The sequence below is a fragment of the Terrapene carolina genome, unplaced genomic scaffold (genome assembly GCF_002925995.2).
Source record: "Terrapene carolina triunguis isolate 2854851 unplaced genomic scaffold, T_m_triunguis-2.0 Scaffold67, whole genome shotgun sequence".
Taxonomy (NCBI): Eukaryota; Metazoa; Chordata; order Testudines; family Emydidae; genus Terrapene; species Terrapene triunguis.
The window spans coordinates 30574874-30646962 of record NW_020664418.1 but is presented as its reverse complement, the minus strand read 5'-3'; the positions used below and the strand labels follow the sequence as shown (position 1 = coordinate 30646962).

At 42.3% G+C, this 72089-nt stretch overlaps 1 protein-coding gene across 1 annotated transcript; it reads left to right on the top strand.

Moving 5' to 3' along the window:
* Window positions 1-21454: 21454 nt before the first annotated feature.
* On the top strand, window positions 21455-46757 carry LOC112106415 (aromatase). The gene is made up of 9 exons (XM_024199642.1): window positions 21455-21599; window positions 23332-23482; window positions 27973-28127; window positions 31899-32075; window positions 32963-33077; window positions 38176-38290; window positions 38975-39137; window positions 43939-44180; window positions 46506-46757. Exons 1-9 carry the CDS (start codon window positions 21455-21457, stop codon window positions 46755-46757), a joined length of 1515 nt encoding a protein of 504 aa, XP_024055410.1.
* Window positions 46758-72089: the final 25332 nt, after the last annotated feature.

Here is a 72089-nt window from a genome sequence, read left to right as displayed (position 1 = left end):
GTCAGAAACAGGATAGATCTCTAAAAGACCCATTAGTCATCCAGCTGCCATTTCAGGATTGCTCCATACAACACATTTTATATTGTTTTGTCCATTCCAGTTTTAAATATCCAAAGTACTGCAGCTTCCATTTCTTCGCATTTATGCTGGAAATTATTTGATTGCTTAATACATCTCAGTGTAAGGAAGTTTTGTTTCTAAAACTCTCCTGTTTTCAAGGAATTAACGTCATCCCATTATTCCTCGTTATGCTACCCTTTTTAACACCCTTCCTTCCGCAACCTATTGCAAAACACACACAAAAACCAAAAAACCTTCATCTCTAAGCAACTGATCTCTTAGCAACAAGAAGCGCCTTCATAAGAGATGCCATATAGAGTGGTCATCAGAAAACCTGTTCTGATCTTTAAAAGGAGTGCACCCGTTAACACAGGTAGCTCTCGTCAGGAACTGAACGAAATAATAACAAAAGGACACAGGTAACTTATTTAACATTCATATTTTAGCATTTTTTCTTAAAAAATGAACCTAGAACAACTGTGAAAGAGAAATAGATTCTTTTTGATGAATTTTAGAGTTGCTTTGATCTTAGTTTACTCTGGCTAACTTTCTGTAAATGATATAATGTCTGACTAGCTCTTTACATGTTTTCTGACTCACAGCATAAAGCATTCTTACTCAAACGTGTCTTGCAATTTAAAACAAAATAATAGAAACTCATTTTGTAAGTATTTTTTATGGGATATTTCACTTTTTTTTTAAAAAAAAGGAGCACATTTTGGCAGAACTATTGCAGTATGAAATTGTTCATTTCATTCAACTTTTCAAACCATTTAGACAGTATGAAAAGTATTTAATTACAACTTCTTGCATTTTTGGTGCAAATTCCATGGGCAAGAAATATGCTCTCTGTCTAATGTTTCAGTGCCTTCTGGGTTCCTTCTACCTAGAATAACCTTTTCTCTGTCCATATGCACTGCTCGAGAGAAAGATTTGCTCCATAACTAGAAATGGGAGAGAATGGATATTGTCAACTGTTAGCTGGATTCTCAAAGTAAAGCTAAGCACAAAATAACTGGAATTGGGCAAAGTATGGTTTCCAAGTAACACAGCCATAGCAGGGAGAAATCAACTCTCAGAATTATGAAAATTGAGGTGAAAAAGAAGGCATTGGGTAGAACACTACACATCTAAAACTGATCTGGAGCGTTGGTTAATTGTCTCATGGCTACTGGTGTTTTCTGTGGTAAGGATCTGTCTTTACTTAAACGGCTAGAATTTCCTCCTTATCCACTTCTGATACATACAGTTGTTGGAACAGAAAATTATGTCTGGAAAAACTGTATTCTAAATGAGTTTTGTTAATTCCAAACCAAAGTTGTTTTTGCTTCTCTAAACTTTATTAACATACTCATTCGAATATATGCAGCGGTTTTCATATTCTAGGTAATATTTGGTGAAGTTACAGACAGAAAAGTCACTATGTGAAAAGTGATGCCACTTAATAAAATAGCTCCCTCTATCTCTATAAGTCATATCTGTTTACCAACAAAAACAGGTTTCTACTACTATTAGCATTGCCATGGTAGACATATAATCATGACAAAGAGATCTGGATTCTGTTCTCTCTATATATGATAAACTAAATTGTCTGCTCAGTTATAATTGCATAATCTATATTACTAGAGATGAAGAGGCAAAAAGAACACAGCTGGATTGTCAGATAACAGGGAGAGTTTTCAGGGCTGCTGGCAGTTAAGAAAAACAGTTGTTGATGTGTAAACTGACTAAATTTGATATAGAAATTAGAGAGATAAATACTGACCATCCATTCTCCACTAATTTTTCTGTCACTTTTGAAGGTATAATTGACTTTAAGTTATCCTAAAAGTTTCTTTTGGACAAGACATAGGAATAATATTGTTTACAAGACTCTCAAACCAGGAATAAAAAAAAACAACTTTGCAAATGTCCCTACAAATTAGACCATTGTTAGTATATGTGTTTGAATCTGCTTTGTCTGTTAGTATATCTGTCTCAATCTGATGGCTAGCATGAATTGATATACTCTCATTCTGCATCAGCCAGTGTTTGGGATTAAAAGGTACAATGCAAAAATCATCATCTATCTTCTATTGGGGATGCTACTTTTCGTGAACACTACTTTGGTCTCTAAGCAACAAAAAGTCCTATTGTAAAAGCGACACAATTGGCAAGGTATTTTTCAAATCATACGTCAGAATGTAATTAAAATCTCAGAAAGGGCCATTTCCAAATTCTAATTTCAGAACCTTCTTATTTTTCATGGAAATTGTAATTTAATCAATCACAGATCATTGTGGAAATGAAGAGCCCTATTGTGCAGTCACTGGGACACCATGTAGTGTTCCTTCCCTCGTATTTTCATCTAATGTAAATAACAGCCCCCAAGGTACCATGATGATTGGCATGAAAGAAAGGTGGATGCAATGCTCACTATAAAGTTACACAAAGCAGGCGTGTTTTCTAGTCTCGTTTACTATGGGCAACTAACATCACTCTATAACTGGGCAGGTCTATTAATACACTAGGGCAAAATTTGCAGAAGTTACTAGTGATTTTGGGTGCCTCTGGTTTTGGGTGCCCAACTTGGGTCCTGATTTTCAGAAACCACTGAGCAACCACACTCTGAAAAATGAAGTTAGCCACCCAAGAATTGAGGCATCCAAAATCACGGGTGACTTTTGAAAGTCTTGGCTTAAGTTCATACTGGTATAATACTGAGCCTGCCATTTTACAGCACCACAACTAAACAAGACATCCACACTGTCCTCTAGGTCAGTGTTTCCCGAAACTTGTGACGCTGCTTGTGTAGGGAAACCCTGGCGGGCCGGGCCAGTTTGTTTACCTGCCGCGTCCGCAAGTCCAGCTGATCGTGGCTCCCACTGGCGGCAGCCAGTACATCCCTCGGCCCGCGCCACTTCCAGCAGCTCCCATTAGCCTGGAGCAGCGAACCGCAGCCAGTGGGAGCCGTGATCGGCCAGACCTGTGGATGGGGCAGGTAAACAAACTGGCCCAGCCCGCCAGGGGCTTTCCCTACACAAGTGGCGTCCCAAGTTTGGGAAACACTGCTCTAGTGATTGTGTTGTAATGTTAAGAGATTCTATTATCCTGTTGTGTCATCCCGAAAGATATTTGGGACCATTTTAATACCTTGCAGGGTACAGGACTGCCCTGTCAAAGTGAGACTGCTCTTTCACGGGGTGGGGAATGGATGAGTGACAATTTGCACAGTATTCCAAGAGAAAACACACAAAAAGTATCATGACAAAATGTCCTTGAAATAATATAGCAACAGAGCATTCTGCAAAAATATGCCTGTTCTGGGGAAATCATTGTATAAGTTTGTACCCGTCCAAAAGGTAGAATATATATCGACTCGGGTACAGGAAACATTGCATGTAGTATTCTACCTCAAAGGGGTATTGTGAGGATAAAATATATTAAAGATTGTGAAGTGCTCAGATACTACAGAAAGGGGGTCACATAAATGCATTAGATAAACCTGTATTACCTAAGAAAATATATCATAGACATAAAAAATGATAAGAATTGTGAGGAAGGAGGGAGCATTGCTGTGTTTGGGGACACTGATTAATTGGAATATGGTGACCTGCCATGACCAAAGATGCATACTAACTACATACACTAAATAGAGCAGGGTAGCATGCTGAAGCTCTGTCAGGTAAACATGAAGGAGGGGTGATGCACCCAAACAGAGATTACAATTATCCCCCCTACAAGGGCAGTTTTCTTGCTCTTTTTTAGTGTCGTTTGTAACCTAACGGTCTTATTGGCGTTTCCATAATCCGACAAGAAGCCAGGTATAAGCAGTGGCCAAAAGTACAACCTTTCCTCTTGGAAGTGGACCTCCTTGTAGACAATCCCACTGCTGTCACCCAAGCCTAGATTTTGGTAATGCTCTCAACATGGGGCTACACCAACAGACCATTTGGAAACTTCAGGTGGTACAGTGACCACATTACTCCAATACTCTAATCTGTACTGGCCTCCAATTAGTTTCTGGATGCATTTAGAGGTGTGGGGTTTGATTGGTAAGTAGCTTGAGGACTCTGTGTGACACAGATGCAGCAATAGCTCAAGCAGCTTTGCTGATCACAAACCGCCATTTGGTATAAACAGGAAAGGGATGGCAGCAGAACATTTTCCCCAAGAGGTCCTCAGTTATGGAACTCTCGCCTTGCTCCTACCGCTTTCATCTATCAGAGACCTAATGTGCTGATCTCCAGGTCACATTGCAATGCATAGCCAATTTCTCAGATTTTCACTGACATAGGAATAGAGGGGCTGATTGTGAAGACTGGGGTTGAAGGTTTCATTTTTCTGTGGGGTATTTCTTTTTTCTATATTGATATTCGTACTATAATTACTGTACTGGTACCTAGCGTTTTAGATAGGCGCCATTCAGAAATCTAACTAAATAATGCAAGTTTGATGTATAGCTACAAATCAACAAGATGCACCATCAAAGTAGCAATCCCAATGACCCAGGAACAACTGGTAACCTTTAATAGGCTGCACATGGCCCCTGCAACGATCAGTGGAGACCAAGATGGGATACAATTGTGGATCTTGCTCTTTCCCAGGCTGTAAGTAAAGCTTTATATTATTTCAGGTTTGATAATCAGTATCTTGTTTGATCATTAGTCATGGTGTCGAGGAGTTTTGCTAAGGTGTGCTATGGTAGAATTTGCCTGCAAAGCATCTGTGTACTGTAGGTAGGCTTTTTATCTAGCTGTTCTTTATGTGCGCAGACAATGCCCTTACTTTATGAACAATAAAATAACCATAACTGTTGAGTCAACGTCCAACTGTCACACCAGCATGGCATGACCTTCCCTTCTCTTTCAGATATGCAGTGTTCCCATACACACTCATGTTGCAAAGATAGAAGAAGGAAGAGCTGAGGGGCAACAGGCAAGCTGAAGTGCTGTACCAGGATATTACTACATAATTTCAAGGATAGAAAGGGACACTGCTTCCCAGTCTAACAGACCTGCATCCTGGAATGTGATTGAAATCTTGGAGATGGGAGAAATTGCATGGTGGAGGGTGAATGAGTAGTTTGGAAAAAGACTGGAGGACACAGAAGTACTGAGTCAAATTCTGTCCTGGAAGTGGAGAGAGTGTAGCCTGTTATTTTCCTTGTGCCGATTGTTTATTCATAGTTTTCCATTCTGATTGTATTTCATAGTGTTCTTTTGTTTAACTTTTCCTTATGTTTCTAATGTTTATTGGTGTTTGATAGTAACCACTTATATTCAAATTCTTTTTTTTCATAGATTTCAAATGTGCATGTGGTGGGGGAGCAATGACTAACATGATATTTTATTTTAAACGAAGGGTTTCAAAATGCTCATGCAAATAAAGTAAAATTAACAGATGGCTTTTGGTTTGTTCATGTATTTATTTCTATGGGTTTGGAAGGGTGCTTGTATCTCTGTGTTTGTGGTATATAGGCAGGGTACCGATAATAAACTTAATCATACAGTGAAATTAAAGCCAGATCTCTCGTCTTCTGTTTTCTAGATATCCTCTGAAAAAAAAGATTTACTACTAATAGTGCTGTATTGGGTGTATATTTATAAGGCTGTGAATAAGAATTCTTTGACTCTATGGCTTCAGCTGGTGAAATATTTTTAATAGACTTGTATTGTTCACCTATAATTCTCTGCATGCATGAACAATAAGACTTTTTAAATTATCCAGTATAATGAAAATGAACCTAACATTGGGAAAAAAGACACTTCCCAATCCACTACTCAGAAATGGCCTGAGTTAGTTGATAAGACTTGTTGACTACTTGGAAGGTCAATAAAATTGAGCTCCAGTGGGAGGTGAGAGGGAAGTGACTTCACTGGAAAAGCCTACCCCCTACCCTTTGATGTGTAAATCTAGAGATTGTTAGTGATACTAATTATTATGAGCAAAATCTTGCAGGGCACAGCAGCTCAAAACTAGCATTGTTAATATCATGCAGAGGCAAATCGGAAGCCAGCACATCTCTGGGACATGGATATAATGCATTCCCTAAATGACAAGTGGCAACTGCATTTTGCTTTAAAGTTTCTGAAAGGTCTTCTGGTGTAACCTAATGTACATGACAGTAATCAAAACAGGAGATGACAAAATCACGGATAATAATGGCAAGGTCACAACCACCCTGCTAAGCAAAGATGGAAAATATATTGTTATCTACAGCTTTTATCTGGACATATAAAAGACCCAAGAATCCAATAAGACTTCTACATTACCTGTCACAAAAGGGTGGATCCACTCAAATGAAAGGGCAGAATGCTTCCTTTTGCTTTGGTTGTCCCCCAATCCCAACATCACCCCACTCTTATTAATTAACTAACTAGTTCAGCACAGTGCCCCAATCTTAGTCCAACACTCAAAGGTAAGTGATCAAATGAAAAACATGTCACCATGAGGGACAGTACCGAAACCCAAACTGCCTCCCCATCTCCAGCACCACCTTCTAGTATACTTTGAACAGAAGTGACAACAGATCCTTGCTTGTCCCAATACTGCTTTCTGGGTCCTATCAGAAGAGAGAATAGACCCATTCAAGTGCAATTCTCTCTCTCTCAGGATTGACAGACATGGTGGTTGATTATAGTACTGGATTGGGATTTAGGAGTCCTGGGTTCAATTGCTAGGTATGCCACAGACTTCCTGTGTGACCTTGGTCAAGTCACTTAAAACCTACCGTGTGTGTCTGCTCCTCATCTGTAAAGTGGGGATAATCTTTTTCGCATTACAGTTTCTTCAAGGCAGGGGTTGTCTCTTGCTAGATCTTTGTGCAGTGCTTGCCACAATGGGGCCCTGATCTCGACTAGGGCCTCTAGCTTCTACTGTCTATGCTGACACATACCCCCACATTCTACTTCACCTGCCCCAAAACACAATAAATTGCCAAACTCCTCCCCCTTTCATCATTAAACACGAGTAGTGCTGAATTCCTGTCAGACTGCAAAGAGGTTCAATGTAAAGTCCCCCGCTCCATCTCAGCCCCTCAATGAAGGCCATGCTGTCTTGGTTACTTCACCCACTTTGCCTCTACTCCCTCCAAAAATCTTTTCAAAGAACAAAAGAAAGTTTAAAGGAATTGCTGGGGGGGACTTTGGTTGAGCTCATACTCTGCTAAATACTGCAAGATTAACTACAAGACACCAAACCTGCAACATCTTTAAGCTTTTGGAATATAACCTAATGATTTTATGTAAAATTGATTAAAAAGTCAGATCTATGTGACTGACCTAGTTTTAGATGTGCTGACTATAGCTCTAGAAATCATTGGGGAAGAGCTAACTGTAAGCATTGGGTATTAATTATGGTTAAATGTGCAGATTAGGGAACTGTGTTTCTTTTTCTGATGTGGAATGAAGCCTTTTTAAAAAGAACACTATATGGACCAAAATAAAAGTCTTTATTCTGGAGTAGAAAAATGTAAACAAGTAACTCTTGGAAGGCAGTACTGCACATCCTATTACAAAATGCAAGAAAATGCAGATGGCATCATTTATGGCAAGGTATATGCTTTGTCATAATAGAGTCACAATTAAGCAAGTAAAAAGGGAAATAAGAAATCATGGAACTCCTGAAAACAAAAAAAATATCAGGAAGGAGTGACAGACAGATATCAGGTGTATGGTACATCCTGAAGGAACTCTTTTAGTACTATTCCTTCAGATCTTGTAAGAATTACAGCATTAGAGAAAAACTATGCATATAGCACCAGAGGAATTTCTGATAGACCCAGGTCACTTGGGTACAGCAGAGTCGCCGGATGCCAAGCTACTGACCTGTGGAGAAGCGGGTTTCTGTTCCCTGACTGACCACAGCAGGAACTGCTCCAGGATAGGGTGGACACATGACTCCAATTAGCCTGCAAAGAGTCAGTTGAAGCCGTTAGGCTGAGAACACCTGACTCCAATTAACCTGGAAAGTGTCAGGTGAGGCTGTTAAGCTAATGTGAACATCTGACTCTAATTAAGGCCCCTCTGATACTATAAAATGCTCACTCCAGGCAGGCTGAGGAGAGCCAAGGAACTAGAGAAGAGGAAGTGTGGTTGGGTAAGGAAGACATCCTCAAGCCCCTGGTAAGGATGAAGAAGAGAGAAGTGGGAGAGCTGTGGGGAAGTGCCCCAGGGAAATGTAGCAACTCTGGCAGTGAAAGGTCAGCTGCTGCCATTAGGATACCTGGGCTGGAACCTGGAGTAGAGGGTGGACCTGGGTTTTCCCCAAACTGTCACTACAGAAACACCACTTGGGAGGGGAAGATAGGCCCCTGTCAGTACAGGAGGCTAAGCTGTTCTGGAATAAGCCTGTAGGGACAACAGACTGTGGGAGTTCTTTTACCGACCTCCTTGCTGGCTTATGATGGAAAAGGGCTCAGTAGACTGTAACCCTGGCCCTAGAGAGAGAGAGAGAAAAGGGCTACGTGGAGGGTTGCAGTGAGCCTCTGAGGCTAGCATAAACCACCTGGAAGCATGGGGCCCATGGGGACAAGGTTGGAGCTCTGCCACACCATATTCAATATCCTTTTGCAGTCCGAAGGGGAAAGCTATAGGGCTTGATCCTGCAAGGTTCTGAGCACTCTGTCAATCTAGCAAAACACTTAAGCACATGCTTAAACTTTGAGCATGTGAAGAGTCCCACTGACTTCGGTGGGATTATTCATGTGCTTAGTTTTCAGTGTGATTGTTTTTCTGGTTTTGGCTATAATGCTCAGCACCTGGCAAGATCATGCCCATAACAAGCTAAATTATAGTCATATTGTTCACATCAGAGCACCAAGGCTGAAGGAGTTCTGCACAAGTCTTGTAGGCAAACTATAATCTTAGGGCTGGTCTACACCGAGCCGCTAGTTTGGCGGCTGGGGATCGAAGTTCTGGGTTCGACTTATCGTGTCTGGTCTGGACGCGATAAGTCGAACCAGGAAGTGCTCGCCGTCGACTGCGGTACTCCAGCTCGGCGAGAGGAGTACCGCGGAGTCGACGGGGAGCCTGCCTGCCACGTGTGGACCGCGTCTGAACCGCGGTAAGTTTGAACTAAGGTATGTCGACTTCAGCTACGTTATTCACGTAGCTGAAGTTGCGTACCTTAGTTCGACTTGGGGGGTTAGTGTAGACCAGGCCTAAGTAAATACTTTCTTCAAGCTATGGATTTTATTGCCAGAAAAACACATCACAGCCTTCTTATTAAAAAGCATGTTTAGAATATTCATAGAGTTCACTGCAACTGTGTGGAATCTGCTGCTACAGCAATCAAAAAAAATCTTCTTTGTGTGAATAGTCACATTCCTTATGAATATCCTGCACTGGACTATTATTGGTTAGAGTACAACAGAAGTTGAGTTGGAAACATTTTATATGGGGACTGTCTATCCACTTCCCAATGTATGAAATTAACTCCTTTTTTTCCCCATCAAGGTGTACTCCATTTTCCCTGGTTCCTCTCCACTTTAGTTCTTTCTTTATATCACATTTAAGCAGCATCCACAGAATAAATATAATGTAACTTGATATGCAACACACAGCTTTTGGCAGGTGTCTATTCACAAGTGCATGGCTGAGCCTTTGCCATTTGAATGAGACGTTCAACCTTAAACTAGCAATGAAAGCAGGCAATAGGTAGGATTTACCCCTAGACTAAGGAAAGGAAGGTACTATACAACTAACACCTGACGGTCCCCTCACTTACACCAAGATAAATCAGCAGTGAAGTCAGTGGAGTTACACTTTTGTAAAACCTGTGTACCGTTAAATAAACATATCTGAATTTTTTATCCTCAGTTGTTCAGAGAAAATACTCTGTCCTGAGCTAAGCCAGAGTCATTTGTGAGGATGATGTTACTCTGCAAAACTCTTGATGATTTATAATTGTAATTAGGTAGCTATACTTCCTCAAGGAGGCTTTAAACCTTTCCTGGAGTAAAGGATGGAACGTTCCCCTCCCCTGAACCATTCATTCTGCTGTTAGGAGTGGAAGAAAATTCTTACAGGTAAGACCGATTCTGTAAAGAACCTTCTGGGATCAGTTACCCTATATCTCAATGGGGAATCATAAACTCCTCCATACTTAGTGTACCACATTGAGCTCTGATCTCATGGCCTGTGCCATCAGGCATTCTGTGAGCCAAGTGAGAAGGATTATTGTTCACTACTTTTATTTTAAAACTTATACAGTTTTAAAATAAAAGTATAAGTTATACAGATAACCTGAGAGGAAAAAACCAAAAATCATTAAAATGTGGACATTCTTATGCTTGACTGCAGCCCATCTAATCACTGACAGCAACATCTATTTTAAGGAATTCAGCTCAGTCTAGAAGTTTCCTAATATACTTTGATTGCAGACCTTTTAGATTTATAATCTACAGCAGCCTCTGGTGGCAAATACTTTAGCAGCAATTGAAACTTGCAGTAAATACTCATAGCTCCGCAATGATAGAAACATTCTGTCTCACATAACCCTCTCTCTTGAATAGAGATGGGCTTCCCCCCAGAATTTGACTTTTACAATTTATCCTTACTAGGCTTTCTCCTACTCAGGATATGGGCAAAGTGAATTAACATGTTTGAAGCATCTTCTAATCAAGATGTGAAAACTCACTTTTTTTGTTAATTTCACCATTGCTTCCCCTTTCACTTCACTAATTATTTGATCTACAATATACCACGTGCCTCCCTGAAAATATAAAATCTATTAATTTTCTCAAAGTAAGTAAAGTAAAGATACAGTCCATTAGCAAGAATCTAACCAAATGCACAAATCAGCCTGCTTATTCATGGAAGGAATAATACACACAAGGTACATTCCAGGAAGAAATTAGTAGGAATAGCTAAGCCTCTGTCACTAATTCAGTTGTCATTCCTGGTTTTAAGTTTCTAAGTCTTTTATCAAAAGATTCAAAGGATATATAATAGAAATTCAAGAAAATAAGAGTCTTTGCAGCAAGATCTATTATCTAGGCAAGTTTGTCTGTCAAACTCTTGTGCATCAGATCCATATTTCCTAGAATAACATTGAAGTGGGGCCACGTATGGCTGTTATCAGGAGAGGCAGATACATGAAGGCGTATAAGCAATTTGGTAAGCAGGATGGCTCAGCTGAAGTGATTCTCTGTGGGGAAAATGTTCTCCCACTCCCTCCTCACAACAAGATTTTTTTTTTTCTTTAAAGTAAATAGAAATAAAAAAAGAAACCTGCAAATTTGGGCACTTAACACTCACTGAAACTAAGACCAACAGTTTTTCTGTGCAAGAGAAAATATATTTAAGAAATGTAAGTGAAATCTGTTCTCTTTATGAAAGCGTTTGAGGCCAATTGTTACCTACACTGAGGATGTCTTTTCCCTGCAAAGAACAGGTGTGCTTTTAACTCAGGTTAGCAACTTAGGTTAAAATAGCAGTGAAGACCAAGCAATTTGGGTTTTAACTCAGATTAGCAGCTCAAATTCAACCCAAGGCTCCCTTATAAACTATAACTCAAGCTGTTAGCAGTGAAGATGAGGTAACTCAGGTTATTTTAATCCAAGTTAGCTAACCTGAGTTAAGAACACACCGTTGTTGTTGTTGTTGTTGCTTTTTGGTTTTTGTTTTGTGTTTACAGTGAAGACGTACCCTAAGACTCCTTTACACCACTCTGATAGTATAAAGGGGGCCATAAGTGTAAGGCAGAATAATGTAAAAAGGTCTTAGTGTAAACTACAATTGGGCCAAGTATGTTTGTTACATTTATTCATAAATATTTACATTCAACAGGTTTTATTATCTAGAAATATGATGACTCATGGAAAAAGGGAGGTGAACTACAGTTAAAAGTAGAAAGTGGAGAGTCATGGCAAATAGGCTGAATTACAAGAAATTAAACATATTCATGTGTTTAATCAGTGATGATTGGTGGTTTATACGTTACACCTTTAAACACTGAAGCACATATTGTGAAGTGTGACTGCATAGACCAGGGGTCGGCAACCTTTCAGAAGTGGTGTGCCGAGTCTTCATTTATTCACTTTAATTTAAGGTTTCGCGTGTCGGTAATACATTTTATCGTTTTTTAGAAGGTCTCTCTAAGTCTATATATAATATAAACTACTGTTGTATGTAAAGTAAACAAGGTTTTCAAAATGTTTAAGAAGCTTCATTTAAAATTAAATTAAAATGCTGATCTTAAGCTGCCGGCCTGCTCAGCTCACTGCCAGCCTGGGGTTCTGTTAACCTAGGCCGGCAGCAGGCTGAGCAGGGCCTGCGGCCGGAACCCCTGCTGGCAAGGGGCCAGCAGCCAGAACCCCAGGTTGGCAGCGGGCTGAGCAGAGCCGGCAGCTGGGACCCCAGCTGGCAAGGGGCCAGCAGCCAGAACCCCAGGTTGGCAGCGGGCTGAGCGGAGCCAGCGGCTGGGACCCCAGCTGGCAAGGGGCCGGCAGCCAGAACCCCAAGCCGGCAGCTGGGACCCCAGACCGGGAGCGGGCTGAGCGGGGCCGGCACCCCAGACCGGTGGTGGGCCAAGCAGCTCAGCCCGCTGCTGGTCTGGGGTTCCGTCCGCTGGCTCATGCCAGCCAGGGTCCCGGCTGCCGGCCCCTCTCAGCCCACTGCCAGTCTGGGGTTCTGGCTTCTGGCACCTTGCCAGCTGGGGTCCCAGCCACCAGCCCCACTCAGCCTGCTGCCAACCTGGTGCTCAGGGTGGGGATGTGGGGGGTGCAAGAGTCAGGGCACGGGGTGTGGGGGGGGCTGGGTATGTGTGGAGGGTGCAGGAGTCAGGGATGGGGTCATGGGGGAGATGCTGGGGTGCAAGGGAGGTGCAGGGGTCAGGGCACAGGGCTGGGGGTGTGGAGGGGGAGCAGGAGTCAAGGCATGGGGTCATGGGGGGGATGCAGGGGGCTGGGTGCAAGGGGGGTGCAGGGGTCAGGGCAGAGGGCTGGAGGGGGTGGACTGGGATCAGGGGGGTGCTCCCTGCCCTGAGCGGCTCATGGCAGGGGGCTGGAGGGATATGCCCCGCTCCTACCTTCCCCAAGACCCCGCTCCTGCCTCCCTTCCCCGCCTCCTTACCGGTCTGAGCAGCGAGGGCACTGGGGCTGCTCTTCTCCCCTCCCTTGCAAGGGCCATTGGCAGCAGGGAGGGAGAGGAGGCGGGGCTCCACACAGCACGCTGGGGGAAGAGGCGGGGGAGGGGGAAGCTTGGCTGCCAGCGGAGCCTGCTGTACAGCAGCAGCCGGCAGGAGCAAGCTTGCTTCTGCCCCCTGCCCCCGCCAGAGAGAGCGGTAGGCGGGGGGTGGAGAAGAGCGGGCTGGGTCGGGCAGGATTTTTAATGGCATGCTGCTGACTGCTGGGGTCCCGCTCAGCCTGCTGCCGGGGTGAGCGGGACCCTGGCAGGCAGCAGCGTGCCATTAAAAATTGGCTCGCGTGCCGTCTTTGGCACGTTTGCCATAGGTTGCCGACCCCTGGCATAGACTGTCGGTCCTTCATCAGTTAACACTGAGCCAATCACAACACGTCTTCGAATCTTCTCTCGCTTTGGCCATCCTTCGCCATGCTTGTCCATAGCTTCTTGTTAGGAAATCATCCCACCTCTTTGGCGGCCGACCGCGTGGCCATTTCAGTTCTCGCGGATACCACTCAGATATAGCTGCAGTCCATCTGTTGTCACTGAGTCAGGCCACATGTCCCACCCACTGCATTTTGCTGAGCCTGCTTTCAACAACAACATCTTGCACTCCAGACTGCTGCCTAATTACTTCATTGGGGATGTGATCGCGGAGCAAAATGCCCAAAAATGTTCATTCCATCGCCTTCTGTGTGACAGACAGTTGATGTTCTACAGTCTTCATCAGCGACCATGTTTCGCTGCCATATAGCATTGCTGGATCTGCTCTCCTCCAAGAGTTAGTTGGGTTCTTGGCAGAACATCTGATCTCATATTTCGTTTTCAACTGGTTCATTTTTAATCCGACTTGACTACTTTTCACGTTCAGTTCTTTAAGCATTTTCTCAAGCTGGTCTGTATTTTCAGCTATCAGCACTATATGATCTGCGAACCTGAGATGGTTTAGCCGCTTGCCGTTGATATTAATCCCGCCTTTCAGGGCTGCTTGTCGAAAGACCAATTCAAGACAGGCTGTGAATAATTTTGGTGAAACTGTATCTCCTTGTTTCACACCTTTCTCCATGGTGATTCGGAGGGGAGTATCGAACAGCAATATATCTGTGCTGCAGCCAGAGTTCGCTTCCTTTAATAATGTGATCTATTTTGCGCTGATGCCCTGTTCTGAAAGAGCTTCAAGAATGGAGTTAGTCTCCACACTATCAAACGCCTTCTTGTAGTCCACAAAGGCAATGCACAAAGGGAACTTGTATTCCCTTGAACGCTATAGTAGTTGGTTTAGAGTGAAGATGTGGTCTATCATGCTGTAATTTCTTCGAAAACTGGCCTGCTCTTTAGGTTGCTGTTCATCCAGGTTTCATGACAGTCTTTGTTATTATTTTGGTGCACAACTTATAGACATGCGAAAGCAGGCAGATTGGGCGATAGTTCTTTAGATTTTCTCGATTGCCTTTCTTATGCAGCAAGATGATATTGGACTCTTTCCAACTGGATGGTATCTTCTGGATTTCCAGGTAACGGCTGAACCTTTGGGCGAGAGCTTTCCAGAGGTCCTGATCTCCCGCCTTAAGCACTTCTGCTGTCAGACCATCCTTGCCTGGAGCCTTCCTGAAGCATAACACTTAAAAGAAAAGATGTAATTTTTCATTTTATTCCTCAAGCCACTCTGAAATACATTGTCTTAGTAAAGTAAAAAAAAATATCAATGCTCACCCATCCAAAATAAGTTAATCCTCAGAGTGAAACTCAAACTAATGACAAGGTATAACGGAGTTGGTTTCATGCTACAGCACAAAGTATCAGAGGAGCAATTTGTCTTTTGACAGAAGAATAAGTGTTAAAATTAGAAGTAGTCTGACCTTAAACCCCCATAATCCTTGAATTTGAGGGGTTTGAAGTCTGCATCCATTTCTTGGTCTGAATTTTGCAGCTGGCCCATAACTTTATAATGGGACACAATCCCAGCTGTGAACACCCCTAGAAATGAACATGTTCAAAATCTAGGACTGCCTAGAAGATACTTTGGGGTTCAACTTTGCAAGATGTTGAGTATCTCCTGCTAGGTGCTCAGAACCCTCCCATGGCATTTGACCCTGCAGGTGAAATATTTGTTATGTATGGGCCTTTGCACAGCTGTTATTCCATGCTGTAACATCCAAATATGCTGTCATTTATTTCTGTTTGTCTTTAATAATCCATGGCAATAAAGGCAGCAGAGGCAAAGAATGAACCCACCACAAGACCAAAAACAATGGAATGTTTAGCATTGCTAAGGGAATGTAGCATATTAATTGCCACTGGCAGGTTAACAAAGAATCTGCAGTTCACTGGCTGCCGAAGGTCAGAAGGAGAGACCAACAGCCCTTGAAAAGCAGGGTCGCAGAGCTTGAATTTGTAATGAATATATGGCCTATATGTGGCTAAAATTTTGGCACTTCTGAAAAGAAACGCCTTCATTTCCTCCCTCTCTCATCCACGAAGAGGTGCTATTTTTGTTTTGGTACATACCACCATCTAGGGGCTGTAGGCTCATGAAGTGATTTGGCATGTGGAAAGGGATGGAGACTAGGTGAAAAATGGGAGAAACTCCTCCATTTGTACACTATACATTCAAGCATGCTTGCATCCAGATATTGTGGCAACACACACAAAGGATCCAAGCTTGTTTCTAATTAATCTTTCAATTTCAAGTAAGAGTGCTAGATGTTTCTATTTGTTTTTAGTTGGAGTGAAAGTGAGCCCAGGGTAGATCTATTGTTTGGTAGCACACAAAATTGCCTCTAGGCCATTGAACTGGTCCCATATTTTGTTTTCTAAACAATAGATCTACTACAAGGAAACATTTAGATACTTGTTATCTCACTGTCTGGATGGTGGCTGTGGGCAATGGTGTTTCTAGGACTTAGTATTTGGGGTAGCAGATAGGTTGGGAAAACATACATCTGTGGATGCAGAAATTGAACAAAGTCATTCTCCTATGCAGGGGACTTTTAACTGAAAAGTACAGTAACTCCTTACTTAGTCATCCTGGTTAACATTGTTTCATTATTAGGTTGCTGATCTATTACAGTACATACTCATTTAAAGACACACACCATATTTCATTATAAAGTTGTTTGGCTTTCCCTGCTCCGCCCACCTGATCGGTGCTCCTGCCGGGGAGTGGAGTGGGGTTGAGGCACAGGGGCTTGCCCCGTTCCACTCGTCCGGCATTCCAGCCGGGGAGCAGGCAAGCCCCTGACCCCACTCCCCAGCAGGAGTGCTGGGTGGGTGGAATGGGGCAAGCCCCCGCATCCTGACCCCGCTATGCCCCCTGCCTCAACCAAGCTTCACAATCATCATTGGTGAGTACAGTATAAAATTGTTTTAAAATTATTTAACTTGTACTGTATACATGTGTCTTTTGTCTGGCCGAAAAAAAAAACCACCCTGGAACCTAACCCCCCCAATTACATTAATTCTTATGGGGAAATTGGATTCGCTTTACATCGTTTCACTTAAAGTAGGATTTTTCAGGAACATAACTACAATGTTAAGCAAGGAGTTACTGTACTAAAGATGATACAATTGAGTACCCCATAGAGCTGCATATTACTGAAGCACCTAACAAATTCTATGGCATTCCAGAAATAGAAAGCCAGCAATGGTAACTCAATGCATTTATCTTCTGTGATTTTAAGAATGGGAAATGAGGGAAAGAAACTGCATTGAGGGAAAACCCACACTGCAGCCTTTCTCGTGGCCCAGTACCCAAATCTTTACTCACACCAAGTGGAACTTATTAATCTATTTGCACACAAGGGTGAGTAAGGGCTGCTAAATTCGGTCTTTAACAGCACTGCCTACCTACTTGGCTTGAGACTAGCCACTGCCTCAGATTCCCTTCACTCAAGTAGGGTTGCCAACTTTCTAACTGAACAAAACCGAACACCTTTGCCCTGGCCCTTTTCTGAGGCCCCACCCCTCTCACTCCATCCCCACTCCCTCCGTCACTCGCTCTCTTCCACCCTCACTCATTCATTTTCACCAGGCTGGGGAGGGTCCCTTTTTGACCAGGTGTTGGGTTTCTCAAACTTCCCACATGGTTTGTGTGCCACAGTAACTTGGCCCTCCAGCTAAGTTATAAACGAAAAAGTCCACCCTTTCCATGATATCAAACTCCAAACCAACATAAAACCTAAGAGGGTCTTTCACCCCAGTCTCAAGCTTGACATAGTTCTTCCTTCCTGAGGGTCTATCTCCTCTTTGAAAAGGGTCATCTGCCCTTCCTGGGATCTACTCAGTTTCTTTCATGCTTTTATAGAGCCCTGACTCTCTAGACAGCTGCCCCCATAGTCCCTCCTCAATCTGGCTCTCCATAGACCGGGTTCTCTCCAGTTCTCTCCCAGGCCATCTGCCTGGGAGTCACCTTGTCCAGGGCCTACCACAGAAGCCTATCCTGCTTCCGATAGTTCCCACCCTGTTCTCTTCAACTGAGCTCTCACTGACTTTTACAGGGGCAAGATGTTCTTCATCAAGCCCTACAGCTTCACTTGGGAGTCAGCTAATCAGTCACAGATGGGGCTGGGCCCATCTCTTCTTAGCAGGGCCAATCACCCTATGATGGGCCTACCATCAAAGATACAGGGATGTAAATGAAGTTTCCAGTTTTGATTCTCAGAGAAACTGACACCCTAACATTCTTGCTGAATTGTGTACCCCTTTAATTAACATGATATATGAGCCAAATCCTGAACTTCATATTCAGGTAAAACTCCCACTGGAGTCAGCATTTGGGCCTAGGCTTTGGTAATAAGATAAGCCCACTGCAAATCTTTGCATTAAATTCTCTTCTAGAGAGCTACTGCTATTGATTTCTCAGCTGATCTGGGACTGGGCTGCTCTATGGCACTCAACTGGCATCAAACCTGGGTCTGGGGGCATTGACCACCAGTGACCTTTCTGATTCCTGTTAAACTTAACATATAAACTGCAATTAAAACACTCATTTAATACTAATCAATGTAATACAAGGGTCACCAGAACAAACAAGCCTCTATGGATGGCCAGATTTTCAAAAGCGCTCAGCATCCCATTGCATCCCTTCGTGCTGAGCGCTTTTGAAAATCTAGTCCCTAGAATTAGGTTCTGGGAAGGTGATAGTAACAGTCATGGGATTCATCTTAATCCAGGATTTAATCTATCCCATCCCATATATGTACTGGACACATATTGGAGACTGAATGTCTTCCACAGTAGGGATTGGATTTTAGGAGATGAAGGTTCCAGACGAGAGGACTTGGGAATCAGAAAGGACACTAGGGACTACTTTGGACCTTCATCCTCTGTTTCTGCATCTCCATTGTATTCTTAAACTTCAGTTGCTGTCTTCATCTTCTGCAGCAGATATATGGGTATGTCAATGGTACTTACTTTAAATCACAGTCCATTAAATTCTTCAGAGAACAAAGATACACAGCGATGATACGCACACCCTGGACTCAGGGTATATTTTCTTGAATTGTAGAAGAAAGTAAACTTTTCCGTAGGCAGCACTTTCTATGCTTATCTTTTACTGTCATATAAAAGCAGACATCTCCATTACCATATATGAAATCCATAATCTTTAAGGCAGTCACCTTCATGCTACTATGGGGCGACATATTGTTAACATCAGAATAATTGTTGAAGTCAGAACAACAATTATACTACTATTTCTATGGCATACCATCTCAGGGATCTTAAAACACTTTACAGACATTTATTAATTAGGTTTCATAGTATCTTGTGGATAATCATAGTATAATTACCTGCATTTTGCAGAGGTGAAGTGACTTGGCCAGACTCATCTGGTAAGGCTGTGACAAAGCAGCGAATACAGCTCTGATCTCCTGGGCTTTTATCCACAAAGCCTTCCCAGCATGCAAGAGGACAACAGTAAAGCAACATAAGATACAGGAGCATCCATGGGGTAGAAAAGACATCCAGGGATCCAACTACTTATCAGTGTAGTACACACTTCCAAAGGGTCATTTGACATTTTGTTTTACAGTAAGACCTTTTCTTTAAAAAGTGCTACAAGTATTTCAAAGTAATGCTCCAAAACACTATGGCAACACTTGAATTCATAAGGTTCTGAATCATTACTTTCCTGCCCCATCCTTTTTGTATTCTGTACATGTTCTACTTAGACTGTAAGCTCATCTTGTTTTCTGTAAAGCAGTGAGCACATTCTGTGCACTCCATAAATATAATAATAATACTATTACTGCTAACTGAGTATGGTAGTACATTCTTCTACAGTACGAGACAAAAACACACAATAAACAAAATCACAATATGAGAGAAAGTTTCAAGATAAACATTTTGAAAACCCAAAATATTGGGGAAGAAATAGCTACACCAGCTGTACCTGGACATGCTGAGTACCTATCCCCTGGAACTTAGATATTAAGTGATTAGAGAACAACGCAAATACACATCTAGTTATTGTAAGAGCAGAGTTAAAAGTGTTTTACTCATCTAATCTGATGTATTGCACAGTAACAAGCTGTAAAACATCTCTTGTCTGGCTATACCAAAAGGAGGGCAGGAGACACTTGATATGGTTTTAATCAGACCTCGACTTTATTATTAGATGTCTGGGACTACCCAGCAGATAAAAGTGTACAGTGCAGGTAACTCCATGTTCATTCAATATCTACCCAGCAGGTTTCACCAGGTCCCCTTTATTTTTCCATCCAGGTCCCCCAGCCAACCCATTGCTGGGACCTTACCACCCCCGCCCCTCCCACAAACGAGGGTTAAGGTGGGCTATAAGAAAGAGGGGTTGGCTTCCTGCCGTACTAGTCATAGGAGCCCTGAATTCCCCCATTCCACTCCTTTAACCAACACCTCCTTTTTAAGTCCTTTTACAAAACCATTTATCAGGTCACTGTATCCCTGCACTGCACATCCACCCCCACACTTACATAATGAGTTGCAACATCATAGCCTAACTCCCTTCCCTACTTGCTGTAAAAGATCTCTCCCTGAACCCATTGTGGGGAAGATGAACCCCAGCCCCCCACTCCACCTAGGCTAATCTGGTGGTCAGGGAAAAATGATTTCCCAGTGCCCCTAGGAAGGAGCAGCTAGCATGATGCCCACAGCAGGTCCTGACCAAACCTAGTATTTCACCACCTCAAGGGGACGGCGAGTCGGTGGGTGCTACACCACCTGGCCCAGGGAAAAAAGGGCTTCTCTTGCCGTGCTTGTCCCTTTTCAACTCCCCAACCCTTCTGGTCCCTGGGGATGAGTCAGTGTCACCACGCTGACCCACTCCCCCTTTCTGCAGTGCGCACACACCCCCCCCCCCCACCATACACACACGTAAAGCACTAGTCCCTCTTCCCCGGCAAGTTGGACAATGCTCCCCCACCCCACCGTGTGGTCATCCTCATACAGATAACAGTATCTGCCTCCACAGGGAAAAACAAATCCCATGGTTTATGGCATAACTTAACATCTGCAGGGACCAGCAAGGAACCCTTCTCCCTCTTTTACAGCACGGTTGTCTGTTATGTTTTTGCCTTCCTTTAAGAGTCAAGCATTGGTCATTGTCAAAGAGAAAAGATGGCGCTAGGCCTGATGAATCTATGGTCTGGTCTGACAAGTACTATGCTCTTCTGCTAAATATTTTGAAAAAAAAGTAAAGAAATGCAAAGCATTACAACACTAAGTGTCAGATAAAAATAAAGCACAATATAATTTTTACCAGATGCCTGAGGCAAGCTACATTTGTGTACTAGGAAATATACTTGGTTATTTTGGAAATCCAAGGACATTCACAAATGCTAGTGACATGGAGGGAAAAAAAGGTAGGTATCTTAGATAAAAGACTACAAGTGAGTTCATTCAACCCTTCCACATGTGTTGAGAGTTTAATTTCCTTTATTATGGTTAGAAATTTGGCACGCTGTCTGGAGTTAACGTCATTGTTGGCCAGCCAAGGGCAATATCAAAGATAAAAGGTCTATTGGCCAAAGCATCCAAAGGAACCTGAGCTTCAATACCAAGGTCAGAAATGCTTTGTTATTTCTGGGCAAAAAGTAAATCTGCTGTACGTCTGTTTTGACTTGTAGTTTAGCTTGTCTTGTCTAAGCAGCCAGTCTCATTATAAAACAAAGCTACTCCTGGTATGAATTTGCTCAGTTACAGGACCTGCAAAGGGGTTGCAAGGTACCGATTAAAGGTGTCTTAGCATTTTGAAACTTTCTGTCTCTTTCCATATTTTTCCCCTAAAGGCAAAGTAGACTCTCTTAGAAAAGATGATACTGGAAACCCTGAATCTGATGCATTACAATATCACCAGCGTGGTGCCAGAAGTGATGCCAACTGCCACCGTGCCCATACTCCTCCTCATGTGCTTTCTTTTCCTAATCTGGAATTATGAAGAAACATCATCAATACCAGGTAAATTGATTTGACATGGTATCCCCCAAAACGCTACAAAGGGGTTCTTTTGTTGTTCACACTATGGTAAAAAGGGGAACGATGGGTAATAAGTACATATCTAGGAAACACAGAAGGAATATGTTGTATAAAATATAGTAGGGATATAATGATAGGAAAAACAAAAATCTGAAGTGCCTTATTTGCCCCTAAACTTTGTGCATTCAAGTTTGTTTGGTCAGCTAAAAGTATCACATTATTTACTTTCTTCAGATCTCTCCTTGTGTGCATATGATAGTATGTAATTTTAAGCATGGTATCTAGATATTTATAGTCTGGATTATTTTCATGGATGTTTTAGAGCTTTCCTTTTGTTACTGTTGCAAACGGAGCTTTGGAAGATGATTTCTGCTCAAAACAAATCTAATCTAGAAGAGGGTCATTTTGGAGCTCTTTGGTTACCCACCTTTTCCCATGTATCTGACACTAAAGAACCACCCCTTATGGACCAACATCAAAAGGTCTCCCATTCAGATGACCCTTTTTGCTAGGTTTTCAGGAACATATGTAGATGTCACTTCAGTTTATTCTCCATTAGGATAATAAATTTCCATAAACTGGAACATAGTGCACATAAGGAAGTTAATGGGATTACACCTGAGTAAAGCTAATTGAGAGGAGACCCAGGCAAACTATCTTTGAATAACCCTTATTCGTGGAGAGTTCAGAGAATACTGGAAAGGCATTTGCAGAAGGTTATGTAGTGCAGCCTGAACGCTTTATGGGATTAACCGGGAAAGAGAACAGCATTCATTTGCCTTAAATTTACAGTTAAATAGTCCTGGCTTCTGATTCCTGTTCATAAAGGCTGGTGTCTTGAGGTATTTGTATATCTTGTGAACATAATGTGTGAAACTTTTCTCTAAGTACTTTACTTTCTTTCATATGTCTGAACAAATCCCAAGACATTACAGCAGGCAAGCCAGACTGACCATATAGAACAGAGGGAGTTCCTTTAGCCATTCTAAGACTCTTTCCCCACTCTTTCCCCCCCCCCCCCTAGGGGGACAAATTTTGCTCTGTTACACTAGTGCATCTCTGGAATCACTCTACTGAAGTCAGCTGAGGTACACCGGTGTAACTCAGTTCAGAATCTTAACCATTGACTAAATTTAGATTCCGTTCTGAGCTCTTACATTAGAATGTTGCTTTCCAGAAACTCGTTGAGTAGAATGCTCTTATACAAACTCATCCTCTAAAACTGTATTTTCCTCATTTACTATTCTTTATATTAAAAGACAGCTAGGAAGTTGACTTTTGTAGGTGATATTACAGTCTAACAAAGGCCCTTGTCACTAAAACTATTTGTTAAATTTGCAAGTGGATAAACAATAGGATGTCATTGTTCTTTGAACTATTTCTTACTCCTTTGCCTTGATACCTACCCACTATACCTCTAAATGAAAACCACCCCCATAGTCATCTGCTTGAAGTATCAGAAAAAGGTTCAGAGTGTAGTTTATTACATGCACATAGACTGTACATCAGACTCAGGATCAAGCTGCTGTCGATATAAAACTATCAACTCTGCAGATAGATGTTCCTATGTCAGGTTTGCATAAGCCAATTTTACGTGAAATCAAGTGTCCAATAGGCTCTGTGACTTGGGTGTTAAAGATCCTTTGCAAAGAGTGATACTGATATATTTTCTAATCCATTGTTAAAATTCATATTGTTTTAACCTTTTCCTTAGGGCCTGGTTTCTGTATGGGAATTGGTCCCCTCATTTCACATGGGAGATTCCTTTGGATGGGAGTGGGCAATGCCTGCAACTATTACAATAAGATGTATGGAGAATTTATGAGAGTCTGGATCAGTGGAGAGGAAACACTCATTATTAGCAAGTAAATCTTTGTTCTCTCTCGCTCTAATAATATAACAAGTATTTTGCAACTTTTTGCCAGGCACTTTGTTATATTAGAATTATTTCATGATTTTCAAAATTGTTTCTCACTAACAGGAATCTTATGTCTTCTGCTACTTGCTGACCTCTCTTTTTTGTGTGCAGCTTCTAAATGTCAATACTTATATACTACAGGCTTGACCCTGTACCACTGAAGTACATGGGAGTTTTGCCATGTATTTCAATGGAACAAGGATCAAACCCTAAGGCCCAATCCTGTAAGTACTTACACTCACTTGTCCTGCATTTATTATAATAGGACTACTGAGTATAAGACACTATATAAGAACTTGATTGATAGCTTGCAGGATCAAACCAAAAATTAATGGCAAAAAGCCTCATAGAGATCTTTCTCAAAATGGGAGTAAAAACTGAAAATTATGGACCCAATTCAGCAAGGTACTTAAACACATGCAAAACTTCAGGAATATGAGTAATCCCATTGGAATCAATGGGACTACTCATGTGCTTAAATTAAACATTCTTAAATATGTTGCTGAATTGGAGCATGTAGTTTTACTAGCTGCAATAGAGGTGGGGGTTTTGTTTTGGGCGGGGGGTGTGATTTTTTTTTATTGGACATTCTGGGAACTCATAATAAGGATAAGGATTTGTCCATAAATAAACTCTAATAAAGTCTTCCACACATAAAGAACAACAAAAACAACTGTTGGATTAGCCGTTCTAACTACTCTGGATCCAGATATGTCAATCATGTAAAAGTCAGAGCCAGCTTGTTGAAAGACATTGTAGTCCAGGGAAATGAGCTCTAATCCTGGTGCTATCACTGACTTTGTTCAGATCTGGGCAAGTCATTTCACTTTTCTGTCTCTGTCATTACCAATTAGGTAGAAACTATGAGAATACTACCTACCCTCTTGACCAATATAGGAGTAGTAAGGATTAATTACTTAATGTCCATACAATGCTTAAAACATGTCAGACTGTGTAAATGCAAAGTGTTCGTATTACTCTCACTATTTGATTCAAGTCTATAAGAAATAATCAGATATACAAATCAATGCAGTAGATGAATCAGACTGCACAGTCATTACCTCAGCTTTGGTCAGGATTGCCTCTCACTTAAAAACCTTAACAAGACATGGAAAACTAATACTTAAAAATCCTTTACAATGTCAATGGAGCATTCGCAGTGCTTCTTACGGCCTGTCACAGTTAAACAGCAAGATCTGAGCTCTGTAAAACAGGTACAGTCCTGTTCCCTTTAAGGCAATTGAACTTTTGCCATCAACTCCACTTAGATTAAGAGCAGATGCACAGAGATTTGCAGAGTCTGCAATACAATTTACATTGTCTCCTCCAGGCCTTGACTGCATAATTTTGTAATGAAATATGATTTTATAGCTTCCATCAGCAAAATCCAGCCCAATTTTAATAGCTACCTTTTAGTCTATCTCTCTGCTCAGATGGGCAAATCCTGAAATCCTCACTTAGGGCCGCTCTGTGACTCGCCCTTAGGTGAGCATACAGGTTGGAAAAGAGCATAGGGAGCCTCTCCCCATGATTGCACGTCTGTGATAGGCCTGTCATCATTCCACTCCCTGAGCACATGGAAGTACAGGGACTCTTCCTTCCCTGCACAATCCACCACAATGGATGCACAGGAGCCGTGGGGAGGAAAGGAAAGAGCAGGGCAGAAGGGACAAGGGGGAATATACTGCACTCCCTGAAGGGTTGTAGCGCTGAGCACAATCCCCTGGCAGAATCCTTGAGGCAGAATTCCTCTCTGATTATGTTCCTCAGCTCTACCCCGTACTCTAATCCTTACTCAATCTTTACTCAGGCAAAACTCCCAGAGTGAAACCCTGGCCCATTAAAGGCAATAGTAAACTCCATGGTCTTCACTCACTTCATTTCAATGAGAGTTTTGTTTTAGTTAACACTGCATAAGAATTTCAGAATTTGGTCTCTGAAGTGTGCATGGCATGAAAAGTGGTTGAGTGTTTGATCTCTGCCAGTCTCTCTCTTCCTTTCTTTGGCATCTTTGATCCTATCATTTTGTGCCACTGGATCAGCATTTCTAAGCAGCTAGCTCCCTCTACAGGAAATTAGGTTCTAAAGTAGTAATGCTGATCGAAGCCAGTTTGCCAGAGTGTGATAATTGAATAAGCATGGTTAATAGAAAAAGAGGAGGGTATGTTCTGGTGGCGGTAGGTTTTTTTATTTAGGGTTGTTTGACACATACTTTGTTTTTGTAATATTTCTTCTTTGGTTTAATATATATGAGTAATCCTAATCTCTGCTAATTAATTACCAGTAGTAATTTTATAGGCATTATATTAAACATATGAAAGCAAAGAATTGTAATGTAGCTAACTACCATATACTGGTAAAGCAAGGTCCTTGTTATATTGTGCATTCACTGTGTGTACATAATTAGATCAAGCACTGAATCAAGTGATGCACATTGTGCACTATGGGCTGCATCTTGCAAGGCAATGAGCACTGTGGCTCTGATCCAGCAAAGAGGCTAAAGGTCCACAGGGCTCAACCTTGCTGAATTGAGCCCTATGAAACTGGAAGACTAAAGTCACATTTATTGGGGGGGGAGGGATAGCTCAGTGGTTTGAGCATTGGCCTGCTAAACCCAGGGTTGTGAGTTCAATCCTTGAGGGGGGCCATTTAGGGATCTGGGGCAAAAGTCTGTCTGGGGATTGGTCCTGCTTTGAGCAGCAGGTTGGACTAGATGAGGTCCCTTCCAATCCTGATATTCTATGATTCTATTGGTCTCTAAGGCGCATCCTTGTGAGAGACTGCCCTTATTCTCCAAGGGGTAGTGTTTGTTTTTTTTATTACACACGGATATTTGTTTTCATCATGGGTTTGCCAATGATCAAATATCTATAAAATGTGTAGGTGGCACTATATGCCTGCCATGATTGATGGGGTCTAACATCTGTGTATTTTAATCCATCAAAGACCGGCTATGCAGTGTTGCGGTCCCATAGCTTATTGGCTGAGCCTGGTAAAATGATCAGAATATGACTGTGGTCCTAAGAAGAGCTGGGTGAAAAGTAGAGAATTCAAAACCATTATGCTGAATTCCAAATCACATTAAAATATGGCAACATTCATATCCTGCATAAAAGGAAACTTCGGTTTGGACAATTATCTGTGGCAAGTCAGTAGCTCTGACGGGGTCAATAGTTCAAAATCGTTACATTCAACACATCTCTTTTTTCACAAGAGTACCAGTACATTATAAGCTACTGCTGCTTCCATCCAAAATTAAAGGCTGGATCATCTACTCAGAAAACAAATAAATACCATGTGATTTAGGTGACCAAACAGAGATTCCTTAGCAATACTCACTACTTTGGTTTGTTCTTAACCCACATTAATGGAGATTGGTTTATGCTCTGAAGCATGAGAATTTATACCCCTTCCAAAACTTTGGGGTATGTTTGTTTTTGGTTGTCTTTAATCTTTCCTATTGCCAATTAGTGCTAATGGTGCTGGTAGCTTTTAGGATGTGAAAGCCTGTCCACTAGGGAACACCAGCTCATTTCATTTAGGTCACTGAGAAGCTGTTAGATGATAACAACTTCCAGTTATTTGGACTGGAATTCAACTAGTGACCTAGAAAATCTCTCTGTTCATGTGTCTGGGGCTAGTGAACAGATATAAGGGGTTGTATTTTCAGTACCAGACACAACCTTCCCAAACACAATACTCCGCATGAATAAAACCACATTCCAAGGGTAATTAGTGTGTGTGTGTGTGTGTGTATATATAAGGTTTCCAATTCTGTACTCCCATGCAATCCCTTGTGGAACTCACTGCCGTAAGAGATTATTGAGGAACAGATCTTAACAGAAATCATTAAAGGATGAGACACATAGGAATAATAAGAACATCATTCTCAATTACATTAACCAGTAACAAAATTAAAAATGTACAAAGGTTATCAGTCCTCTTGATTCAATATGAAAGGCAACCAAAAACTGTCAAGGGTGAAGAAGCAACTTCCCCTATAGATATGTTATTGCATAACTGCCATCAAATGTTTAACATCTGCTTTTGAAACATCTGATACTGGCCATTGTCAGAGACAGTATGGCAAAGTCTATGTTCCTATAGATTTCTATGCATCTTCACTCTTTACTCCGGTTGAATTTCTGAGGCAGTCAATTGCCATTTTACCAAGAAAATAGTGCATGCCTAGCCGCATGTATTAAAAAAAAAAAAAAAGTACTTAGCATGATGCATGGCATTATTTTTATATCAATCAGATCATGGCTTTTAAAGAATCACATATATAAGAAATGACATCAATGTTGCATGCACAGTATGTTTGAGTTGAAAGTGCTTTGTCTCTCTCAAGTGATCAACACCTCAGAAGATTGGGCCTGAAGTAGAGTAAGTCAAATTAAAGAGATTTACAAAAGGATCTTTTTTTTCCTTTCCCAGATCCTCCAGTATCTTCCATGTAATGAAACATGGGCAATATATCTGTAGATTTGGAAGCAAGCTTGGGTTACAGTGCATTGGCATGCATGAAAATGGTATTATATTTAATAATAACCCAGCACTCTGGAAAGAAATTCGACCTTTTTTCACCAAAGGTAAATTATGTATTTCTATATTTACCACATCTACTGTAACATATATTTTGTGCTTATGAAATGCTGGGATTGGCATTTTGTGTAAGTATAAGGAGCCATTTTTCCTTCTGACCCTCCCCCCCCCCCAAATATTTCAGTCTTCTTTCCTCACTCATCTTGATTCTCATGACACTAGAGAAGGACTTGCAATAACTTTGCAAATTCCTAATTTCCTCTAAGCAAATGCTAATTATGTCCCACAAGCCAGATTTGAATATGTTTACATTTGTGGCCCAGTCTTCATCTTAATTCAAGTGGCAATTTTGTAAGAATATTTATTTAACTAAAAGGTTCTGTATCCCAACTTCAATTGATTTCAAAGAAACTTCACTCCTACTGTAATTTAAAATGTGTTTATCATTTCAAAATGAATTTAAGAGCGCTGTGCAGCAGGAATCATTAATTGTTTTAGAACATTGAAAATCAGGGAAGTAACAGGGTCAACTGAGAATATCAACTTACTTGCTCTGTAACACGGCCCAAACTCAAAACGGAAATCCTGAGGTGTTATGACAATACTAAACGATGGGGCCCAGATCTGAAGCAGTATTTAGATGCTTAACTCCCACTGAAATTAATGGATATTAAGTGCCTAAATTCCTTTGAGAATCTGGGCCTGAAGCTTCATTTTAGGGCTGTACAACCTTTGTAATTTTAAACTCATATGGTGTCAACATTCCTAAACTGTCAGTTTTCAATTGTAGACTTTTGATAACGTTTGGGGGTCATTTGAACCTAACAACTTTAATGATTCCAACAAAACTTGCAGGTTTCTTAACAAAACCACTGAGTTTCAATAGTTCCCTCATTACTTTGTCCTTCTGCAACCCCCCCATAATTCAAGAAAGGCTGTGGGCTTGCTGCTACTGCACAGCTCCCTGGGGTGATTTTGGGGCCTGATTTAAGAAGCTGAAAAGACACAAAGTATTAAAGTATTAATGTGCCATCATTCTAAGTTTTCCATACTATTATTTTTCTGCCACCTATTTTGGGTTTTTGTCCCACATCTGCACCCTAGTGGACATTGTTGCTGAAAAAATCAGCTGGTTCCAATTGGCATAAGATTTTAGTTTGATTGGTCTACTTCGTCCTGGGCTAGTATACATCTAATTACACAAATGTTCACCAACTGAGTTAGTCTGGACCTCCTCGCCTCCCATTCACCACTGTGTCGATCACCTGTCCCAATAGATGATAGCTTAACATCCTTGAGGCAACTAGAGAAATTGCTTACATTGAAGAGTAGAGTAAGCATTTAGTGCATGATTTTCAAACACACTCAGAATTGGCTTAATTCTACTCCCATTAAATGAACTGTAAAATTCTCTGACTTCTTGGGAGCAAAGTTAACTAATGCTTTTAAAAATCCCACCCATAACATTTTTAGGTTGGAATAAATGGTCATTTTTTCACAGTGGAGAGAGAAATAGTGGGGTTCCCCCAAGGATCTGTACTGGGACCAGTGCTTTTCAACACATTCATTAATGATTAGGGCCCTAGCAAATTCAGTCCATTTTGGTCAATTTCATGGTCATAGGATTTTTAAAATGGTAAATTTCATGATTTCAGCTATTTAAATCTGAAATGTCACGGTGTTGTAACTGTAGAGGTCCTCACCCAAAAAGGGTTGGGGGGGTGTTGGTGTTTCCACAAGATTATTGTAGGGAGGGTTGTGATAGTGCTACCCATACTTCTGCACTGCTGCTGGTGGCGCTGCCTTCAGAGCTGGGCAGCTGGAAAGTGGCGGCTGCTGGCCGGGAGCCCGGCTCTGAAGGCAGAGCCACCACCAGCAGCATACAGAAGTAAGGGTGGCAATACCGTGACCCCCCCCCTAAAATAACCTTGCAACCTCCCTGCAACGCCCTTTTGGGTCAGGACCCCCAATTGGAGAAACCTGGTCTCCCCCATAAAATCTGTATAGTATAGGGTAAAAGCACACACAAGACCACATTTCACAGGGGAAGACCAGATTTCACAGTCCGTGATGCGTTTTTCATGGCCATGAATTTGGTAGGGCCCTATTGATCTAGAAAAGGAGGTAAAAAGTGAGGTGGCAAAGTTTTCAGCTGATACTATCTTGAGTAATTTTGTAACAGTGAAGAGTTACAAAGGGATCTCACAAAATTTGGTGACTGGGCAACAAAATGGCACATGATATTCAATGTTGATAAGTGTAAAGTAATGCATGTAGGATAACATAATTCCAACTAAACATACAAAATGATGGGGTCTAAATTAGCTGCTACCACTCAATAAAAAGATCTTGGAGCTAGTATAGATAGTTCTCTGAAAACATTTGCTCAATGGGCAGTGGCAGTCAAAATGTTAGGAACCATTAGGGAAAGAATAGATAAGACAGAAAATATCAATGCTACTCTATAAATCCATGGTATACTCCTACCTAGAACACTGAATGCAGTTCTGGTCACCCTGTATCAAAGATATATTAGAACTGGAAAAAGTACAGAGAATGGCAACAAATTATTAGGGGAATGGAACAACTTCCATATAAGAGAGAGTGAAAAGACTGGGACTGTTCAGCTTAGGGAAAAAAGAGACGACTAAGGAGGGATATGATAGATGTCTATAAAATCATGAATGGTGTGGAGAGTGTTATCTACCCCTTCACATAACACAGGAGCCAGGGGTCACCCAATGAAATTAATAGGCAACAGGTTTAAAACAAACATAAGACAGTACTTCACATAACAGTCAACCTGTGGAACTCCTTGTCAGTGGATGTTGTGAAGGCCAAAAGAATAACTGGGTTCAAAAGAGAATTAGATAAGTTCATGGAGAATAGGTCAGGGATGCAACCCCACACTCTGGGTGTCCCTAAGCCTCTGACTGCCAGAAACTGCAACTAGATGGATCACTCAATAATTGCCATGTTCTGTTCATTCCCTCTGAAGCATCTGATACTTGCCACTATCAGAAGACAGGGTACTGGGCTAGACAGACCATTGGTCTGAGCCAGAATGGCCATTCTTATGTTCTTTTAATGCAATATAGCATCTGGTAGTAAGATAGACAAGCCTCCATGTGGCTGGCTAGCTTTCTACAGCCCACCAGCAAGTGCTCTGTAGACAACCTATAGTCCATGTGAAAATAACCGCCCTGGCAAAAATCAGAAGATACCTTTAGAAACCAATATAGTCTAGATGAAAGTCTACTGGAATTTTATAGAAAGTGGGCAGATGACAAGGTAAACGTTCTTACTAGAGCTTTGTTAAAATTAGAAAATAGAGAAGAATTAAATAGAATTTGGTTTATGTAGCATCTTTCATACTCAGGATATTCCAAGTTGTTTTACTAAATCATGACAGGTGCTGACCACCACTGCTACTGAAGTCAATGTGAGTTGTTGCCCAGCTCCTTTCTAAATCTGGCCATTTACTCAGGTGCATAAATATGGATCCAGGTATCTAACAAAGGCATCGAGGATTGAAAATTCCAGCTTAATTAAGCCTCACCACTGTTAACTATTATTATAGTAATGGCTGGGGAATGGGAGCGTATATTTGCTTTGATTTTACATTTTGCTATTTTAATCAATATGTCCAAAGTGGGACTTTTTAAAATCAGAGGATAGGTTACAAAGCTAAAAATTATAAAAATATTGTATTCCAATTATTTTGGTTACATCATCTGTTACAACTTTATTGCCACTGGGTGGATAATACAGGTAACATGAAAGTTAAACAATCTGACTATTTTATATGTACATTTCAGCTTTGTCTGGTCCAGGTCTCGTGCGTATGATAGCAATTTGTGTTGAATCAACGAAAGACCATCTGGACAGATTGAAGGATGTGACTGCTGGACTGGGAAACATCAATGTGCTGAATTTTATGAGACAGATCACACTGGACACTTCTAACACACTCTTTCTAGGGATCCCTTTGGATGGTACAGATAACATTCTTATCTCATAATGGGTCCTCTTTTAAGGTGCATATTCACGCAAAATTTCCCATTGCCATGAATGGGGAGTTTTGTCTGAGTAAGTACATCAGGGTCTGGCTCTAATATTCAGTTTTTAATAACACTGTCAGATTTGATTGCAATTGATTCTAATCATGAGCAAGGGCTTAAAACGGCGTTTTAACACCTGTATTCAGTTTTTAAGCCTGACAAGACCCCTGTATCGAGTAGTAGCATCTGCATCTCGACAGTTCGGCTAGTTTTCAGTGTTCCTAGCAATCACAATATAGTCAAAGTAATCCACTCTTTATGTTTGCAGCATGCCTACAATGGAGGAAGTACCAAATTGCCAGCTGCAGAATGTTTGTTGGCAGACAAAAGTTTATGAAATCTGCAAAACGAGGTTTCCATGTATCTAGCAGGCGCCTATCCCAAGATTATATTCACTTAAGAGTCAGAATAAACTTTCCACTAAGCTAAACTTTCACCTGCAAGTTTTCCACTCATTTGTAATCTCCCACCCACCATCACTCCACTTGTGTGGGAGATGACTTGGCATTGGTTATCACATTGCAGCCTCCTTTCAGCTGAAGAGCCTTGGTTTTTACAAAACTGCACAATCTGCACAGGATTCTAAAAATATTTCATGCTGCTATTTATCACATATTAAAACAAAGTATTTGAATGTCAGTAATAACAATGCCTGGCAGTAAAAGAGAAATATGATATTAAAACCCTACTTTTAAGGCCTGATCAGGCTCCCATTGACTTCAGCAGGAGCAGGCCTGTATTGTGCAGCTTATGGTGACATTTATGTGAACTAGCTATTGAAATTTACATTTTACATTGCTGTTTGTTTTTTTAATTTTCAGAAAATGCCATTGTGCTTAAAATTCAGAACTACTTTGATGCTTGGCAAGCACTTTTGCTGAAACCTGACATCTTCTTTAAGATTTCTTGGCTGTACAAGAAATATGAAAAGTCAGCGTAAGTATCAACAGTTTTACAAATCACCTGAATAACATAGATCCTTCCTTCCTTCCTAGAGTCACTCTTGCTTGTCAGTTTTCTGTCTGTTTTTAAAAATGAATGAGGGACCATTCAGTATAATTCAATTTAGTCTTGGTTTCTCTGCTGAGACACACACATTAGTGCTAACTCAGGTGTAAAACTCAAAATCACCAGTTCACTTCACACAGGCAATGACATGCCATCTTATGGTATCCGCTTTCACTTACTACCTAAGCAACCAGGGCTCCAATAGTAACCTAGAAGGCTGGCAATTCCTTGAGTCAGCAAGTCCTTTTTATAGTCATGGCAATATAGTGAATGTTAAGTTAGCGAGTCAGAATAATCCTGCTTGTTGGTGCTTATATCTTTGCCAAAATTCTTCATTTCAGATTTAAACTTAGCATTTATCATGCTGGTTGTCATCTCAGATGGATCTTTTCCCTCAAATAGGAACACATTAGTTTTGCCATATTTCTTTTTAAAGTCGACAAACACAAAAAACAACCAAAACCTTTTCCACTGAGTTTTCATGGTCTCCTTTGTTTTCCTCTACCAAAAGATGACTGATTATAAAACAAACTGGCAGCACTTCTTCCTTACTTGGACTGATGTCCTTGACTAGTCTGATAAAATACTCGCTATAAAGCATGTGTAATAAGTACTTAGGGGATTTTAAGGAAGGAAGGCTATCTACCCTGGTGGAAATCCTGTCCCCAGGGAAGTCAATGGCAAAATTCACATAGAAGGTGAAATCCTGTCTCCAGTCAATCTCTAAAATACCAACATTAGTCACTACACAATGGTATGTATGATACCAGAGCTTTACTCAATATGTCTTATGGAGATAACTGTGGTGGCTCAGATACTGCTAGATGGCAACTATAGGCAATTGTTAAATTTTTAGTGGCCACTACTTCCTACTGTGAATGTGACAGACTCCTGAACCTAAAGTGAACTGAATTCGAGAACTGTAGCATACCAGGGTTTCCCATAGGTTTCTGATTCAACTGGAAGGGAAGACCATGCATTATCAGGACTTCCCACATACAGTACTTCACACACATTGTATCAACTACAGAAAGTTTAATCCCTCTACAATGGCTCTATAACTATACATAAAATAAGTGTGCCTTTTTGGGGATTCCCCTGGTCACAAAGAGGGCAGTCAAATTTCACACTGGAAAAACCTCAGATATAGTGCCGCTAAAACACACACACCCACAATAGAAAGTGTCATGATTTTTCATCATCATTTTTACTGGGCATATCCTAAATATTTCAAAAATTTTCAAAAATCTAAATTCCAACCAATTATACAGCCAGGTAAAAACTCCAAAATAAATTCCATGAAAACATTGCTGTCTTTCTCTTAGTTGTGTTTTACTGGTTAAAAAAAAAAAAATCCACAAAATTTTGAAAAACTATTGTTTAAATTTTAAATTTGGGAAATTTTGACCAACTCTACCAACTACAGGCCATTTCCTCTGTCTAACCCTAACCAGCACCAGTCCTTATATATTCCAAATGTGTTATCATGGCCTAATGATGAAAACAATATGGTTCAGCCTTGGAAGAAATCCACCTTTGAGAAATGTCAATAGTAACTTCCTAAACAACATTAAGGCTATGTCTACGCTTGCAGAGTTTTTGCTCTGTTGGTTTCAATGGTGATAGTGAACCAGTGAAAGAAAAGCACTGGTTTGTGTACTCACTTAACACTCTGACGCCTGTGGAAGTTACGTTTGCAGCACTTCCATCTCGGATGAGAGCAGCACACTGAGGGCAACTATCTCACTGTGCAGCTCTCTCCATTTTGACAATAGGTCTTGTGGGAAGGGGGCGGGGGGTGATCCTGGGGCATCCTGAATCCCTGCACAGCCTCCTGTCCCCAAACACTGATCAGCTCCAGTAGCTCAGCATTGCTGCAAGCAGGGGATCATTTGCTCCGTGGAGCAGGCAGTCACCTGGCCAGATAAGTGAGCATTTGCCAAGAAAACAGGAAGGGGAGTTTCAGAGTTCCTGGTCCTTTACAGGGGGACAGGTGGATGTCTGTTTACCTGGCAGCAAAGCTCCTGACCAGAGTAGTCATCTAGGTGCTATGGGATATCCTGCGGAGGCTAAAAGCTGTGTAAACAGGAAGAATGTGTTTTCTCTTGCACATCACCATAAAAGCATCACCAGTAAGAGTTGTATGCCTCTCGTGGAGGTGGTGAAACTTATGAGTTTCACTGAAAAAAGCCATTGGCAAGTGTAGACACTCCCACAGTTTTTGTGCAAAAAGGGACTTTTCCTGCTTTAAATGAAATGCCCTTAGTCACTCATATGAAGAGCAGAGCTTCTTTATCTCCTTTGTGCTATCCCATAGAAAGAAAACAAGAGTTCAGTTGAAAGGAGTGAGCAATAAATGTAGAGCAAATAAAAGGTAATACTACTTCATTCAGTATATAGTCAAGTATAAGGAAGGGTAGAAGGGAGAACAGCAAAATAGAGACAATGGATTTCAGGAAGGCGGATTTTGGTAAGCTCAGAGAGCTGATAGGTAAGGTCCCATGGGAATCAAGACTGAGGGGAAAAACAACTGAGGAGAGTTGGCAGTTTTTCAAAGGGACACTATTAAGGGCCCAAAAGCAAGCTATTCCGCTGGTTAGGAAAGATAGAAAATGTGGCAAAAGACCACCTTGGCTTAACCACGAGATCTTGCATGATCTAAAAAATAAAAAGGAGTCATATAAAAAATGGAAACTAGGACAGATTACAAAGGATGAATATAGGCAAACAACACAGGAATGCAGGGGCAAGATTAGAAAGGCAAAGGCACAAAATGAGCTCAAACTAGCTACGAGAATAAAGGGGAACAAGAAGACTTTTTATCAATACATTAGAAGCAAGAGGAAGACCAAAGACAGGGTAGGCCCACTGCTTAGTGAAGAGGGATAAACAGTAACAGGAAACTTGGAAATGGCAGAGATGCTTAATGACTTCTTTGTTTCGGTCTTCACCGAGAAGTCTGAAGGAATGCCTAACCTAGTGAATGCTAATGGGAAGGGGGTAGGTTTAGCAGATAAAATAAAAAAAGAACAAGTTAAAAATCACTTAGAAAAGTTAGATGCCTGCAAGTCACCAGGGCCTGATGAAATGCATCCTAGAATACTCAAGGAGCTAATAGAGGAGGTATCTGAGCCTCTAGCTATTATCTTTGGAAAATCATGGGAGACGGGAGAGATTCCAGAAGACTGGAAAAGGGCAAATATAGTGCCCATCTATAAAAAGGGAAATAAAAACAACCCAGGAAACTACAGACCAGTTAGTTTAACTTCTGTGCCAGGGAAGATAATGGAGCAAGTAATTAAGGAAATCATCTGCAAACACGTGGAAGGTGGTAAGGTGATAGGGAACAGCCAGCATGGATTTGTAAAGAACAAATCATGTCAAACCAATCTGATAGCTTTCTTCGATAGGATAACGAGTCTTGTGGATAAGGGAGAAGCTGTGGATGTGGTATACCTAGACTTTAGTAAGGCATTTGATACGGTCTCGCATGATATTCTTATCGACAAACTAGGCAAATACAATTTAGATGGGGCTACTATAAGGTGGGTGCATAACTGGCTGGATAACCGTACTCAGAGAGTTGTTATGGTTCCCAATCCTGCTGGAAAGGCATAACGAGCGGGGTTCCGCAGGGGTCTGTTTTGGGACCGGCTCTGTTCAATATCTTCATTAACGACTTAGATATTGGTATAGAAAGTACGATTATTAAGTTCGTGGATGATACCAAACTGGGAGGGATTGCAACTGCTTTGGAGGACAGGGTCATAATTCAAAATGATCTGGACAAATTGGAGAAATGGTCTGAGTTAAACAGGATGAAGTTTAACAAAGACAAATGCAAAGTGCTCCACTTAAGAAGAAAAAATCTGTTTCACATATACAGAATGGGAAGAGACTGTCTAGGAAGGAGTACGGCAGAAAGGGGATCTAGGGGTTATAGTGGACCACAAGCTAAATATGAGTCAACAGTGTGATGCTGTTGCAAAAAAAGCAAACGTGATTCTGGGATGTATTAACAGGTGTGTTGTGAGCAAGACACGAGAAGTCATTCTTCTGCTCTACTCTGCTCTGGTTAGGCCTCAGCTGGAGTATTGTGTCCAGTTCTGGGCACCGCATTTCAAGAAAGATGTGGAGAAATTGGAAAAGGTCCAGAGAAGAGCAACAAGAATGATTAAAGGTCTTGAGAACATGACCTATGAAGGAAGGCTGAAAGAATTGGGTTTGTTTAGTTTGGAAAAGAGAAGACTGAGAGGGGACATGATAGCAGTTTTCAGGTATCTAAAAGGGTGTCATAAGGAGGAGGGAGAAAACTTGTTCACCTTAGCCTCTAAGGATAGAACAAGAAGCAATGGGCTTAAACTGCAGCAAGAGAGGTCTAGGTTGGACATTAGGAAAAAGTTCCTAACTGTCAGGGTGGTTAAACACTGGAATAAATTGCCTAGGGAGGTTGTGGAATCTCCATCTCTGGAGATATTTAAGAGTAGGTTAGATAAATGTCTATCAGGGATGGTCTAGACAGTATTTGGTCCTGCCATGCGGGCAGGGGACTGGACTCGATGACCTCTCGAGGTCCCTTCCAGTCCTAGAATCTATGAATCTATAAGTTGTGAAATTCCTTGCCATGTTTTCATCAAGTCTAATTATGGTCATGAATTTTTTCCTCTCATGTACAGCATTTTACAGTAAGCTACCTGTTCTGTGGGTTTGCCCACCTTCCTCTGGATCAGCCTGTATTGGACACTGCTAGAGACATATTACCTTACTTGATGGACCAATCTGCTCTGGCAGGGCAAATCTATGCTCATATAGCTTCACTGTAAGAACAGCAGTCACTTCTCACTTCTCTAGAGGCAATCTGCCTTGTTTTACTGCTTCTCTACAGAATTATCCAAAGAATGTTTTTGGTTGTCTGTTTTATTGTTACATTTCTTGTCCAATATAGTCTTACATTTCCCATCCTGCATTACTAAGCACTAAAATATCTCAGACGTTTATAGATATACTGGGTTCTATCTGTTTTCAGGAAGGATTTGAAAGAAGCAATTGAAGTCTTAATAGAACAGAAACGACAGAGACTTTCCACTGTTGAAAAATTGGAAGAGCACATGGACTTTGCATCACAACTGATTTTTGCACAGGTATTGAATATGAACAAAATATGAATTTGTCGAAAATGCTCCTGTTACTGAGAACAAACTGGGATTTGTAACAGAGTTTGACTTAATCTATATAGCAGAAAGTAATGTCATTTAAAACTAATACAAATTAATTAGTGTTTGGAACACCTCAACAAGGTTCCAGGCTTTGAATAATTGCATCAAAATGTTTGGTTGCTTGTCTGAACCTTTTCAGGTTATATCCACATGCCCAAAGCTCTCAAGCTCATGCCCACATCTCCTCCAGCCTCTCCTTGGCCCATATATTTTCCATTTATATAAACACCTTTTACTCCAAAGAATCCCCAAGTGCTTCAGAAATCATAATCATGCAGAATGTCTGCCAATCAAGTACACTCTGGAGCATAGCAAGTGAATGGTGCACAGTATGCTGCAGCAGAGTGAGTGGAGGAGGGATTTGGGTTAAGCACAAACCTCATATACACCAGGCAGGACATTGGTTTTCAGTGCTTCATCTGAGACACACATGAAGTGGATATTACTTCTCTCTCCCAGTAGCATAAGGACTGAGTAAACTTTGATAGGACTTGAACCAGTTGTTTCAAGTGAGTCTACATATTACACATTCTCCCCTTCCTGTTGACCTAAGAACCTTTGCTGGAGCTCAAGTTCAGCGTTCAACATTTGCCCCCTTGAATTTTGTAGAGCCGTGGAGATCTGACTGGTGAGAATGTGAACCAGTGTGTGTTGGAGATGATGATAGCTGCACCTGACACACTGTCTGTGACTCTCTTCTTCATGCTAGTACTGATTGCAGAGCACCCTAAAGTGGAAGATGATATGATGAAGGAAATCCAAGCTGTTATAGGTAAGGACTGTCTATAAAGACCATGATGTTGGAAAATAATTATGCTTGAGTAGTGATCTAATCATTTTCCAGGAGAAAAATCTAAAGTTTATTTACTGTAAAGTGGGTGCAATAATTATCTTGCTGCATAATGTTGTAAAAAAGGTCTTCTGAAGTAGCATTCAAAACTGAGTGGGGGAAAAATGATAAAAGATAAACTACTAAGGAAATAATAAATTAAGATCGGAGGCAATCTTCTAGAATGATAGGACCAAATTCAGCCCAGTTACACCAGTATAAACCTGTAGTCACTTCACTGACCTCAGTGGAATTATTCTGGATTTACACTGGTGTAACTGAGAGCAGAAGCTGGTTCATGGTGCTTTTTAACCACCGGTACTGAACTATGAAATTAGGTATGATCGCTCCAGCTAAGCTGAACTAACAACTATTCATATCATATTATCCCTGTATACATAGTATGCATATGTAAGCGGGGGAATGGTCCCGCTATTGTGGGGAACTTTCCTGGCTTCTGCACTACCCTGGTGAAGTGGGCTAGCGAAAGGATCCGAGTCCTCGCTCCCACTTCCTTTACCCAGAGGCCTCCCTGCCCTTGAGGACTCCCCTTCCACTCTCCTGTCTGGCAGAGTCCTCGTAAACCCCGACAAGGCTGGGCCTAGGATTCCTGGGGGGCTTGACCCCCAACCCTGCTGTGGTCACCTAGGACAGGGGCTAGGGTGTCCCCACTCCGGCGTACTCTCTCTGCACTGGGCACCTCCCTGACCCACTGATCATTTCATACAATTTAAAGCAAATACAAGTTGTTTAATTAACAATTACTTTTGAAAAAGAATAAGGAAAAATGGGAAAGGTTAAAGGAAAACCCATCACCCTGCTCTGTGGCAGGGAACATCACAAACAGTGTCTCTGGAACGTCAGGGCAGTTCAGTCTGTTCCTTGTAGGTCCCAGGCGCCTTCTCAGGCCCTGGCTGTGCTGCAGAGATGCTGCGGGTTGGACACTTGCTCTGGCTGTGGCCACACGCTCTCAGGCTCTAGGTGGCAGGACCTTTCTTCCCAGCGTCGCCCCCGCCCTGTCGGGGTTACGATCCCCCTCCAAGTCTGGCCTGCAAGGCCTCTTGGCTGAGGCGTCTCCCTGTGCTGGGCCCACTGCCCAGGGTCCCCCTCACTCTCCCCAGCAGCTCACCGCACCCGGCTCCAGACTGCTCCAGCCCCAGCTCCACTCAGCCTCAGCACGGCTGCTGCTGCTGCTCTGCCTTCAGCTCCCTGGGCTGCTTGTCTGGCCCCTCTGGCTCTGGTTGCTGCAGCTCTCCTCCCAGGGCAGCTCTGCTCTCTCTGGGCTGTGCTCTGGCTTTGGGGCTGCAGCTCTGCTTCCAGCAACTTAGCTCGGGCCCCTGCTCTCTCCTTAGCTCGGCCCCACTCTGTCTGACTCAGGCCATTCCAGCTTACACGGAGGACGGGACCCCCCTGGCCTCCTGATTCCCTGATTAGCCTGCCCGCCCTGTCAATCAGGGTGATCTGGAGCATTGGCCTCTCCCCATTGGTCCAGGGGACTGTCAGTCTCAGGCTCCTGATTTCCCATCGACCCCTCCCCTTTTAGTGCTGGGAGCTAGCCAGCCAAAACCCCCCCACTGAATGTTAGTAAGGGGGCAACAGTCCCCTTACACATAGGTAAAAAGCTGCTTAAAAATACTACATTCTCTCTGGAAAATTTGAAATTAAGAAATCTATCATGTGAATATTTTCTGCATAGTAGTCAAACCTTTCAAGTAATCAAAAAAGCATTTGGAAAAAGGAGAGTCAGAATTTGCAAATTGATCTATTAGTGGTAAGCTTAATATTTTATTTTGGATATGCAATATAATTAAGATATATTATATGGACACTTCAAAGGATGAATCACCTGCCTTGTGAAAGTACCTCTCTAAGATACCGGTGAAGCTACATTTCTAATACTGAAATGAGGCCCCCATTCTGGGAAGCATCCCTCATCAGAGACCACTTTAGCAAGTGCTTAACTTCAGGCCTATCCTTAAATCCCAAAGGAGTTAATGGGATTTAAGCATGTGCCTAAATACTTCCTGAATACATATGGATTTAAACATGTGCTTTCCTGACTTTGAGCATCTTAGTAGTAGAAAGTTGTAGATCAACTGGAGTAAGTTGAAACAAAAGCAACAAAAATGGTTAAATGGCTGAAGAGAATGACTTGAGGATTTTCAAAACTCTGGTCCATTTTCTGGTCATCTCTGTGGGTGCTAATGAATGGCAGACCCACAAATTATGTTAATATTTTAGTCCTTCCTTTCTTTAATTTCTCTTCCCGGCCTGAACAACAATGTAGATATTCATTGCATTCACTCTCATCCACCGGTATCTCTAGGCACTCTGCTCCTTTATTTTGGTTCATTACATTGCTTTTAAATCAAGTTTCATATCTGAAATAAGTAACACTTGTGCAAAACTATTTTAAGAATATTTTAATGTTGTCCCAGAGCTTTAGCTAAACGTCACCTGTCACCTTTCTCCCCTCCAGCTAGCAAGCTGCATCTCTTATCTTTCTTTATGTGGATGTCTGTCTTTTTAATTGGCCACGAGCCTTGTAACCCAAGTGAATCCAGCAACCTCTGCACTTATATGTTAAGTCAGCACATTGATATCTAAGTGTTGAATCCCATGGGCCATACAAGAGTAACAACAGTTCTCATTAATATGTAGCTGAAAGGCCTCTTTTCACAACTATATACTTGGCTTCCTAGAAGCAGTCAGCTATAATTTAATGCCAAAAGGCAGCCTCATATCTATCAACTACAAAATGCCTCAGCAAAACCTACATGTGCCACAATGTATCAGACTGCTGAGTTTTCTAAAGTAAATTGTTTCCTATAATCTCATACACATCAGTGATTTCCCCAGTCAGTGTTGTGTACCTTGGCGAGATGGTAAGTTTAATTAATTATTCTTTTACTAATACAGAGCTTTCCTCTCATATTAAGATCTAACCCCTGTTGCCTTAGGGTCCCGTTTTTCAAAAATTTTGAAGGCACTCTCATTTGGGAGAGCAGAAGATAGAGTTAAGCAGGGAAGCTTTCAGAAATATTTGTTTCTCTTGAACAAGTGACCGAAAGTTTACTTCTCCAAATGCTTAGCTTTCAAATGGTTCCAGTAATTGCCAGGATTTCAAAAAATTCCATGACTGTTTTCAAACCATTCCATTAAAGTTCACTGAAGAGGATAGAGAACTGCAGTGGAACAGCGCAAAGATGACAAATAGGTTCAATGGTTAGCTAACTTTTTAAAAAATAAATGTTTTACTATAGGATAGTTTCACTGTCCCCTGCACTGAGGGAGTACAAGTAGAGCTGGGCGGAGAAGGGTCCTTCCATTTTGTGGAGGTTGAGATTTCCAAGTCTGGTTTTATTACAATCCAGAATGAAACCCCAAAATTTTCCATGAAACATTTTCTGCTTATCTGTACAGGGAGCCCCCACTCTGAGACAGTCTGCCAGGTGGCCTGCTCCAGTGCAGAGCACCCTAGGAGTTTGGGCTGTCAAGGAGTTGAAATACTAGGAACCAAGGATTCCAGGCTCCCAGCTCCCCATCAGGGGAGGAAACCAGGAAGATTTCAGATGGAAACCTGCCTGGCAGGCATGTTTTGAAACCCCTGGCACATAGGCTTCCATCAGAATCCTGCCTGGTTTCCAGTGGAGTTTGATTTTAATCAACCCATCACCATGAAAGGTTTCAATTTTGTTTTAATCACAATTTGCCAATTCATCGTTATTTGGGGAATTTTTTTCTGACCAGCCATAGTAGGGATGCTGCAGGTGTCTGGAAGGATCTCACACACTACACTTATTTGGCCTCATCACTGTAAGGTAGATTGGTCTACTGATCTCTAAGAGTGGATGGCCCAGAAGTGGGTATTGTACCACCTAAGGAACTCCTGGTTCCTGGCAGGAATTAAAGTCCTGATCCAATTTCTATTTAAATGAATGAATGTCTTTCCATTGACTCCCACAGGAGTTGAACCAGGGCTCGTCTACATGGTGCAGCAATGTTTCATAGTTTGAAAATCTTGAAATAGTACTACATTAAAATCCACTAGGGAACTTCTAGAATGACCGAGCAGGGTCTACATGGACCAATTAGTGCTCAACATGTTAGTGCGCTTTTGAAATCACACCTCCATAGTGCTCATTGTCATATTGCGTAGAGAAACCTTCAGGTCTTAGCCCTGTTTTCCTGCCCTCCCCCACTAGTGCAACCCCTAAGAAAGAAAGGCAGTGGAAATGTCAATTGCCTTCCCTGTGTATGTATCCCCATATTTCGGGAAAGGGCCTTACTGGTGCACTGGAGGTGTAATTTACACGCACAGCCTGTGCCACATGTCAATGAATCTGGCCCTTCAGCTTAAGAATCTATGGCATGTTAAATCAGTTTCATACAAGGCCTTGATCCTACTCCACTGAACTGAAGCAGTTTTGCTATTATCGTCAATGAAAGCAGGATTAGAGCCAGACTGTGTGGGAGAGGAGACTTGGATTTGGGGCAGATCACTTGATTAGTCACTTAGTGTCCACATGGGTAAACAGTATGGCTGGCTTCTGTAGTATGAGGCTACACAAAGCCACAAGAACCCATAGACTCCTTGTCACCATGAATCCTGAAAGGAGACAGCATTTTTACTGAATGGAGGGATTTCCAAAACCATTCTGGCATCAACTGCAACATTTCAAATAGCAATCAGGTAAAATTAGAATAGCAAAATCAACTTCTTTTGTCTGCTTTATTCCTCAAGGTGACAGAGATGTACAGAGCAATGACATGTCGAACTTAAAGGTTGTGGAGAATTTTATTAATGAGAGTATGAGATACCAGCCAGTTGTGGATTTGGTCATGCGCAAGGCTTTACAAGATGATGTAATTGATGGCTATCCTGTGAAAAGGGGGACAAACATCATTCTGAATATCGGACGTATGCATAAGCTTGAATTCTTCCCGAAGCCTAATGAGTTTTCTCTTGAAAATTTTGAGAAGAATGTAAGTTTCCTGTCTTCTTTCTGATAGGGGATAGAGTATTATTTCTAATTAAAATGCAAAATGGGTCTCCCTCTTATTTGGATGAAGTCCTTTCTACAGGTCAATTTCTCGTTGTCCATGTAAGCACCTGGATGCACATCAGTTTTCATAGCACATTATAATGATTATGAGGGGCTCACTCATGCATGATGCTGAGCAATACAGCACCACTCCAGCAAGTGCCTCAGTACAGGTTTAAGTTTAAGCACACAAGTGGTACCATCGGGGCTAGACTCCTCAGCACCTTGCAGGATTGGGCCCAATGTCAACTGCAATGTATGAACAACAAAATTTATTTGCAATCACCTTTTACTATTAAAGGGTCTTCCTTGGGCTTTTTTCTTTCTCCTATTCAGAATTTTGGTTTGTCATTAGTTAAATGGCTGCTTTCATAAAATCATAGAATATCAGGGTTGGAAGGGACCTCCAGAGGTCATCTAGTCCAACCTGCTGCTCAAAGCAGGACCAATCCCCAAATGGCTCCCTCAAGGATTGAACTCACAACCCTGGGTTTAGCAGGCCAATGCTCAAACCACTGAGCTATCCCCCCTCCCCTAATTGCCATTGCTAGAAATTAAATTATCCAATAAGAGCTGTTTCAAGTGGTAAAAATCTATCAAAATAGAAGTGGGGGTTATATTACTTATAACACAAATTATTTGGTTCCTTGGTTTTTGATCAAATTAACTGGAAGTAAGCGGAAGACACTGCAATGCCTTCAATGGTAAAGGACATGGACTATGAAATTTTAAGATCAATTTAGCACTTCTCAGGAGGCACTTAGCATGATCAGGCTTTAATGTTTTGAAGCAAGTCTTGAGTTCCTTAACTTCAAGAGGTAGCAGGCCTAAAAGCCATGCAAACTTGGAGGGCTTGATACGCTCTTGTCCTACAACAGGTACATCCCCATCTTGATCATACAGAGGAAACCTCCTTGTACTGGTTTTGTGGATTTTCCCACTATGCAAACATTAATATTAGTATTCCCAGAGTTTTAGTAATGAATTCTTCTGTTCACTTTTTTATTTGAATATTATGTGTGGATGTTTTTGGAGGTATTTGCCAAGAGCTAATAAAAGGTTTGAATAGATAACAAAATAGTGTATTTATATATACAAATTGTTATCTATATAAATACACTATTTTGTTATCTATTCAAACCTTTTATTAGCTCTTGGCAAATACCTCCAAAAACATCCACACATAATATTCAAATAAAAAAGTGAACAGAAGAATTCATTTTGAAACCCATTTTGTGCTAATTTTTAGTGAATGTTTTGGGAAGCATGTTTACTGGTGAGGATCTTTGCAGAAACAACTAAGAAAATGTAAGGGGATATTTGCCATAAATTAATGTTGAACTCTCAAACGTTAAGACTGAACCAGAAATGAGATCCTATGATTTATAGTCATCCAGTCAGAGAATAAATAGTATCATTTACTCTATCCAACCAATCAAAACTAACCAACAAGGCGAATATTTTCATGTTAATAGTCAACTACCAACAATGAACTTTGCACACAACCTTTAGCCCAAGAATTAATCATTGTGGAAAATTCACAAAGAGAAAAAGTGGCTAAATTTATCAAGTTAATTATTCGCTCTAGATTATTTCATCAATTTTACCCATTATTTCCATTCTAGCCATTTCTCTTAGTGGATTTCTTGATTGCTTTCTAAGCTCATTTTTCTGCTAAAAATGTTCCCCTCTGACCAAGTATTTAAAGCAGACACATTTTCTTGGGATTCATAACTAATGTAATGTGAGCAATACAATCTGACTTGATGCATTCTGTTGGCCACATAACACACACTGTTCTAATCTAAATGAAAGCAACCCACGCCAATCAATAAGTTAATTGAGATATCATCATTGGAATCCAGACACACATTTCCAGATTCCTAGACCAGCTCCTGCCCTCATTCACACACTGTGCAAGACCACTGTAGTCAATGGGACCTACTGGCCCTCATTTCTGGGCAGAATTTGGCTGTCTCACTTCTGCAGTTCCTGAGGTCACAGAATGAGATTGCAATTTTAAATGTTATTTCCACAAGTTTTTTATCTGATTGTTTTTATCCTTCTCTTAAAAAAAAAAAAAAAAAAAAAATCAACAATGATATTAAGGCCAGGAAGTCTGCATGTGAAAAAATACTTAATCCAAAAAGAGTCTGTCTAAAGGTTCCCCATAAAATGCTTAGAGATTTCAATGATATTCTTAATAATTTAATGATGGAAATTGTTCTACGTGCCCTCAATGGACCTTTTTCATTGTTTCACACAGGTTCCTTCTCGCTACTTTCAGCCATTTGGATTTGGCCCTCGTGGCTGTGTTGGAAAGTTTATTGCCATGGTAATGATGAAGGCAATCCTGGTGACTCTTCTGAGACGGTATACAGTACAGACACCAAAAGGAAGAGGCCTTAAGAACATCCAGAAAAGCAATGACTTATCCATGCACCCGAATGAAAGACAGCCCTTCTTGGAGATGTTTTTCATGCCAAGAAGAAACATAGACAAGTGTCAGGATGACTAACAACAGATCGCTAGTGGTCTCAGAGATCTAAGGTTTCTGCTATTCTAATCACATTCTGAGAAATGTCCACCCCTCCTAGGTGCTGTCACGCATACTCTGAACTAAACATTTTGTTGCTCTTAGAGCAGCAATGCATTAAGTGATCACTTGTCACTTTGTGCTGCAAAGCAGGACCATGTTCTGGTCACTATTCAAAACCGATAAATAAGTTTTAAGTATATAGATAAGTGCTGTCTTCAGTTGATGAGATGTTGCATGCAGAAACTGTTTTTACTTTTTTTAAAACATCCAGTTCAAACAGAATTCTGTTCTGCTTCTCACACTATGCAAGTCCTGAGTGCTCCATGCCTGCAGGCTTGCATGATATGGTTGGGGTTTGTTTTGGGGGGAGGGATTGTTTTGTTTTGGCAGAGCTGGGCCCCGCAAGAAGCATTATCAGCTGTTATAACAGCTCTAATTATCTGTCATCCAAAAACATTTTAGTGAACGCTACTAATGTTCATGTAAAGTATGAGAAACATTGGGAAATGTATGAACTGTATCTATATACATCTATAGCAATTACTGAATTCCTCTAAAGGTAATGAGGATATAGCCAGTTTATCAATATACTGTCTATAGAAGGAGAAGTTGGAAACAATTTTTTCCCTCTACAATGTTTTTCTTTCTGGTATATTAAACAGATAAGATCAAAGAATGATTAAGTTAAATACCTTTAGAATTTAATATAATCAATAAAATGTATCAAGAAATAGATAGCATTTGAGACAACTGCAGTAGGTTTCCAAGGTCTCTATTCCCAGAGTCATAGCCACAGCAGCTCCATAAGTGTCTTCACCTCACACCATTAATGCCCAATCATGACTGAAAAGGATGGAGCCCGACACCCAGGAGCTAAGGGAAGAGGGAACAGGTGCAGCACAGCATTCCCCAACCCTGAGGGAGAGCTTTCTCATCTCTCCCAGCTTGTGGGGAGTAGTTCTCCTTCCTCCTCAGCTGTTGCAATGAAAACATATCCTCCTATTTCAACTATTATTTATTACATACATTACCATGGCACCTAGGAACCCTCATCCTGGATGAGAACCCCATCTACTTTAACCACAGCTTACACCTGCCATGGACTTATGTCTTAAAGGGTAAGATTGGGGGTTGTTCCTCCTAAAGAGGCCCCAGCAGGAGGGACAATCTCTTCCAAATCCCACACAACCCTCATCGCTCCTCTTTCAAGACAATGGGGCAAATGCTGCTCTCAAGTACATGGGTGCTCTCCCATTAACTTCAATAGGGCTACACTGGTGTAAATGAGAACACCAGTTGGCTCAAGCTGTGGATGCTGGTCACTCTTGACGATGACAATGGACTTCATTCATCCACTCCAGGCAGGGGTGGGGCTCAGGGGTTGACTGATCAGAGGTTTGCTGCATCAGTCAGGAAACATCCTGAAACAGTAAGCAGACATGTATAGAGCACTGTAAAGGGGATTTTTCACACCCTTTATCAGGATTAGCTTTAAGAACAGGTCTGAAACCAGTTTTTGACCTTCCAGAAATCAGATATGTGAAAGTCAGTTAACAAGAGTTCTACATGCAGAGCAACATTTCCCGCAGAAAATGTAGCTAGGTGCAGAAGCATCTTTCATTGCACATTCCTATAGAATAGCACCCCAAGGTCCTTTTTATCAAAAGATGTCTGTTATCAGTTCAATGGGTCAGTAGCAAGTGTCATAAAAATATACTTTGTGGTTTAATAAGAATCAGTGATTAGACAAGGAAATTCCAGTTTTTATGCATATGTATTCCAAACAAAGGGAGCCCTCAAAATTAATGTCTTGATAAAGGCCAAACAATCATTCAAAAGCCACCTTATTTAGCCCTTTCCTCACAGGTTAGTTAATCTGTACACAAATGGTCAAACAAAGTACATCATTCTATGCCTAGGACAAACCTGTTTTATGCCACTTAGGAGAATAGCAAAGTGAGGTCCGCAACATCTCTCTCTGGCTGATGTCCTTTTGCACGGAATACACCAGGCAGTTCACTGCTCTCTCATAGTTCTGTCAAGAGCAAGATTTATCCAGTACTGAATATTAAAAGAAGAATATGACAATCACAGAAACAAATAAGAGTTTTCAGCCATGTGTAATGAAACAGTTTCAGTTGTGAATAATGATCAAGAAGAGAAGCTGCATATTTTGGGGACTTACAGAATCATCAAAAAGTAGAACTGGAAGGGACCTCAAGAGGTCATCAAGTCCAGCTCCCTATGCTGAGACAGGACCAAGTTATCCTAGCCCAGTGGTGGGCAAACTACAGCCCAGGGGCCGCATCCAGCCCTTAAGACATTTTAATCCGGCCCTCAAGCACCCACCGGGAGCAGGGTCTGGGGCTTGCTCGAGTGGGGTCGGGGGTTGCCATGCTCCATGCGTATTGTTGCTCCGTGTGGCTCCTGGAAGCAGCAATATGTCCCCTCTCCGGCTTCTACACGTAGGGGCAGCCAAGGGGCTCCGCATGCTGCCCCTGCCCCAAGCGTGGGAACCATGGCCAATGGGAGCTGCAGGGGCAGCACCTGCAGATCGGGCAGCATGCAGAGCTGCCTGGCCGTGCCTCTGCGTAGGAGCCAGAGGGGGATATGCCGCTGCTTCTGGAAGCTGCTTGAGGTAAGCGCCACCTAGGGCCTGCACCCCTGACCCCCTTCCACACCCCAACCCCTTGCCCCAGCCCTGATCCTCCTCCTGCCCTCCGAACCCCTTGGTCCCATCCCAGAGCACTCTCCTGCACCCCAAACACACATCTCCAGAGCCCATACCCCCAGCCGGAGCCCTTACCCAACCTCCCGCACCCCAACCCTGTGCCTCAGCCCGCACACTTAACTCATCATTCTGTTCTCACAGAACCCGCACCCCCAGCTGGAGTCTTCACCCCCTCCCACACCCCATCCCCCAATTTTGTAAGCATTCATGGCCCGCCATACAATTTCCATACCCAGATGTGGCCCTCGGGCCAAAAAGTTTGCCCATGCCTGTCCTAGACCATCCCTGAAAGGTGTTTGTCCAACCTGCTCTTAAAAACCATTGATGGGGATTAGAAAACTTCCTTTGGAAGCCTATTCCAGAATTTAAGTACTCTGACAGGTAGAAAGTGTAACTAACCTAAATCTTCTTTAAGCCCATAACTCCTTGTCCTACCTTCGGTGGACATGGAGAACACCATCCTCTTTATTACAGCCTTAAACATATTTGAGGACTGTTATCAGGTCCCCCTTCCACCACCACCACTCCTCGTCTTCTTTTCTCAAGACTAAACATGCCAAGTTTTTTTAAAACCTGACCTGGGGGAAAGGTTATCATTTTTTCTTGCTCCCCTTTGGGTTACTCTCCAATTTTATCCACACTGTTTCTGAATTGTGGCACCAGACTTGGACACAGTACTCCAGCTGAGGTCTCACAAATGCCAAGTAGAAAGGGAAGAAAAGGAAAAAAGATCTTCCAGGGAAGATGGTGCTACAAGGGAGTTCAAAGATCAAAATGGCAGCAGATTCATTTACTACTGTTAGCTAGCTAAGGCTTTTTCAAAGTGTCTTCCTTATAACCACTGGCACGTTATCTAAGTATTATATCTTGATGAAGTGCAGCCCCTAGATCATTCTGTCAGCTAAGTGTATAGACAATACTAGGTATCTGTTTGGTAATGCTGACTTTGTGTTAAATATAAGACCCAGGAAAATGTTTTTACTGAAGCCTTATAGAAACAGGATATGATTTTCAAAAGAGCTTAAGTGAATACTATTGAATACTATTCGGAGCATGAATACTATTGACTTCCACTGGGATTTGTGTGCCTATGTCACTCAGGAACTTTGGAAAAAGTCATGCCCAAAGAGTTGGATAGAAAAAAAGAAGTAGTAATGAACTAGTTAAATTCCCCACCTTACACTACTAGGGAACACCTGATAACCTGATATAGAAACCCATATGGAATGACTAGAAGAAAAGCAACAACAAAATTCAGGTCCCATTAGTTAGTAATTGATGTGTTCACCTCAGATTTGCCTATAGATTGGTTCAATTATAAATTGTTTATAAGTTATTTCAGATCCCTAGGTTAAGAAAGCTGCCTAAACAGACCATTAATGTATTCACAGTCTTGGTAGAGAATAGATAAATTATTACAAAGACTCTGCAGATTACATATTGTAACAGTTCTCACTGGAGTGGCTTTATTCTTTTTGGGCTTCTGCACCGACGTGGTGACCCTCACGTTGCTTGAACAAAAGCATTTTTAATAGGGCTGTCAAGCGATTAAAAAAATAATTGTGATTAATCACACTGTTAATAATAGAATACCATTTATTTAAATATTTTTGGATGTTTTCTACATTTTCAAATATATTGATTTCAAGTACAACACAATACAAAGTGTACAGTGCTCACTTTATATTTATTTTTGGTTACAAATATTTGCACTGTAAAAAACAAAATAAATGGTATTTTTTAATTCCCCCATGACAAGCACTGCAGTGCAATCTCTTTATCATGAAAGTTGAACTTACAAATGTAGAATTATGTACAAAAAAAACCTGCATTCAATGTAAAACTTTAGAGCCTACAAGTCCACTCAGTCCTACTTCTTGTTCAGCCAATTGCTCAGACAAACAAGTTTGTTTACATTTTCCAGAGATAATGTTGCCCAATTCTTGTTTACAATGTCACCTGAAAGTGAGAACAGGCATTTGCACGGTTTTGCAAGGTTTTTACGTGCCAGATGCACTAAAGATTCATATGCCCCTACATGCTTCAAACACCATTCCAGATAGGGAATCAACATGGATGCATGTCCTCTAAAATGGTGGTTCAGGTTCTGTAGTTTCCGCATCGGAACGTTGCTCTTTTAAGACTTCTGAAAGCATGTTCCACACCTCGTCCCTTTCAGATTTTGGAAGGCATTTCAGATTCTTAAACTTTGGGTTGAGCTATCTTTAGAAATCTCACATTGGTACCTTCTTTGTGTTTTGTCAAATCTGCAGTGAAAGTGTTCTTAAAACAAACAACATCTGCTAGGTCATCATCCGAGACTGCTATAACATGAAATATATGGCAGAATGTGGTTAAAACAGAGCAGGAGACATACAATTCTCCCCCGAGGAGTTCAGTCACAAATTTAATTAATGCATTATTTTTTTGACGAGTTTCATCAGCATGGAAGCATGCCCTCTGGAATGGTGGCTGAAGCACGAAGGGGCATACCAATGTTTAGCATATCTGGCACGTAAATATCTTACAATGCCAGCTACAAAAGTTTATCTTAGTGATTGGCTGAACAAAAAGTAGGACTGAGTGGACTTGCAGGCTCCAACGTTTTACATTGTTTTGTTTTTGAGTAGAATTTTGTAATAAAAATCTCCATTTGTAAGTTGCACTTTCACGATAAAGAGATTGCACTACAGTACTTGAATGAGGTGAATTGAAAAATAATATTTCTTTTATCATTTTTACAGTGCAAATATTGATAATTAATATTATAAAGTGAGCACTGTAAACTTTGTATTCTGTGTTGTAATCTAAATCAATATATTTGAAAAAGTAGAAAAACATCCAAAAATATTTAATAAATTTCAATTGGTATTCTATTGTTTAACAGTGTGATTAAAACTGCGATTAATCGCTATTCATTTTTTTAATTGCAATTAATTTTTTGAGTTACTCGCTTGAGTTAACTGCGATTAATTGACAGCCCTAGTACTCTGGAGAAACAGAAAGCTAAAAGTGGGGAAATTAATCTTTTTTCTTCTTGCTTTAGCTACAAAATATTAAATCTAATTTTTCATGACATTTTGCAGCTAGAGACTCTGTTTTAACATCTTTCTTTAAAGGCATTCAAAAATGTAATAGGAACATGTTGATGTCACTGAGTCAGCCAGTGGATTGGACAGGTACCTGAGTTTACAACTGAAGGATGAGAGTTCATATGCTACTGGTTTGTTAGTTCCACATATGTTATATGATTAGACTATTTTTTCTCTCACTATAACATAAAATAAATTTTTATTCAACTTTCTTAAAAACTGGATATCAAAAATCTGACATTCTAATTAAAGTAGAAAAGAGAATAGTTCTAAAAGTCACATGATATTAATAGTATAAAGGCTAACTTAAACATTGAAACAATGTATATAAATGGGCATGTTATAGAAGACAAAGGGCGCTTAAATTCCATCTCCCTTCCCAGGACCTCTTAAATGTACTATTAATGTTACTTAGCACTTTACAAACACTAACTAATACATTTTCACATGAGGAAAGTAAGTACTAGTAATCGCATTTCACAGATGGGAAAACAGAAACACATGGTGAATTCTTGGCCCTATTTGAGTCACTTGGAGTTTTGCCATTGACTTCATTAGGACTAAAATTTCACAACCAATTGACTCATGAAATTGACACTCATGGAGTTACTTTAGTACAACTAAGATCAGAATTGTGCCCAGAGAAGTCAAGAGTCTTGCCCAAGGCCACTTAGCACTTCAGTTGCAGAGCCAGGATTAGAACTGAGAAATTCTTGATTACCATGCCCATGCCTGCTCCCCTAGATCACAGTACCTCCATTCTAGACTAAGATGCCTCCATGAATATAGATTTAGAAAACAAAAGGAGAACATTTTGCCCTGATTGTGTCTCCTTTAACTTGATCGTTTACTGATTTGGATCTTTCTGTCAATCACATGCCTTGATATGCCTAGTATCAGAGGGATAGCCGTGTTAGTCTGGATCTGTTGCGTCTGACGAAGTGGGTATTCACCCACGAAAGCTTATGCTCCAATACATCTGTTAGTCTTAAAAGTGCCACAGGACTCTCTGTTGATATGCCTGATACAATAAAAAGTTAAATACAGTATTTTGCTGGCCAATATTTTACACTGGTACAAAAACTTGTAAAAACCATGGTGCCTTCATTTTCTTTGAGAACAAACTACATACTAATTCTCTTTCTGTTCACTCTGCACAAAAAAAAAGGAAATAGACTTTACTTTTCTAGAGGTACCTTAGTTTCTAATTTTCCATTTAATAATAATAATTATTCTCTAATAGATAACGCTTTTCTCAGTAATGGAATTAATACGTTCTATTTTAATTTAAAAAAGGATTATATGAAACTTTGTAGATAACTGGAAAATGAATGGCAATGATTCCTTTAATACCTTATTTATTTGAGAGTTTGGGGCCTGGAATTTAGAAACATAACAAAAGTAATATTGTCGAATGAAGAGAGTTTTGTTTTGTTATTTGTAAATTTATTTTCCATAAATATTTTGAATTAGCCTTGTCCCTATGTGCTTTGATAATAGTGGGCTTGATCCTGCAGTCATTATTCCTATTGCTATTTACCTACGAAAAGACTACAGGATTGGACCCATAAACAGTTAATCTGGGCCCCAATCTTCCAAAACATTACTCAAGCCAGCTGTTGGTATATATATATATATATATATGGCTACTTGTAAGGGTATTTGCAGGATCAGGCCCATATTCTTCTCTTGTGCTTTCCTTCATCCCCACAAGATCTGCAAATAGTGAAATCACTTTTCAAAGTTTGCAGTGTGAATGTAAGCAAATGCGTTGATTTAGATATGAATGTGCTATTGTACCTTGTTATTGCTCTGAATTTAAATGATGTTTTATTATCAGGTATTGTGAAAAGTTTATTGACCTTCAGAATGACATTGGGTCTACTATTGTGCAGTAACTACTTCACTAGTGTTAAATCTATTCATCAGATCAAAACTGTTAACAATATTTTATGAGTTAGTGTCATTATAGATGAACAGACCTTAAATATGGCAAAGGTGTTTGACAAATAAACCACAAATAAAAGTACTGTGCATAAAAAAAAGTTATAAATTGTCCATTTTACTTCATGATCTCAAACTACAAAAAATAAAATAAAATGTGTATATTTACACAATCAGTACTTAAAATATTAGATACAATGGGTGAAGTCCTGGCCCTATGGAGGTCCATGACAAAGCTCCCATTGAGTTCAATGAGGCCAGGATTTCACACAATGGTTTTCGATTCAAGCAGTGAGAGATTAAATCATTTAAATTCAAACATGAGTTTGTCTGTTTACTCTGGAATACACTGTGAAATTATGTCACAAGTCTTCAATGGAAAGAAAGTGGGCCAAATTCGCCCCATTTACACCAGTGACACTACACTGAAATCAACACAGTTGCACGGGAATAACAAGGAAGAATTTGGTCTGGCACTACAAACCGAGAAGAGCGCACTAGCCTAGGTCTGAAGGAAAGAACTAAGAGTTGATGTCTTAAGGGCTTAAATTTATATTTTATCATTTATTAACAAAATACAAACACCAAAAGTCAGAGTGGACAAACTAACATTAGAAGAAGAGCACTCAGACTGTTCACTCTCTGGATTCTCCAATAGTTTTAATTTTATGCTTTCAGTTACTATTCCACTAGATTGAAATGTTAAATCTTAAACTATAGCCTTTATTAAAATTACAATTTGGGGAAGGAAAGGAATTTAATATTGTAATGGGCAAGAAAACAATACAGCTATCGGGCCACATTCTGCTCTTAGTTACACTAGTAAAGATCTGGAGCAAGTCCATTTTGTAGCAGAGTAGAATTTGGTACTGGAGGAATTCATTTTCAGAATGCCTACATTTCCCAGGACTTCAGGGCTTTTGAAACTATTAAGGCTGAAAATAATATAATCCAGCTACTATTTGCATCAGCCTTAAATTTGATACTAAAGGACTTCAAAACAAATATTGTTTACTTATGTGATGGGGCGTCTGCCCCACACTGGCCCTGATAGGGTTAAAACCCAGCTCGGAGGGCTGCAAGGAAGCAGCTAATTAGGGCAGCAGCTGGACCAGGCAATCAGGGCCCAGCTGACCCATATAAAAGAAAGCTGCAGGGTAGAGCAAGTCAGTATACTGCAGGAAGCCCACCGGAGGGGACCGGCTTCCTAGAAGACTGCAAAGACTAGCACCGTGAACAGGGCTGCTAAGGCTTGCAGGCTCGAGGCCCTGGGAAGATGGTGAAGGAGTTAGAGGCAGGAGCCGAAGGTGCTGGGGCTGTGGGGAAGTGGCCCAGGGGCTTGAGACAGATGGGTGGAGCTGGAAGGAAGAGGCAGCAGGAAGCTACTGTTTGTAGGGTCCCTGGGCTGGGGCCTGGAGTAGTGGGTGGGCCTGGGCTCCCCCCACTAGCTGCTGAAGGAGTGGCCCAGCTGTGGACTGCCAAGCCACTGTGGGGAGTGGCTGGACTCTTGTTGGAGGAGTTAGGGTTGCCAACTTTCTAATCACACAAAACTGAACACCCTAGCCCTGCCCCCATTCACTACATCCCACCCCCCCCCCCCCCAGTGGCTTGCTCTCCTCCACCCTCACTCACTTTCACTGGGCTGAGGCAGGGGGTTGGGGTGTAGGGTTGAGGGATTTGGAAATTGGAGGGGGCTGTGGGTTGAGGTGGGGGTTGGGCTCTGGGCTGGGGGTGAGGGCTCTGGGCTAGGGCTGGGAATGAGGGGGCTCAGGGCTGGGGTTGAGGGTTGGGGCGTGGGCTTACCTCAGGCAACTCCCAGTCAGCGGTGCGGTGGGGGGGGCTAAGGCAGGCTCTCTGCCTGTCCTGACAGCGCGTTGAGTGTACCCTGGAAGCAGCCAGATGTGGGGAAGGATATGGAGGGGAAGGAGGCCCTGTCAGCAGGCACCACCACCCCAACTCCACTCCAACTGGTGCTTGGGGTGTGTGCAGAGCCCCATGCACACCCCCCTCCCCTGCCTAGGAGCTGGACCTGCTGGCCACTTCCGAGGCGCAGCACAGTGCCAGGCAGGTAGGGACTAGCCTGCCTTGGCACTGCCAACTGGACCTTTAACAACCCGGTCGGCTGTGCTGACTGGAGCCGCCAGGGTTCCTTTTCGACTGGGTGTTCCGGTCAAAAACTGGACACCAGGTCACTCTAAGGCCTGGTCTACACTAACCCCCCCACTTCGGACTAAGGTACGCAAATTCAGCTACGTTAATAACGTAGCTGAATTCGAAGTACCTTAGTCCGAACTTACTGCGGTCCAGACGCGGCAGGAAGGCTCCCCCGTCGATGCTGAGTACTCCGCTCGCCGAGCTGGAGTACCAGCGTCGACGGCGAGCACTTCCGGGATCGATCCGGGGCACTTCCGGGATCGATTTATCGCGTCTTAACCAGACGCGATAAATCGAACTCAGAACATCAATTGCTTACATCCGGACCCGGATGTAAGTGTAGACGTACCCTAAGAGCAGTGTAGTGAGGCGGTCTGGCTCCCTGTCGCCCCTCAGCCCCCCAGCAAACCCTGCGCCCGCCCCCAGAGGTCAAGGCGCAGGACAGGAAGTATAAAAGCCCGACCCAGAGCTCCCTTGAAACTCAGCCACCGGAGAGACCAGACGCCTGTGGTGTAGCTCCCAGTGGAGAGACCATGGCCATCGGCGGCCGACCTGAGGACTGGCCAGACCAGCCAATGCCTGATGCTAGCCCAAGCCCAGAGACGCTGCCAAGCCTACCGCTCACCCATTACCCTGAGGAACTGCCAGGCCTACCGTTTGCCAGTTACCCCGAGGAGCTGCCAAACCAGCCGCTCGCCAGCTACCCCGAGGAGCCCATGGTGTGTGATCCCGTGGAGGACACCGTCCGGACCCAGGTACCTCTAAAGGGGGAGATAGGAAGTAACCCAGGGACAGCCAACTCTAGTCTGGCTGCAACATTGCCAGAGCCAGTGTCAGTGTGTTGCGGTCAGGATCCCCACTGACACAGCAGCAGGTCTTCTGCCACTGCTAGGGCCCTGGGCTGGGACGCAGTGGAATGGGAGGGCCTGCGCCCCCCTACCCCTCACCTCACGAGTGGCAGTCTCCCCCTCTCCCCAGCTGCTCAGAGCCTGGGGTTTGCTGTTCAACTATTTGCTCAGCCCCTGCCTGAGGGCCTGAGCTACTGACTGTTTGCCACACAGCCAAGCTAGTTCCCCGACACACCTGACCAAAGTAGCGATGCAGTCTGGCTCCCCGCCGCCCCGGAGGGGGATGAGCCCCGGCCGAACCGCCCTACAGGAGTCCCCCAGAAGGGGGGAGAACCGGTTGGTGGCCAGAGGGCTGTGCCACGAACCAGACGCCGAGAGAAAAGAGCCATAACGGGCCTGCAGGTGGAAGTGAGGACAGGAGAGCCACCACCATCCAAGGGCACCCCTGCTGGGACTGAGCTAATTCCCGAAACGCCCAGCAGGAGGCACCAGTGTGGTGAGTGACCCTGTGACAACTTATCTTTCAGTTTTAAAGTTGGTCTTTTAAAATGGAGACTTTTGATTGTGCCTTTTAATTTGTACCAGCTCCACATTATTGTTAAGACAAATTGACTTAAAAATTGACTTTTTAAAAAAGTCATGTGCAGCATTGACATTTATTAGTAAGAACATACATCCCACGCACTGCAGTCCCCTTAAAAGGTGCTTTCATAAAACTAGAGGATGTGTTATTCACATATTTACCATCTTCTCTTTATTTACTTACATTGTAATTAAATGTTGTTTAATTACAATGGCAATTGAAAAGATTTAAGAGCGGGCACTGTATTGTGATTACACTCCAGCAGATGGCACACACAGAATGTATACATGCAACAGGAGCACTTTCAGTATTAACATACTCTGTTGATCTATTGGAGCTCAAATCCAATGGGCAAATCCTAAAGATTTTATTCAGTTATCACTCAGTCTTTTAGTGGGAGTGTGCATGAAGTGAGTGGGAATTTGTGTAGGAAGGAGTGAAAACTAAAGGTCTTAGTATTTAGGATGGATGAACTTTCTATATGTGGGGATTCTCATTTCTCAGAGTGATGTTGGGTACATCACAGAATATTTCAACAATCTGAAATGGAAGGTGTGCAGCAAATGTGTGCTATTTTTACTCTACAATAGGGTCCCAGGCCACATGGCTCTGCCTGCCTCCCTCACTGGCAGAGCCACTGAGGCAGAAGCTGTGATCAACTCCTCATCACTGCAGCTCCATGCTGGTTTGGATCCAGCAGCAGGAGCGACGGAGCTTCACTTCCTGAAACCCCTGCACTATATCAGCCTCAGTGGCTTGGAGGAGAAATTGCAGAGAAATCCTTTAGCCCTGCTGGAGGCACAACATCCACAGTGGGGCTTTACATCTGCAACCACTCCACATGCTTGGGGCCAGGGATCTTTCTTCTGCATCTGCTTGGTGCCTAGTTATAACCCATTCTGCAGCAGACAGGCCAGCACATAAAAACTGAAGGCCTGAATTGTGATTTTTAAGAAGGACAAGACTTTGAGTAAAAAGTTAAAATCTAACCTTTCTCCCAGATGGTGTATTTAAAAAACACACTTCAAAATTGAGTTAATCAATGAGTATCAAAATATAAAGGGGAAGGTACATGAATCTGTAGAACAGGAACTGTCCCTGTCTCGATGAGCTCATGTCTGAGTGGTGTATGCCTGATTAGTTACAACTTTTTGCTAGCTTTGCATTTGGGTGTTATTTTTTCAGTCAGGACATTCTAGGATGGTTAAGAATGTCTGTCTGTGGACTGACCCATGACCTCAGGAACCTGCTGACCTTTTTTTTTTTTTTTTTTTTATTTTTTTTGTTTTTTTTGCTTTTTGTTTTTTGTTTTTTTTTTTTTTTTTTTTTTTAAATCTGTGGACATTCTGAGCCTGAAGTGACTGGACAGTTTTTTTTCATTTCTATGAAGGGGACCTAATCAGACCCCATTGGGTGACGTCAATGGCTTCAGAAGAAGAATTCTCTATTCTGATGTTCCAAGAAGCTCCTAAGAGAAGTTTCAAAGGAGAAAATACCAGTCAGGTCACCATGTTCAAAAAGTGGAAGGAAGGAACATTACTGCTGGCTTGCTTGCTTCTGGCTTGTTTGCTTGCTATGGCCATTGGTGGCTGGTCTCTGGCTATATATTGCTACTGTCTACAAAGAGGTCAGCGCTTCCTCCACCTTCCTGTCTGGCAGGGGGAGTCCAACAGCATGCAACATCTATGATACTCTACAAGCAAGTAACCTCTAGCCAGCTATTCTATCAACATTAAATACTGGAACCAGTAAGAGCATTGGGTAATCTTTTTTCAACTAAATACCTGATTCCTGAAGCTGAATGAAACCACAAAAGTCACAGCAACCTCCTGCAAAAGTATCAACCTTTTTGGTTTGGTTTTTCAATGTCTATTAGTAGAAGAACATTTCCACCTCAGCCTCCTTGCACTTGTTTTTAACTCCAGCAGATGGCTAGTAGAGAGGGTGAGTGCATGGCTAGAACTCATAGAATTTGAGAAAAGTGACTATAGAATAGTTTTTCGGATATGAAAGGTTAAACATTCCTCAGCACTAGGTTAAACGTCCTTGCTATCTAAAAGATCACCCACGTTTCATGGGTTAGGAGTTGTATGCTTAATCCTGAAAAATCATGTTATTTTCACCTAAATTTATTACATTCAATATTCAAAAAACAAGATCTGTCATCTTGAATTACAGTATATTGGAATTCACTGTAACCCTCAAATTACTACCTCAATTTAGCTTCAACCTGGGCAGGGCCAGCTCCAGGCACCAGCTCAGCAAGCTGGTGCTTGGGGCAGCCCATGGAAGGAGGCAGCATGTCTGGGTCTTCAGCGGCGGGTCCCTCAGTCCCTCGCAGAGGGAAGGACCGGCCGCCGAATTGCTGCCGAAGAATGAAGCAGCGCGGGAGAGCAGCCACCGAAGTGCCGCCGATCGTGGCTTTTTTTTTTTTTTTTTTTTTCCCTCTTTGCCGCTTGGGGCGGCAAAAAAGCTAGAGCCGGCCCTGAACCTGGGAGTAATTTCATCCTCCCTGTATCAGCTATTTGGCTGGAGCCTAAATATATCAATTGGCACTGAGACTGATAATGCCCTGTTGTTTTGGGTGTTATCTTGACAAGAATGCTGCCTTCTCACGTTATTAAACAGAAGTTATAAGGAATGGTTAGTTTATTTGATATGGTTTAATCAACCCGATAACTAGACTAATTTGATTACTGTTAACCCACTTCCCTTTAATTTGAATTTTTTTTATTTACTGTATTGTAGACTCATTTTTAGTCATTCAGTTTAGATAATGAACTATATAAACATTGTAAACCCATGTGGTTTGGATGTTCCTTCCCAAATGTCGGAGCCCTTAATTTGAGGAATCACCATCCCTAGTGGTGTTCCATAAAACTGCATCTATAATCCTCCCATCTTAATTCATAACAGCAAATACTATATTGATCATTTCTTTCAGGGTGGCGCAATCAGACCAAACCAACATGAGGAGAGCATAAAACAGCATTATTACGCTATTAAGTATGGTGCTAACTGCATTAAGCAAATTGGCATTTAGTTCCATTTCACAAAGCACGTTTCTATTTTGTGAAAAGATTAGATTCAGCTACTGAATTAATACTAAAACAGCGGCATATAGATCTTTGTGTTTGATGCTTACAGATTTCAAATGAAATTTCACCAGCTTAGCTATATAAATAAAATGAAACCATATTCACCATATCTATATATACATTTTCTGTCTTCTGCTAGAAGAATAATGCAATGTATTACAAGTGTTTTCCCCACTTTTCCTCTAAGAATCTCAAAGCATTTTCCTGGGGGGGGGGGGATAGCTCAGTGGTTTGAGCATTGGCCTGCTAAACCCAGGGTTGTGAGTTCAATTCTTGAAGGGGGCACTTACAGATCTGGGGCAAAATCAGTACTTGGTTCTGCTAGTGAAGGCAGGGGGCTGGACTCAATGACCTTTCAAGGTCCCTTCCAGTTCTAGGAGATAATATCTCCATTAATTTAATATTAATTACACATCACAACACCGCTTTGAGGTAGGTGATTTGTTATGCCCATGCTACAGATTGGTAGTTTGAAATACAGAAAGGTAAGCAACTTGTCCTAAACTCCCAGTTTACTCAGTGGTAGAAAAAGAACCAAGGAACCAGGACTCCTAATCCTCAGCCACTAAACAGGCTCTTTCATTACAGCAGGAAACATGTATCACTGGGAAAGTACTAGAGCTGGTTGAAGTTCTCTGGATTTTGAGTTTGATGATTTTTGGGTGGGGGGGGGAGGTTAACTCTGAAAAGCACTGTAGGAACTGTCATAACAAGGAATCTGTGAGGGTTCTTGTTTTGTTTTTAGAACTACAAATTAAAGATTTCAGACATACATTTTAATAGATAATTATATGAAAAGATATGTAACATTAAAATGAGCTAGTAAAAAGAGGTGATACTAAAACTTAGGGAACATTCTGCACCCCTATCCTGTGGGACAATAGCTACTCTGAATGAAGGATTTAGCCCTAGTAAGAGCACATTTAAACCAGTCAGGGCTTCATAGTTTCCACCACCAGGGTTCCTATCTGAGAAAGAAACATCTCCTACAAGCCTGGTTCTATTGTCTCCTGAACCAACTATCTCAAAGTCCCCCAGTCGAGCCAGAACTTACACTGCTGGAGCCCTACCACTTGACTTGCTCTGAGAGGATCTGGATCTAGGTATCTAATAGTTATATTTTGGGTTAGAGAGAGCTGTGTTGCAATACTGATGTGCAGGAGTTTATTCCCAATATTGTAATTTCTAGACAGGCCATGCTATTGCAATGCTCCTTTAAAGTTGGTAAGGCTCAGGACCATTCTGATTGCTAGTGGTAACGAAATCCATAGCTAAGGGTATGATACCTGAGCTTACATTTAGAAATACATTAGTGGTCTCTCGGGTTGGAGCCTGGTTCCTGTGGTCTGGTATTACAAATGGCTCAATTTCCCTTTCATCTGAATTCAGCACATAAAGTTTGCTCTAGAGAATGTAGTTCTCCACAGAATAAACACAACAAGGTTAGTGGCAATACACACTGCACAAGGTCTGAGGAGGGGAGGCCAAAACCAACCCCAGCCAGCAGAATTCCTTGTTCTCTTGTTCCAGGAGGCAGGCTGACTTTCTTCCATTCCCTTAATCAGTAGGTCAGAGAAGGCACATCTTAACCAAGTTCTTTAAGGCCTAGGTCAGGCTGGGGCCCAGGGGCCTTCAACCCAGAGCACCTAGCAGAGCTGTTGCCCCTTCTCTCTGTCTTACTTAGCTTCCTTTTCCTGTTTAAATGTAGCCTCAACCCCAGGGTGCTCCCTGATGGCACTCAGGCTGTTCTGTACGTAAGCTTCAAGCTATCCCTACCCCACACACACCCGTGTGCCTCAGCCCTGTTTTGGATTAATTACTTCTCGAGGGTGAGAATTCAGTCATTGAAAATGGGTCACATTCTGTTGATTCCAATGAGTTTGATCAAGTGCAAAATTTGACCCAAAATATTATTCAGTTCTTGGCCTCTGATGAGACTGTCAAAGAGGGATGCTACAACACCACTTGGGAAGAAAAAAAATGCCAGCTAGCCTGGTGGGTTTTCTGATGTGGACATGCATCCAACAAGAGTTGAAGCAAGTTCACTAACCTATTGAACAAACATGAGATGGCCTTTCAAACACTATCACCATGGGCTGGATTTGAACTACAGGTAAGAGGAACTAGAGTCCCATTAGTTATCGCTCTAAGCAATTAAGCCTTTGGCAATCCAAAGAACTATTTTTGATCCTACAAAAGTCTTTAGAATAGCATGAAGACAGCACAATTTTGATGAATAAATGGCTGTCTGATTTATGTTTTCTTTAGGGTTCATTCCAGTATTCTTTCATCTCTCATTAAAAGTCAGTGGGACTTGGGCACCTAAATGCCCAGGTCACTTTTGAAATATACGCTTTACAAAATTGTGCCCTCAATCCATTTTAAAATGAACACTAAAGACCTTCCCGTTTGACCAGCCAAACAGACAGTAATGCCTACATGAAACCTGCTTACAGTCTTTATTAGAAATTAATCCCACAACCTGTTAATCAGTTATCAGCATGGGATACATTGTTTACTGTCTAGCTAGCCTGTCCCCTATTACTATTTGCTTTTCAAATTAAATCAATCCTGAAATGTTAAGAATGTGCACATTTGGTCCAATAATTACTGCCAGCTCCAGTGTGTCTATCTTTGTGCACACTAAGTGCAAAGAGATTTTCTAGTTCCATTTTATCCTTGTAGCAATGATTTTACTCTAGCTTTTTAAGACTTTTCAGTGTCCTGTCAGGCTGCAACAAGATGAAAAAAGTGAGCAATACTAGAACAATAAGATGTACCTGTCAAGGTCAAAACTCCTTAGAACTGCATGCAGAGACTAACACATTCCTACCTGTAGGAAAGTCATGTTGAGGTATATGTATAAAAGCCTCATACCTTCACATAAGAATGCACTGCAAATGGCAGAAATTAAAGAATGCATTGGGATGAATGTGCAGTCAATAAAAATAAAACAGATCATAACAAACTAACAGATAACTTGAAGATTATAGCAGACATCTTACTGCTTTAGGGATGAAGCCAATTTCCAATGGAATGTACTACCAGCTATGCATTTATTTTAATTGAGGTAAAGGTACATTGTTCACTGAAAGAAAGAAGTTACTAAATCTTCTGAAATATGTTTAGTTAAAATTGTTTAACTGTAAGGTTAGAGCTTAACTACTCCCGCTTGGTCGTATGTCACAAATATTGCATGCATTCATTTATATACAATGAACTAGAGATGAGCTGGGACAAATTCCCAGACTTTAGGTATGTTCAGAACCAGATCTAGATCCAAATTCTGTTACTGAATTCTATTTTGGGCTGAACTACAATCCTAGATCAGAACACCCTCAAACTTTAGGAAAGTTGCACTCAGATCCTTAATGTGCAGTTTGGGCCCATTTCTCATGTACAAAATCCACTGGAATTCCCAGAGAACTCAAACACTTTTATGCTGGAATCCTTACTGTGTCCATTATTTTCTCATTGGGATGTGTAAGCTCAGGATTATTGACAGGCAAATCTCAAAAGGGTCACAAAACATTCCAAAGCATAGATGTCTACTCAAAGCTTAACCCATTTGGTCTGGTTATTGGATTGGAAAAGTCACAAAAACAGTCTTGTGTGTGAGATTTCCCCAGACTTCCCAGAAATTAAAGTGTTCTTGTGGTACCTGTTCTTTAGCACATCCACTTCCAGTCCAATGAAAAACCACCCATGAAATGGAAAACAGAAAGAGTTGGGTCCAACCTACAAAATAGGGAGTTCACAATCCAAACCTAAGGGGCGGAGTGTTCAGATCTGGGGGTTGATTCAAGCCCATCTCTAGTAGGGGAAATGACTGAATATTTCCAGATCTCAAAGATTCAGGTTCAGTTCAAAGTTTGGTCACAGGTTCAGGTAGGTTCTTATTTTATCCAAACCTGTTAGCTCACTCGTTCCTGTTCAGGACTTAAAACCATGTGCACAGTAAAATTAAGACCTTAAAAAGAGCAACTCTAAGCAGGCATTTCTGAAACAGTTATATGACCATTGAAGTACATTCTGCCTCTATTGCTAAGCTTTTTAGTCATGGCACTGCAGCAAGTACAGAAATGGAAATGCATTAATTGTGCCGAGTACAAAGGGCATGATTTCCTGATAACTTTAAGGCACAGCACCATCAACGGCTGTATCTAGGCAGCACATCCATAATGAAGAATTTAAATGTAGTAATACTACAAGTTTTCCAATAATACACGTATCCAGCTATTGATCTGGAGTTGAAGAATGGCCAAATGCATAATGAAAATGGTTTGTGCAAGTGATTATAAACCAAACATCACTCCAAGCCACTTGATTGGCTTTGGGATATTTTCCCAGGAAAATACAGTGAAAGACAATAGTTGAGAAGGAATAAGAAGAGAATGGAAAGAAGTCAATCCATGTATTACTCCTCCTGAGCTCAAATGTTTCTTTAAAATTTTGAGATAACCATGTAATGACATATATCAATTTATATTGAGATCCAGCAAGGGACTATGGCTGGGACTTTCAAAGGGGACTAATAAATTAGGGAACCAACTACTTAAATCCTGGCCTATTTAAGCCAGTCTGTAAAGCTTATTTTGAATTAGACAATTTAAGAGAACAGAGCAGTTGTTGCTAACTTGTCTCAGTTAATTTTCATATATTAATAGCTTTTTTTTTTATCTGAGTAGGTGCAATGTCTCTGTGCTTAGAACAATGACTCATTTAAGATAGAATAATTATTTTTAGGCAGACTAATTCTCGTACACAAGTTATACAGCTGATAAAAAGTAGCACCAGGGTTGTCCAAGACAACTCTGTTATCGGGTTGACTGTCAAACCATGGTTTGGGAGGTAGATTTTTGTTTTGGATTTTTTGTTGTTTTTAAGTCAAAAGTGTGTTTGCATATTCCTTAGGCATCCATACTACATGCCCATTGAAGTTAATGGAAAAATCCCAGTCAGCTTCAGTGGGAGCAGGACTAGGCCACTTATATTGAAAATATAAGTGACCAGAAGAAATTGTGATAGTCTATAATTAAGTATTTTATAGATGCTATGGGCCAGATTCTCAGCAGCTGAAAATTGGTATAGCTCCATTGATTTTACTGAAGGATCTGGTCCTATATATCCTATAGAAATTTGTTATATACAGTATATGCCAATTAACACCAGTTGAGGATCTGGCCCTGTATGTCCTATAGGAGTTATAGGGCTAGATCTTCAGAAGGTGTAAATTAGCATAACTATCATCTTTGGTACCAAAAATATTCACACTGAATTAAGAATTTTCTTTCTACCAAAGTTTTCCTCAGATCACTCCATTACCTGGTAACCAATGGCTTTAGTTTTCACTTATTTAGGCGGGGGGAACCAGCCTCAGAACTCAGACACCCACTTGAATAATTTAAAATAGAAACTGCTGCTCCATGGTGGAGGTGATGAAAAACTGTCTCCTCACAGGAGAAGATGGTGCGAATATATATCTATTTACTAAAAAGAAAATGTGCTGTTCACTAATGCTGCAGAGGGGTGTAAGGCAAGTTCTTACTTGTCGTTACTTCCTTGCATGGGCAGAGTCCAAGTCCTATCTAGTCCAATTTAGCCCTGAACCATCTGTGGCATGATTTTCTATAGTTACTATCAGAATTATAAAAAAAAAAAACCATTACTTCTTCCTCAAACCCTTTTTAATGGGCTAAATCCTTCTTGCCTCAGTTTTCCCTCAGGTGCAACTCCCACAGAAGTCAATGGACTAAATCCTGCAGTCTTTTATTGATTTTAACAAGAATTTTACCTGAATAAGGACAGAAGTAACCCAAGAAATGACAAAGATTTTGTTTGGTTTTTATTTTTTGTAAATGCAGCTGAGATAGAAAAGCTTTTCACAAAACTGCAGAACAGAGGTCAGCAAAAATCACAGAGTTCTAATCCGGGGTATTATTACATAGATAATTGAGACAATTAGGAAAAATTAGGGTATGTCTACACTGCAGCTGGGAAGTGTGATTCCCAGTATGGGTAGACAGATCTGTGCTATGTCAGCTCAAGGTAGCATGCTAAAAATAGCAGTGTGGCAGAACAGGCAGTGGCTCCAGCTAGCTGCCGGAGTCTAAGCCTGCCCATCCCCTGGGTCTGAACTTGAGCAGCTAGTCAGAGCCACCACCAGCGCTACAAGGTCCACACTGCTATTTTTAATATGCTAGCTCGAGCTGAGCTAGTGCAAATCTGTAGACCTGTGCTGGGAATCACACCTCTCAGCTGCCATGCAGACATACCCTTAGAGCAGAGGTGGGCAAACTACAGCCCGGGGGCCACATCCAGCCCTCCAGATGTTTTAATCCGGCCCTCGAACTCCCACCGGGAAGTGGGGTCTAGAGCTTGCCCCACTCCGGCGCTCCAGCCGGGGAGCAGGGTCAGGGTCTTGCCCCACTCCGAATGGCTCCCAGAAGCAGCGGCACGTCCCCACTCCAGCTCCTCCACACGCTGCCCCCACCCAAGCGCTGCTCCCACTGGCCGGGAACCGCAGCCAATGGGCACTGCAGGGGCTGAGCCTGCGCACAGGGCAGCACACAGAGCCGCCTGGCAGCGCCTCCGCATAGGAGCCGGAGGGGGGACATGCCATTGTTTCTGGGAGCTGCTTGAGGTAAGCGCCGCCAGGAGCCCGCCCCCGACCCCCTCCCATGCCCCTAACCCCCTGCCCTGATCCCCCTCCCACCCTCCAAACCCCTCGGTCCCAGCCCGGAGTACCCTCCTGCACCCCCAACTCCTCATCCCCAGCCCCACCCCAGAGCCCGCATCCCCAGCCGGAGCCCTCATGACCTCCTGCACCGCAACCCCCAATTTTGTGAGCATTCATGGCTCGCCATACAATTTCCATACCCAGATGTGGCCCTCGGGCCAAAAGGTTTGCCCATCCCTGCCTTAGAGGAATTCCAGTTGGATACACTACTTTAAAAAAGCAGATGCATCATTGCTATTATTTTAAGGAAAATGTCTAAAGACATGCAGCCACCACAGGAAACCCCCTAAGGTTAACCTAGACAGTAATGAAACTTGGTTCTTACCACAATCACCTTACTCAGGGCCTTTGGTTCCTTTCCATGCTAAAATGGGGGAACATGCCAGTGATCATTTTGCTTGACTGAAAGCAATCTGGGATTCAAGAGTTAAAGTTTGTTTGGCACTTTGAAAGTGTAAAGGGCCATGTAAGAGCTAAGTATTATCGATAATCATTATTATTGTATTGTATTTGAGTATAGCATTTCAAGTATCAAGTTGGTGAGTTTGTGGATTCACTCAAGTACAAAAAAGGCATAGATATTTCACAGGAAATACCCTGGAGCAAAACAGAATAGATACGTAGTTGCTGAAAAATAATCAGTCAAATGATGGCTGACAAAAGCTACCAAGCTTAGTGGTTTGGGATGAAACTAGTCAGATATTATTTAGAGACATTACTTGACTAACCTTGCTGTTCTTCATTGATTAAGTTATTCAATGACTCAGTTGTTGAGATATTTGACCAGCTCTCTGCTGGACACTTGCTCTGTTATTTCACTCCTATTCCTGGGCCTTTTCTTTCCCTCCTTGAGATGCAGCATCTCTTGTCCTCTCATTTGATTGTCTTGATCTCATTCTCTTCTCATCTTGTGTCATTTTCCAGCCCATCACTCTATTTCTTTTTCCTACAGGTATTCCACTTTTCTTTCATTTCCTCCCACCCACTCCTCTTCTCTTCTCACAACTGCCACCTTCTTGTCTAACCCCCATCTCTGCCTCCATTTCCAATGTGCCCAGCCTTCTCTCTTTTCTTATGCATCCTCGTTCACTGCCTGGAACCTTCCTTTCCCCTTTCCCCCCCTCCATCCCTTACCTCATTCACTCTCTCTCTCTCTCTCTCCCAATCTCTTCTGGTCTCACCTTGCAATTCCTCTTGGCCAGCACAGCCTGAACTTTGCAAGACTCTAAAGCAAGAGCACAGGAGATTCTGCTGGGCTCATGTCTGTCTTTTCAGTCTGTGCTCTGGTCCAAAATGCAGCAGAAATGCCACAATTAGGGTATGTCTACACTACGAGAGTAGTTCGATTTTAGTTAAATCGAATATGTGCAATCGATATTAGAAAGTCGAACGTATGTGTCTACACTAAGGACAGTAATTCGACTTTGTCAGTCCACACTACCAGGGAAAGCGTCGACATTGAAAGCAGTGCACTGTGGGCAGCTATCCCACAGTTCCCGCAGTCCCCGCCGCCCATTGGAATTCTGGTTCGATCCTCCAATGCCTTCTGGGTAAAAAAATGTGGCGAGGGTGCTTTTGGGTAACTGTCGGCATCCGTCAGTCACTACCGCCCTCCCTCCCTCCCTCCCTGAAAGCGCCGGCGGGAAATCAGTTCGCGCACTTTTTGATCAGTGACAGCGCGGACGCCACAGCACTGCGATCATGGATCCCGCTGCGACCATCGCTGCAGTTGTGGCCGTTCTCAACACCTCGCAGCTTATCATACACCTTTCCCTGAGGCAGATGCAGAGAAATCAGGCGAGGAGGCTACGGCACCGGCGTGAGGGCCTGAAGTCGGAGAGTAGCACAGAGCTGTCAGAAACCACGAGCCCCAGCGCCCAGGACATCACTGTGGCAATGGGGCATGTGGATTTTGTTGAACGGCAATTCTGGGCCCGGGAAACAAGCACGGACTGGTGGGACCGCATAGTGCTTCAGGTCTGGGATGAATCCCAGTGGCTGCGAAACTTTCGCATGCGGAAGGGGACTTTCCTCGAACTTTGTGAGTTGCTGTCCCCTGCCCTGAAGCGCAAGGACACCCGCATGCGAGCAGTCCTGACTGTCCAGAAGCGAGTGGCCATAGCCCTCTGGAAGCTTGCAACGCCGGACAGCTACCGGTCAGTCGCGAACCACTTTGGCATGGGCAAATCTACCGTGGGGGTTGTTGTCCTGCAAGTAGCCAAGGCAATCGTCAAGGTACTGCTGTCAAAGGTAGTGACCCTGGGAAACGCGCAGGCCATCATAGATGGCTTCGCTGCGATGGGATTCCCAAACTGCGGTGGGGCTATAGATGGGACTCACATCCCTATCCTGGGACCGGGCCACCAGGCCAGCCAGTACATCAATAGAAAGGGCTACTTTTCAATGGTGCTGCAAGCACTGGTGGACCATCGGGGACGGTTTACAAACATCTACGTCGGATGGCCGGGCAAGGTTCATGACGCTCGCGTGTTCAGGAACTCTGGTCTGTTTAGACGGCTGCAGGAAGGTATTTACTTCCCAGACCACAAGATAACTGTTGGGGATGTGGAGATGCCTACGGTGATCCTTGGGGACCCAGCCTACCCGCTAATGCCCTGGCTCATGAAGCCCTATACTGGCGCCCTGGACACTGAAAAAGAACTCTTCAACTACCGGCTGAGCAAGTGCAGAATGGTGGTGGAGTGTGCTTTTGGCCGTCTCAAGGGGAGATGGAGAAGCTTACTGACTCGCTGTGATCTCAGCGAAACCAATATCCCCATCGTTATTGCAGCTTGCTGTGTGCTCCACAATCTCTGTGAGAGCAAGGGGGAGACCTTTATGGCGGGGTGGGAGGTTGAGGCAAATAGCCTGGCTGCTGATTACGCCCAGCCAGACAGCCGGGCGATTAGAAGAGCCCAGCGGGACGCACTGTGCATACGGGAGGCTTTGAAAGCCAGTTTCAAGGCTGAGCAGGGTACCCAGTGACTTTTAAGTTTGTGGACACAGAAGCTGAACTTGCCCCCGTTTCTTTACCCAGTTGCCGTCGACTATCCTCTCCAGTTACATACCCCCTTCACCCCCTTCCCAAAAAATAAAATCTGTTCTGTTTTGTTAATGGACACCGTTGTCTTTATTACTGTTTTCGCGGGAATGTTTTAAACCTGGGACGCAGACTGTGGCGGGGGGCGGGTTTAGTGTTGTGATGCAAATGATGCCTCTAAACTCCAGGAATGACAGGCTCCGCGGTGGTGGACTGGTTGTTTCAACGGAGCCTGCCAGCCCTCCTGGCCGGGACTGCGTGTATGTGTCGGCTATGTGACTGTCTTGCAGGGGGAGGAGGGTTACAGATCCCCTGCTGCGCGGCTCTGTGATGCAGGGTAAGGACCGCTGCATAAGATCTGTAACTGCCCTCCCCCGCCACCAAGTCACAGAGCAACACCACCCCCCCCACCCACACAAAACATGAAAACCACCTCCCAGACTGACCAGGATAACTAGTCACTGCACTGTATATGTGCCCTGCTGCTGGACCTGCCCCCTGCTAAAGGTGACTGTCCTGTCCAATTACCAAGCCCCTTCCCCCCACTTCAGACAGACTCTCATCTAAAAGAAGAGGATGGAAACAATAATGAACAAAAACGTATTTTTTATTAACAACCGCACATGGAACGGGGGGGGGTGAAACTTGGACGGGGTCTTGTGTGAGGCGGGTAGGAAAGGACTTTTCAAATTTTGGGGAATGAGAGCCTTCTAGTGGTAGAGCAGTCCGCAGGGGTGGAGTGAAATTTTTCACGGCCCCTTCCGCCCCTCCGTGTTTGGACTTTGGGTGAGGGGGGTATGGGACTTGGTGGCGGGGCAGGGCAGTTAGAGAGAGACTGCAGCGGGGCTCTCTCCTCCTGCCTCCGGTCCTGCAGAACATCCACAAGGCGGCGGAGCGTGTCCGTTTGCTCCCTCATTAGTCCAAGCAGCGTTTGAGTAGCCTGCCTGTCCTCCTGTCGCCACCTCTCCTCCCGTTCCATGTTTGCCCGGTGCATTTGGGACAAGTTCTCCCTCCACTGTGTCTGCTGGGCTGCCTGTGCTCGGGAGCATGCCATTAGTTCAGCAAACATGTCTTCCCGTGTC

Coding starts and splice junctions, on each gene's coding strand:
- LOC112106415 (XM_024199642.1), top strand. CDS start 21,455: ATGATACTGGAAACCCTGAATCTGATGCATTACAATATCACCAGCGTG. Junction 33,078..38,175: donor AAGAAATATGAAAAGTCAGC/GTAAGTATCAAC, acceptor ATCTGTTTTCAG/GAAGGATTTGAAAGAAGCAA. Junction 44,181..46,505: donor TTGAAAATTTTGAGAAGAAT/GTAAGTTTCCTG, acceptor TGTTTCACACAG/GTTCCTTCTCGCTACTTTCA.